The sequence below is a fragment of the Alligator mississippiensis genome, chromosome 7 (genome assembly GCF_030867095.1).
Source record: "Alligator mississippiensis isolate rAllMis1 chromosome 7, rAllMis1, whole genome shotgun sequence".
Classification (NCBI taxonomy): Eukaryota; Metazoa; Chordata; order Crocodylia; family Alligatoridae; genus Alligator; species Alligator mississippiensis.
This window is the reverse complement of record NC_081830.1, coordinates 39,110,023-39,170,970: the sequence shown is the minus strand read 5'-3', so window position 1 is coordinate 39,170,970 and position 60,948 is coordinate 39,110,023. Positions and strand designations below refer to the sequence as shown.

General features: G+C 45.1%; 3 protein-coding genes across 7 annotated transcripts in view; all 3 read right to left on the bottom strand.

Moving 5' to 3' along the window:
* Positions 1 to 799: 799 nt before the first annotated feature.
* On the bottom strand, positions 800 to 20,339 carry LOC102571631 (coagulation factor VII). Its single transcript, XM_059731856.1, has 8 exons — positions 20,261 to 20,339; positions 17,055 to 17,215; positions 15,201 to 15,225; positions 14,938 to 15,051; positions 13,408 to 13,542; positions 7,595 to 7,761; positions 3,955 to 4,072; positions 800 to 2,051 (listed from the first exon to the last, which is right to left on the bottom strand). Exons 1-8 carry the CDS (start codon positions 20,337 to 20,339, stop codon positions 1,489 to 1,491), a joined length of 1,362 nt encoding a protein of 453 aa, XP_059587839.1. The 3' UTR covers positions 800 to 1,488.
* Positions 20,340 to 28,949: 8,610 nt separating this feature from the next.
* LOC106737034 (vitamin K-dependent protein C) lies at positions 28,950 to 40,067 on the bottom strand. Its single transcript, XM_006261811.4, has 9 exons — positions 39,977 to 40,067; positions 39,500 to 39,586; positions 37,596 to 37,756; positions 36,756 to 36,780; positions 35,342 to 35,452; positions 34,100 to 34,240; positions 33,561 to 33,667; positions 32,491 to 32,608; positions 28,950 to 29,634 (listed from the first exon to the last, which is right to left on the bottom strand). Exons 2-9 carry the CDS (start codon positions 39,567 to 39,569, stop codon positions 29,066 to 29,068), a joined length of 1,302 nt encoding a protein of 433 aa, XP_006261873.1. The 5' UTR covers positions 39,570 to 39,586; positions 39,977 to 40,067; the 3' UTR covers positions 28,950 to 29,065.
* Positions 40,068 to 49,332: 9,265 nt separating this feature from the next.
* The window catches only part of DGKD (diacylglycerol kinase delta), an 81,567-nt gene continuing 69,951 nt past the window's right edge, over positions 49,333 to 60,948 (bottom strand). For 3 of the 5 annotated variants that reach the window (XM_014598979.3, XM_059730881.1, XM_014598983.3), the window contains 7 exons: positions 59,736 to 59,887; positions 58,303 to 58,414; positions 58,049 to 58,141; positions 57,506 to 57,625; positions 57,059 to 57,176; positions 55,016 to 55,146; positions 49,333 to 53,603 (listed from right to left, as the gene is read on the bottom strand). In XM_014598979.3, coding sequence (XP_014454465.2) covers positions 53,514 to 53,603; positions 55,016 to 55,146; positions 57,059 to 57,176; positions 57,506 to 57,625; positions 58,049 to 58,141; positions 58,303 to 58,414; positions 59,736 to 59,887 — 816 coding nt within the window. In that variant the 3' untranslated portion in view covers positions 49,333 to 53,513. Of the gene's footprint in view, positions 53,604 to 55,015; positions 55,147 to 57,058; positions 57,177 to 57,505; positions 57,626 to 58,048; positions 58,142 to 58,302; positions 58,415 to 59,735; positions 59,888 to 60,948 lie in introns of those variants that run through there. The other 2 variants (XM_019486105.2, XR_009463431.1) reach the window with 2 other exon arrangements.

The following is a 60,948-nucleotide window of genomic DNA, read 5'->3' as shown; positions in this document are numbered from 1 at the left end:
GATTTTCCTCAGATCATGGTGGAGGCACTAGTAGCAATGATAAACTGTTTTCTTGTAGCTCCTGGTGGTGTATTATGGTCCTTTTTCTTTTGTACAAAGAGCTCAAACTAAGTTAGTGAAGGCTGAATTAATTTATCTCTTTATTCTAAAAGTAAAGCAAAAAGGACTAAATCCTCTCTTACTTTATGTGCATATCAAATAGCATATCCCAGCCAGGGAACTGCAGCTTTTGGTTCATCACAAACTGATGTTTGTGTGGAGGCAGAAATCTGCACCTGCCTCAACGTGTTAAGTGAAGCTGCATTCTGTCCAGGCAGTCGTGCCACAAGTTAGGATTGCCCAAGTACATGCCTCAGCCTGGGCAAGTCCTGACATTTTACTTTCAGAAAAAACATGACTAGTGAGTGTTAGAAGCTGGAGGGAGGAGCCTTCCACCTTTTTACCCCATGCTTAGGGAGCAGATCTGGGTTCTAGGCTTCCGTTACCCAGAGAAGTTTCAAGCCTGCAGCAGGCCATTGGGTGCACATTGCCCAGGCTCTCTCTTGAATCTGACTCTGGTCAGCAGAGAGATGGGGATACTCTCTGGGTTTGTTCACTTCCTCCTCATTCCATGCTTGATGCTCACAATGGGATGGAGACTTTCTCAGTGCTGTTTATCCAGTGCATGTTAAAGGCAAGGTGGTGTGGATCAGTTTCAAGAGAGGGGTTATAAGTAGTCAGAAGACTTGGGTAGAAATGCTGGTTCAAGTCCCATTGGGTGAAGTAGGGCATAGAATGAAGGGTTCTGTAAAATGATACTGCAAACCCTTAGCTCCAAAGTCCCAGCTCTCAAATCCCTGCAGCTTCCCCTTGCCAAGTTACCTAATGCAGTTGTTCACAGTATAGGATTCTTAATAAATGCAGCAGTATTTTTTTATTACCAGATACAAGGAGCACAGAACAATGTTTAGATTCATATTTAATGACGTATAACTGTCAAAATAGGTAGTTTGGTAGCAAAACTGAACAGATACTGGTAGGGTACTAAATGTATTCAATGTAGCTCACTGTATATAAACACTGAGGTAACTAACAAAGATAATGCACTACTAGGAAGTGGTTTCTTGTTGATAAAACTAATGTATGCGTAGGACTGGTGAGTTGGTGTCCTAATGTTGTTTTAGATGATCAGTTCTTTTGTGATGTGCTTCGCATGTTAGAGGTATTCACCTTTAATCCTGGATTGCTTGTTATTGTACAGTGCTCAGTAATTGGTCAAGTCATTTAAAATGCATGAAGTGCTATTCAGAGGAGTCACCAGACATATATTTAATGGTTCTCCCACAGTGCACTGGTGTCAAATAAGTGCATTTTGTTAAACAACCATACAAAATTATGCACAAGTAAAGGCAGGACATTGACTGCTGCACTGGACTGAAAACGTTTCATAGTAGAAGATGCGTTCCTGCTATTATAAAGGGGAAGAAAAATATTGTCTTTACTGTGCATTTATCTACCTTCCTTATCTGATACGCTCTCAACAACATCTTTTATCCATTGAATGTAGTTTGATACCTGAGTATATACACCATATTTCCCTTCTTCAGCACAGCCTTCACCCAAGCTAACAACCCCTAAAAGGTACCAAACATCATGGTAAGATGCAGCAAAGGGGCCTCCGCTATCCCCCTTACAGGAATCCAAGGATTCCTCAGCATAGCCTGCACAGAACATGTTATCAGTAATGAGCTTCTCTGTTGATTGTTGACAAATGTCTGTGCTCACTGTAGGTAACCTAACTTTCATGAGAAATCGTGCGAGCGAACCTCTGTAATATGTGGAACCCCATCCGCTTACCATCCCTATATTTCCTTCTGCAGTCAGCAAGTTTCCTAGGTTTGGAATGGGAAGGCAAATAGGGAGCGCATACTTATTAAACTTAACGTCACTGCTCAAGTACAGCAAAGAAATGTCATTATTGTAGTTATCTGAATCATAATGTGGATGCATCCAACTCTGTTGCACTTGAATCTTTTGTTCTTCTAATTCTTGCTGGCGTTTGTCAAAATCTCCTGCAGTGAAGACAGGCAAAGATGTCTGAGAATTTTAAATAGTTTGTATAGGGTTTTCATTCAGGAAGCAGAGGATTCAAGCTTTAACCTCTCAAGGCAGTTTAAGTAATTGCCTGTGGGCACACCTACTCAAGACCCTAACTGTGCAGTAGCCTAATAATACAGCGCAGTAGCATGTCAACCCAAACTGTGCTGATACACTACTGTGCAGTAGTGTTACTAAAAAGGCACACGCTGATGCTACTGCACAGTAACTATGACATATTACTGACTGTAGACATGCCCTGTGAGCTTAAATATGGCAGTTAATCTAATTCACTAGTGTTTACTTAACTAAACACTACTACTCCCATGTAATGTGGCATATGACAAGATCTTTGCACAGGAAAGGATTGGGTTAAGTATGAGAGAGCCCATGGTCTTTCACGAGAGAATTTTACATATTGGTCAGGAACTGCTTATGAAAACCTCATGCAGCTTAATTTTGGGTTCAAACCAGGATGGAATTAGAACTAAAGTTCTGCTGCTTCTCAAAAAGATGGAATCTCATTTTCCACGAAGTCCACTTGCCTTTTAAAATTTTAGTTGAAGTCTTTTTTTCCCCCTAACCCCCACCCTGTAGCTGTAAATTAGATTAAAAGAGAGATTTTTATGGGCTGGACATCTCCAGTGCTACAGATGTTCAGTTATCCCATGTCCTAAAATTCTTTAAACGCGTTAATCCAAGAGGGGGACCCCCCCCCCCAAATGTATGTGTTGACTTGCTCTTTGGCTCTTCCATAGGGATACAGAGCACTTCTAGCTATGCTCATTTTCATGACCTGTAATACTACCATTAAGAAATTTTTCCTTGCAACATGCTATGAAAGAGGGAAGTACTATCCTCATATAGATGACAAACTGAGCCACAAAGCAGAGTGAATGAGTTGCTGGAGGTTGCCCAGGAGGGCATTGGCAAAGCTGGAAGTTGCATCCTGATTTTTCTGAGTCCCAATTGAGCGTCTGGTTACAAAATGTATTCTTCGCCTCCTCAGCCTCCCTATTAGCAGGAAGTCTAGAACCCTGCAACTATGGATGTAGACAGACATTCATTTATACCGGTGAAATGTTCACAGCAAGCCTGCAAAGTTCTTAGATTAGATGTGATATCTTTTATTAGACCAACTGAGTAATTTGAAAAAAGTTCTTGGCAAGCTTTAGGGCTTTTTTCCAACTACCCATTTGGTCTAATAAAAGGTATCACATCTACTCTAAGAGCCTTGCCTGCCTATGTCCTTAGACCAACATGGCTACAACCAAAAACCCAGCTACATCAAGCCTGTATACTCATCTCAATTACACTGGGATCAGGAATAGGCAAATATGCAGCTGTCCTAGGGTACTAGGACCAGAGATTGAGATTCAATAGAGAATGCCTAAGAACAGCCAAACTTGGGCTTCAGCTTGCATGTCAGTTGCAGTAACACTCTTTTTTAATATTGCCTTGCCTTTTCAGTGCTCTCTACAGAAACATGATCCAGAAATCTGATGATGGAAGTTGTTCATTTCCTGGTAGCAGGTTCCTCTACTTGTCACATCACAGGGTAAGTTTGTATAGCTGGGACTTGGAAGGAAAAAGTAAATCTTTCTGTTTATACATTGAGCAGTGTGAGACAAAAAAAATCGAGCCCATCCTGATGCCTTTTTAGACCCACTTTTCAGACTAGGGTCACACTTCATAATTTTCTCCAAGAAAGTGGAGATTTTTTGATTGAAAAATGAACAGGAATGTCCAACCTATCTCAAGAGTCTTTTACATCAGTTAATATTGCTAATACTCCACCCGTGCCAGGGGTTGGGTGGAATAAAACTATTGCCCATGTGATCTGCAGTGAAGTATTTGTAAATATAAGAACTTGCTCACCTATAGTAACGTGATGTGCTCTTCCAGTCTCAACACAGTGAGAGGCCGTGACCACCCAACGACTGCTGATTAAACTCCCACCACAGAAACCGTAGCCTTCACAATTTCGGATCAATACCTATGAAGAAAAAAAGAGAGGGTCCCAAGGTGGGTTCTGGAGAGAGAGGCCATAGACAGATGTGCTCTTTGAAGTGCTCAAGAGGTCATTTTTTACTTATTCCTGAAGTGTGAACCCTCCAGTTGATGGGTGGGTGAGGTGTGTGCTAGGAGACTGCTTGGTCCTCCAGCATCCCACGGTGCACTGCTGCTCACCCACCCTAGTCCCTGCTGAGAAGAGGGAGAGGAACAGGAAGGACAGCCAATGAGCTGTGCACTCAGCTGTCCTCAAAAACCTCTCATGGCAAACCGGAATTCCTGCTCCCCAGCCCCTTGGCTGGAAAGCACGACTGCTACAAACCTTCACAGCCGTTTTGAAGTGCTCCAAGCAGGATTTGGAGCACTTCAAGTATCTGTCCATCCTAGATGTACACTATGAAAGCAAAACCCCAAACAACATTACTTACCCTCAGGGTAACCAGTAAATAGTAAAAGTTTGTCTTTGAGGAGGGGGAGGGAGACATTTCCATGAGACTCCCTCCTTTTAAGCCTGGAAGTTCAGGTCTTAGGTACAGTACCTGGAACAGAGTGCTGTGTTTAATAAAGACTCTACACCACAGTCCCTTTTAAGTGAATGGGTGTAATATATTAGTCCTGGCACTTGCAAGATTTCCTTCCCCAAACAGCGGGAAAACAGACTTGATAGTCCTAGATTCAAAAATCAAAAGCCAAGAGTAAAAATATTTTATTTCTTAATTGTTTACATCTTGATGATGTTAAAAGACGCCTGAAAGGGTTTAAAAAAAACCAAACCAAGCAGGTTATGAAGCAGAATGAGATCATACTTTAAAGGCATATCTATGGAAGAGCAAAATGAAGGCACAATGGTATATAGTGTTTCATGACTCTTGAGGGGTGGATGCAAATGCATTTTTTTTATCCTGCATATGATTGTTTACACTGCCAGAGTTCAGGAGTATTGCCAGTTTCCACAAAAGCCAAATAGAGTTATATCAATGGAAAACCAGTGAGAGAGAATAATTTTTTTTCCTGTCCTGTTACATTTTTACATTTATAGTTTCATAGTTAAAATTTAAGAAAGTGGCAAAGGACAATGAAGGAAAGGATGCCATTAGTTTGGATTCTATATTGGTCTGTAAACAACTAGAGTGAAAATTATTCATAAAATGGATTAAAGAAGCAAATGCATAGTACAGTCAAGAAAGACTGCTATAACAATGGTGTTCAGTCAAAAGAAGAAAATAAATTGAATCCCAATATGTACAAATAGTCGCTCTCTTTTTAATGTTGTCCAATTCTTTTAGGTACCACTTATGAAGAAAAAAGAACAGTCTCTGGATTTCTTTCACTTGAACCGGCAAAATTTAGATGTATTTTTTCAACTGTCAGCAAACTGTTAGAACTTGAACCTGAATATTTTGGATTTGGGAATTTTCAAAGCTACCTTTTGTGAGTCAGATGGACTTAAAGGGCTTATCAAACTCCTGCTGAAATCAGGTTTCACTCCACTTAATGCAGCTTGGATCATACCCTTAAATGGATAGTAGAAGTGTGTAAGATTACTGGAACATGTAGCTAAAAACAGGTATTTCAACTGGAAAAAGTGGGTGAAGAGGTTCAGTTGGCAGTAGAGATTTAGGAGAGGAAATTGTAAATGAAAGTACTTATCCCCTATCTGTAGTGTGTCTTGAACAAAAGGATTGCTTTACTTACTCTTGCTCTGAAATTATAAAGGAGTCAGGAAGACCTTCAGAGTTCCAGATGGCATCATTGTCACTTTTCCTAAAGCATCTTAAATTATTAGAAGTAGTAAGTGTGGAAGAATGCCATCCCAGTCTCTGCAAGCAAACTTTTATTGGCCCAGGCTAGCCCAAAATGTGACATACTATTGTAGATCCTGTGAGATGTGCCAGTGATCAGACAAGAGTGGGGATAAAGGAAAAGCTCCCCTACAGCCCCTCCCTATCATCGGTCAAGCTTTCCAAAGTGTGGGAGTAGACATTATGGGCTCTCTGAGGCATAAGACTTATAGAGGGAAGAAATATATCCTGACCTGTATGGATTTTGTGAGACAGTACCCAGAGGCAGTTGCTTTGGCCTCCACAGAGGCACCCGTAGTCACGGATGCCCTGACAGATCTTCTTCCAGCTAGGGTTCCCCTCTGAGATCCTGACCGACAGGGATGGGAACGTCCTGGCTGACATGATGGCATGCCTGTGGGAGTGCTGTGGGGTTAAGCACCTCAAGACCACAGCCTATCACCCCCAGACAAATGGGCTGGTTGAAAAGGTTCAATGGCACCTCGAAGGGTATTCTGAAAGCCTATATGGACTCTAGCCCCAAAGACTGGGATGAGAAACTGCCACATCTGCTCTTTGCCTACTGAGAGAGATCTCAAGAGTCCACCAGGTTTTTGCCATTTGAGTGGATGTTCGGGAGGCAAGTCAGGGGTTCTCTCGATCTTGTGAGACAGGAGTGGGAAGGGAAAATCTCCTCCTCTAAAACATCAGTGGTAGAATATGTGCTAGGCTTCTGCCAGAAGCTAACCGATAAAAGGAAGCTGGCGTGAGACTCCATAGCCCAGGCCCAGAAGGAACAGAATGTCGCATGATACCAGAATGTCTGGTACGAAAGCTTGCATACTTTTGAACCAGGGAATAAGGTCATGGTTTTCCTACCACTAAGGACAGACAAGCTGCAATCTGCTTGGGAAGGTCTCCATATCATCCAGGAAAGGCTGGATGGTGTGACTTACATGGTGGCAATGAGCAGGTCAGGCAAAAGGTCTAGGGTAGTATGTGTAAACATGCTTAAACCCTACTTTGACAGAAGAGATGTTGCATTTTGGATTTCCTCAGTTGAGGAATCAACCAAGGACCCATAGGAGCCAGTCCTGTGTGCTGACTGGGATGGAGAGGCTGAAATAGAGAAGCTCCACCTGCTGGATTGTCTGCCCTTCCAGGATAAAGACAAGCTGTGTATGGCTCTCAAAGACTTTGAGATGGTGTTCTCGAACAAACCAGGTAAAACAGACCTGGTGGTACACACTGTAGACATGGGCAGCCATCTTCCTACCTGTTCAATGCCCTACCCAGTCAATGGGAAGGTGCTGCAAGAGATAAAGTGTGAGCTCGGTGATATGGTAGAGCTGGGGGTAATACAGCCTTTGACGATCCCCTGGGCCAGCCCTGTGGTATTCATCCAGAAGCGGGATGGGACAATCAGTTCTGTGTGGACTACAAGAAACTGAATGCTATTACCACCCCTGATGCTTACCCCATGCTCGGAATGGACTTTGCTTGATACTCTGGGCCGAGCCAAGTTCATTTCTACTCTTGATCTATCCAAGGGGTTCTGGCAGATGGCCCTGGACCCAGATGCTATAGCCAAGTCTGCTTTTACCACGCCTTTGGGACTGTTTGAGTTTACTGTTTTACCTTTTGGTATGTGCAATTCTCCCACTTTGTTTCAGAGACTGATTAATAACCTGCTACATGAATGTGAGCAGTTTGCAGTGGCCTACATCAACAACATCGCCATCTTCAGTCAAGACTTTGAATCGCACCTGATTCATCTCTCCACTGTTAGATAGGATCAAGCAGGCTGGACTTGCAATGAAATCGAAGTGCCAGTTGGCATTGCCTGAAGCGGTGTATTTAGGACACCATGTGGGAGGAGGCATGATCGCTTCTATGTGGAACAAGATTGAGGCCATTAGAGACTGGCTGCCCCCACAAACTAAGAAGCAGGTCAGAGCCTTCCTTGGTCTGGCTGGATACTACAGAAAGTTTGTCCCTGGATTTGGAGTGATGGCAGCTCCCCTGCATGAGCTGACAAAGAAAGGCAACCCTGAATTGGTGGTCTGGAAACAGGAGTGCCAAGAGGTATTTAACACGTTAAAAGCTGCCCTGATCAAACAGCCAATTCTGAAGGTACCAGACTATGATAAGCCCTTCTGCATACCCACAGATGCCTTGGACATGGGACTGGGAGCTGTACTCCTGCAAGAGCAAGAAGGAATATGACATCCCATGGCTTGCTTTAGCCAAAAGTTAATTCCCCAGGAGCAGAACATGGCATCTATTCAGAAAAAGTGTTTGGCAATCGTCTGTGCTCTGAACAAACTGAGACCCTCTCATGGGGACAGCAATTCATGGTCCTCTCAGACCATGCCCCACTTCAGTGGCTGCAAACAATGCAGAACACCAATGCCAAGCTTCAGTGATGGTCCTGGCAGCTTCAGGTGTTCAAACTTCACCATCGAACACATCAAGGGAAGCCAGAACATGGTAGTGGATTCTCTATCATGAAAAGACTCTGGGTAATGGGTCCATTGGTCTCAGCCTTGCCCCAGAATGCTTTGGTGTGGGGACACCCCAATGTGCCCTAATGTTCTAAGTGCATTGTTGTTATAGCCAGTCTTATATGTTGTGTGATTTCTGTTCTGGGTATGAGAGGTAACCCTTCTGGACAAAGCATACCCAGGCCCAAAGCTCTGGGAAGCGATGTGCCTGGGCTTTTAAAGTGGGGGGAGGGGTGTGGAAGAATGCCATTCCAGTCTCTTCTATTAGGTTTTTCCTTGTCATTGCTTTTTCACCTGTCTGTCAACCGGTTTTGCCTATGTGACCTGGGCCAGGTGAGAGAGGAGTGGACCTAGCTCTCTATTGTGTTAGCATTGACCTCATGGCATGGGGGCAAGGACTCAAGCGCCTGTCACTCGCAGGTGAGCAGTGATGTTTTTTAAATTGATTGGTTGGCACCCCACAACACCTGGCCATAATTAGGTCTCAGGGGTGATGTCAAAAGGCCTATATATACCTAAGACTGCCCAGGGGGAGGGAGAGCAGCCATGTTAGGGGTCACACAGCAACTGGAACATCAGCAGCACTCTCTCTCTCTCAATTCTGAAGTGAGTAAACTACTTGAAACTTATCTAGATGTATAGCTTACTGTAATGTAGAAATGTATCAACCAGCTACCACACTGACACTGTTTGCTCTAAGGTTATTCTGTGATACTTCCCCAGGCCTACCCTCTTTAACCAATGAAGCTCTCCACTATTACAAGCATGGTGAGCTTGCAGGGAGAGGGATCAGGGCATGCCTGTAAGGTCTCTAGGCTCAGATAACAAAGGGAGGCTACTTTCTGTGCTTCAGGCTAAAGCAGGAGTTTTCAACCTTATTGGGTCAGTGTACCCCACAGCAGCCGGTCAAGAAGGAAGGAGTCCCCGAGCCATCAATCGACAAGCAGGGGGAGGTCCACCAGCGGCCAATCAGCGAGTGTGCTGGCGGCAGCAGAAATGGTGGGCTAAAGGGAGCACCTCAAGTTCTTGCAGGGGGTCAAGCATCCTCAAGGTCTACAAGGCCTGTGTACCCCAGGGGGCACAGGGCCCAAATACAGAACAGCACCCCTGAGTGGTGGCAGCAGTACCCCAGGCTGGCGGGTGTGCTCCAGGAAGGGGGTCGGCCAGAGGTGAGGTGCCCCCAAGGAGACACTCGGAGCTTGGTAGGTGGTAAGGTGTAATGACATGGATGGCTCAGAGCTGGAGCACCCCTTACTGGCCTGCCACAGTAATCATAGAACTGAATGAGTAAAGTAAGAATTGTGAATTAATTAGCAGAATTCTACACTTATGTTCATTAAAAATATGAACAAAATTAACAAGGAATATGGGAGAAAGGAGGACATAAGAATGTTTTTCTCTTGGCTAAATGCCATTATACTATTTTAAAATAAGAATTTATAATAAAGAGAAGCAGTCTGATTGAACAGAATATTGGAGAAAGATTCAGTAATCTATAGGCAAGCCCTTCTGAACTCCATGAGAGAAGGTTTGTTTGGTTTTTTTTAACAATTATATCCCTTCAGTCAGAATGCCTGGAGCCAAAGTATGGCTTCTTACTAAGCAGATGATTGAGAAACTAAGATCTAAATAACAAATCATGAGAAGACCAAAGTGAAGGACATCCTGAACACTGAAGGAGCTTAAATGACTGGTTATATTATAAATAAGAGGAGATGTAAGTAGAGTCTGTTTAGGATACAACATAGACCAATGAATGAGGATGCTGTAGCATGGGCCACTAGAAAACAAACCTGTGCAGATAAATGGGAAATTTTTGCAGCACCTAATAAGTGCTCTTTGACCCAGAGGAGGAATATTTGGCAATACTTAGATAAAATCTTTTGCTTTTCCACAGTTAGAATGAGTGGTTTACTAAGAAGGAAATAATTGTGTCTGACCAACCTTGTCTCCTATGATCAAGTAACAAACTGCTTAGAGGTGGGGGACGCAGTTGATGTCATATACTTGGATTTTAAAAAGGCCTTTGATATGGTCTCCCATGATGCTTTTATAAAAAAAACAAAAACGGGGATTGTGGGCTGGCAGAGTCCACAACCTGGTCAGGTAGTTTGGAACTAGCTAAGGGGTCAAACCCAGAGAGTGTTAGTGGATGGATCTGTATCATCTTAGCAGGAGGTGGCCAGTGGTGTCCCACAGGGTTTGGTTCTTGGCCCTGTGATGTTCACCATCTTTATCAATGATGTAGATGAGGATGTGGAAAGCACGCTGGCCAAGTTTGTGGATGATACTAAGTTATGGGGAGAAGCGGTCATGCAGGCGGTCACACTGTCAAAGTTTGCTGATGACACTAAGATGTGGGGCGAGGTGGACACACTTGAAGGGAGAGAGAGGCTGCAACTAGATTTAGACAGACTACAAAAGTGGGCAGATGAGAATAGGATGGGGTTCAACGTAGACAAATGCAGGGTGCTGTACCTTGGGAGAAGGAATCCACAGCATACGTACAGGCTGGGGAGTCCCCTTCTTGAAAGCACAGAGGCGGAAAGGGATCTCGGAGTCATTATTGACTCCAAGATGAACATGAGCTGCCAATGCCAGACCGCAGCCAGCAAGGCCAGCCGTACCTTGTCATGCATCCAAAGGTGCATCTCAAGCCGGTCCAGAGAGGTGATCCTCCCCGTCTATGCGACTTTGGTCAGGCCGCAGTTGGAGTACTGCGTCCAGTACTAGGCGCTGCACTTCAAAAGGGATGTGGCCAGCCTGGAGAGGGTTCAGAGGAGGGCCACCCATTTGGTGAGAGGGCAGCAGGACAGGCTCTACGAGGAGAGACTGAAGGACCTGAACCTGTTCAGCCTCAGCAAGAGGAGGCTGAGGGGGGACCTGGTGGCTGCCTACAAGCTCATCAGGGGGACTCAGCAGTGAATAGGAAGAGCTCTTTTCTCCCCAGCACCACCTGGGGTGACGAGGAACAATGGTAATAAGCTGATGGAGAATAGGTTTAGGTTAGAGATCAGAAGGCAATATTTTACAGTTAGGGTGGCCAAAATCTGGAACCAGCTTCCCAGGGAAGTGGTCCTCGCCCCTACCTTGGGCAGATTCAAGAGGAGGTTGGATGATCACCTGTCTGAGGTCTTGTGAAGCCAGCATTCATTCCTGCCTGATCTGTTCAGGTCCCTCCTGACCCTAGCTACTATGAAACTATAGGGGATAGGATGTGGATCCAAGTGGGCGTGGACACCCTGGAAAGGTGGGCGAAAGGGACCTCAGGGTAATGGTTGATCACAGGATGAACATAAGCCTTCAGTGCAATGCTGTAGTCAATGGAGCAAATAGCATACGGGGATGTATTAGCCGAAGCATCACAAGCAGAGCTAAGGAAGTGATACTTCCTCTCTACTCAGCACTGGCTAGACCCCAGGTAGAGTACTGTGTCCAGTTCTGGGTGCTGCACTTCAAAAAAGATGTGGAGAATCTTGAAAGGGTCCAGAGAAGGGCCACAAGAATGATTAAGAGCCTGGAGGACAAACCTTATGAGGCAAGACTAAGGGATCTGGGACTATTCAGCCTGGGGAAGAGAAGACTGAGGGGGGACTTGGTGGCTGTCTATAAGTATGTAAGGGGTGAATATCAGGAGCTAGGAGAAAAACTGTTTGCTAGGGTGCTCCAGGGGAGGACAATAAGCAATGGCCATAAACTGTTAGAGGATGGTTTCAGGTTGGATGTAAGGAAGAATTTCTTTATGGTAAGGGTGACCAGAATCTGGAATAGACTTCCCAAGGAGGGAAGTCTTCAAGAGGAGACTGGACAGACACCCTGCTGGGATCATTTGATCTCAGCAGCATTCCTGCCCAGAGCAGAGGGGTTGGACTCAATGATCTTTGGGGGTCCCTTCCAGGCCTTAATTTCTATGTTTCTATCATTCTATGAAAATGTGGTATTTGGAGCCAAAGATACAAAAAAACAATTACCTGCCAGGGGCAGTGTCCACAATGACAGAGAGATCCTCCAGTTATTCTGTAATCATGGTGCTCTTCACTTTGGGGGAAGCTTGTCCAGCTGGGTTCATCTCCATCTGTATGGTTTTCCTCATCTCCAATCTGGCTGAGGCCTTCATGCAAAATCTGTTCCTCCTGCGTCTCATTCCAAAGAGCAGTGTCGTGCGGTCTCATTCCACATAGGAAAGGCCTCGACTGTCTGGTTCCAACTGGCTGCAATCTCTAGTGTCTCATTCTGCCTGGCAGTGCCATCCATTGTGGTGTTCCACCTGGCAACAGCCTCCACTGTCGTCTTCCACTCAGTGACACCCTGTAATGCTGTGTTCTGCCTAGGGGTGCTGTCCATTGTCTTGCTCCACATAGCAGGATCTTCCTCAAAAGTGCGTGTGGATTTTGTAACCAGCCCACAGGGAAACTGAGCTGAAAAATCAGAAACAAGCTTTGGGTTCCAGGTTCAATATTTAGTGTCAAGTTGTGGCCCCCACAGCTAATTTCTGCTTCTTTCTAAGCACTGAAATTGAAACATTACACATCCATTTATTTTTGCCATGAGCCACGTGCAAGTCAAAAAAGCACAGTGGGTATAGTATAACAATAGTTATACTAGTATCTCATAGTATAACAAGCACAATTGGTTCCTAGCCCTCCCTCCTGTGCCCATGATGCCAGTTCTTCCCACCCAGTTCTTTTTATCCATTCTACTGTAGGAAACTGCAGCTGGATGCCTTTCTAAGCTTTTTTTCTGCACACTGCGTCAGCAGCCTGTTGTATGTCCTACATGCCACAGTTTGGAGACATTTTTTCCATCCTGAGACAACAGTGGGAGGGTGTAGAATACTCATAGTAGAAAGAAACCAGCTTTTCTGGGTTGAAGATGTTTGTACTAATTTGAGAAACAATCTTCAGTTCTACATAAATGCATCTGGCTTTCCCCTTCAATGCAGTGGCATATGTGGCAGTCCAAAGGAATGCGTGCAACCCACAGAAGTGGGAAAGGAGAGTGTCAAGAAAGTAACCGGGTCCCACATTCATTACCTGATTGTAGGCATGTCTTTCTATCATCACCAAGCACGTAGCCCTCTGCACAGGAGCACACCACGTGAAGGGAGTGAGTGGTGTCTTGACAATACTGTGAACAGCCACCATTCTTATACCAACATTCAAACTTCTCTGCAACAGAAACATATGTGCTGGTTACTGATATTAAATGACCCAGTTGCACATTGCCTTCTCAGCAGCAGTGCTGCAATGAAGAAATTAAACCAGTGACAGAAGAAATGTTGCTATAAGAGCTGGAAACCTTTGAGGAGTGTCAGGCTAAATAATACACTGAGCTGGAGCTGAAGGCAGCCCAGCCACTGCTGCTGTTTTCCCTACCCCCAAATTGCTGTGATGTTCTAGCTTTGCAGGCTGAATTGAATCACTTGGTAGTTCAGATTCAGTCCACTGTCTGCAGGTTGCCAACCCCCTGCACTAGGGCAGCAAGTCTCAACCAGAGTACCAAGAGATCCTTTCAAAGATGCCATGGGTTGTCATGTGTTAGCACTGTTTGGTGTGGAAACGTGAATCACAAGATAAACCCAGAGATTTCAAATAGAAATCAGTAGCATTAAACATGTTCTGACCTCCTCTGATGTTTCTAAGTTCTTTGCTATGGAAACATTGCTCTATTATTTTTCTGTAGTTAAAAAAGGTGGGGGTGGGAATTAAAAGCTAGCGTTTTCCAAGGGGTGCCTTGAAGTTAAAAAGCTTGACACCCACTTCTCTAGCACTGGATCTAGTATTTGGGAAAATCTAAGAAAACTGTCTTCTGCAGCCAGTTAATTGTCTGGCCTTGTTGAACCCATATCCTCTTCTTGCTTTCTGTTATTATTTGGGCAACAGCAGCATGGACAGGCCACAGCCAAGATAGATGCTGGCTGCCACACACAGAATGAGACCGGCTCTGCCCAAAAATGCTTGTAAAATATGCAACAGTTCTTTGTTCCTCTCTGAGTGTCACGTCTTGTATTGTGACTGAAGTTGGAGCATTCACTCCTTGGGTTGAGGTCACCTCTTTATTCATTCTGTGTCTAACAAGTTGCACTGTAAGAAGAGTAGTCAATAAAAGTGTTTAAATGAACCTACATGGTTATAGACAAAAAAAATCACTTCAGATTTTTCCTATTCCCCACTACAATTTACTTGGTGCAGTGAAGTCCTGCTCTGTTTTCAGTTGTGGACTATAGAAGGTGTTTCAGAAGGGAAGGAATCACAATCCAGTTGTTCAGGTAACATCACTTCAGTTTCTCTGTGTTTCTATTTCAAACTGAACTTTGCCCAGTGTCTCTTATGCATAAAATTCATCTAACACAAATCTAATTTTATCTAAACTAATGCAGCCTTCTGACTACTGCCTATGCGACTGCGGTTTTAGTCAAGGCACCAGAGAAGCAGTGTATCAAACTGGAGTTAATACATATGCAACTCAGCCCTCTATAAAAGGTCCGCTCAGGGGTATGCCACTAAATTTCACAAAATCATTTCCTCAAGGGGAGTGTTTTGTTCATATATGTCCCCACTCACCTATTTTACACTGTTTCCCTCCAAACTGTGGGGGACAGATGCAGATATAATCATAGTGCTTCTGTTGACACATCCCACCATTCTTACAGGGATTCTCTTTGCACGGACTTAAATCTGTCCAAGATTTAAGAAAAGAGGCGAGTGCTATAGTTCCAGGAACTGAGAAAAGGCCTAGCATGAGAAAGAGGACGCTGATTGTTTATAGCCCTTCTGGCAACCAGCAGGAGCACAAGAAATAGGTCAATTATCTCCCTTTTTCCTACCTTTGTAATGGAACCAAAACTCCATCTACAAAATATAATCATAAGAGAGGAAAAATGTTAGTTAATCAGGGAGGTCCCTTTAGCTCCTGCCAATATCTTTTGGGAACTAATAATCTCTACAGCATTTTTTCCTCAACTGATCTGTGCTGGAGATATGAATAAGAGTGTAGGGCTAAATCCAGTAAAGGACTTAAGTGCCTGGAGCAGAATTTAGCCAGATGTGAGACACTTAATTCCAAAATTGCCTTTCAGACCCACTCCCCATCCCTACCCTTGAAGGCAGCTACAGTCACTAGTCAGAAGCCTGCCTTCCCTTTCCAACCGAGGGCCCTAACCACTTCCTCTGGGCAGAGTACCTCCAGTAAGTACCCAGTCAGAACAGAAAATGTAGGTTGGTGTTTCCTCAGAAAAAGAACCCAGATTTCCTACTAACCGAATTATCACTGGATTATTATATAAAAGGCAGGTGTGAAAACAACCACGGTCTGTGTCAGCAACCACACTTTAAAAGAAAATGGTGAACCCTGATCAATTCTTTGAAAGGGCATTCATATGAGAGGACTCTGAGCTCCTGATCCTGAGTGGCAAGTGACATCTGCCTGCAGGCTGAGTTAGGAACTTATGTCCCGAGACAGATGGCTTTTCAGCTACACTCCTGTGCTCAGCATGCTCTTAGACATTAGTCCTAGGATGCCCCCTGTTCAGACATGGCTATTTTGGGTTGCCATTCTGATGCCCCTAATTCCACATGCATTGTACAGAAATGATGTGTTGCAAAATCTAATTTGTAGGTGCCTAAAGACATCAAAAGGCTAGACACAAATTAGCTCCTTCAGTGCCTACACTTGGGCATTGCAAATATTAGGCTCCTTGCTCGAGGGCAATTCAGTATGACTAGTTTAGGCACTTAGGATTCCTGTACAGTCAATGGAGAGACATAGGATGTGCCTACATAGTTCACCCAGAGAATGGGAGCAGTAGGTGCCTCCAAGGGCAGTTCAGAAAGCCTAGAAGTGTGCAGGGATAGCCAATAAGAAGCACTGAGCATAGTAACGTGTCTGAACGGCTGCCTGTCAGGAGCTTAGGCTCCAAACTTATGCTGTCCATTAGGTATCTCTGTTCACTGTTGTGATTCACCAGAGTGAATCCTCTTTCTGAGGATCACTGCAGAACAGGTTAGATGAGGGCATTCTCCATCCTGTCTGTTGAAGCTGAATCACTGAGCAGCCAACAGTGTAAATGATACAGGATCAAAATATAGAAGTGCCAAATGAATTCAGGGGTTTATTGCGTGTTGTGGCTTCTGGTGGTGGCCTATATTAGATTGCTCTTTGGAACTTCCCCAGCTAAGATCTACCTACGTTCTATCTAGCTCCCTAAGAATTAATTTGAATATAGCCTTTTGCTATTTATTGGATCTAGCCTATAGCTCCTGGGGAAGTCGCTTTGCTTCTGCATGAAAATAAGAGTCTTTATTCCAAATTGGCATAATCCAAACAGATTAAAGACATGCAGAATATAGCATGTTTATATTGAAAGAGAATGAGTCACACAGCAAATTAATCAGGAATAGCTATTCCACTAAAAATATGCTACCATCCAGTACCTTAAGCCAGTTTACCCTCCTTCTGTAGACAAGACCATCATTTCTGTTTTGCTTGTTTTACCTCTATTTAAATATTTGGTATCTATTAAGAAATAAAAAGTGAAACCATAAAATATATCTACAACTAGCATTCTGGTAACTGGTTTGGTCTTGTATATCATGTCAATGGAACTCCTGGAGGAAAGCATTGCCTTGCATCACACCAACTGACTGGTTAAGACTACTTTTCCTGAACTGAAATTACTCACTGTTTTCTCCTGTGAATGGAAAATGTCCTTTGCCTCCTCAAATAAGCATGTTTCCTCTATGCATTCTCTCTCCAAATTCCCTGCCTGTATCTCCTCTAGGAAATGGTTAGAGCGTTTGTGGATCTTCAGCACCTGATGTGCTTCCGTTTTTGTCAAAAACACTATGTAAGAAAAATGTGGATCCCACCATTAATTAATGCTTTTGTAGGAACCCAAACCTTCATCTTCAGAGAAGCGTAGCTTATGCTTCAACTTGGCTAAATAAAACAATGGAGTGGGGAAACATTTTTAAAAACTAGAAGAAGAATTAAGGACAATGAAAGTTGGACACGCTGGTTCTGTGCAAGGGTTAAGAGGGTAAGGGCAGTGGGATTCAGACCATCTCAAAGCTCCCCATGACAGGTCAAGCTACTGGGAATGGTTCCTGTCAAACAGCAGGAACTGGCAGATGAGAAGGTGGGGACAGTCCCCCAGGGACATCCAGAACAGGTCAAGCTCCAGGGGAATGCCCCTCCTGTCCCTTGCACAGCTCTGGGCTGACCTGCATCTGTCCATGGGTTGGGTGCAGAGGCAGTGGCTCCTGTAGCTTGAACAATCTGGCCATTGCTCAAGCACCTGGAAGCAGGGGTCTTACAGGGCTCCCTGACAGCTTGCCACAGGGTGGGCCAACAGGGAGCTGGTGCTCTCCCTCTCCCTTGAGGGAATATCTTCAGAGACTCAGAAAGTTTCCTCCCACAAAAAACACTTGAATGGCTGTACAGTAGCTCTTTGTGCAAGGAGAAAGGTGTTTCTCCTGGCATAAATGTAACACTAGCTTCTAGCCACAGTTAACTGCCTCTCTGCTCATACAATGAGATCACTATCTTCACACCAAGTGAAGCCATCCCATTAAGAACAGTAGAGATTAATACACTGTAAATTACTTTTTAGACTCTTTGGTTATATATTTATGAGCATCTTGTGGGTCATAATCACCTTCCTGGTGAATGGTGACAATAGCCAAACAGGGGAGCAGTATTAAGGATTTTTTCTGCCATCTGTAATTAATCAATCCCAAGATTGCATTTAATGGATTCATTTCTGTATCTAGATCTGTCTAACCCAGTAAAGAAAATCATATTTTATCAAGGAAAATAAAGGGGAAGTAATTTTGTGGTAATTGAATAGCAATAGCCAAGATAGCTACTTCTTTCCTTAATAGCTCCTGGAACTGATCCTCAAGAACCACAGTTATTGTACTTTGCTTGCACAGCCATATAGGATCTATTAAAAAAAAAAGATTGTAGAGCAGCTCTGTTTAATAAAATATCAGGACTTAGCTCCTGGAGACTATTTATTGTTTATTAAAAGTGTAGCTGCTTCACACTTGCGTGTCTGGGAATGATTTGATGGACAAGAAAGGAGTCCTTCCCTAAATTTGCTGGATCTATTATGGTGCCCCTTAACTATGGAATCCCTATCTGAAACATAGAGGACTGTGGACTTGGGGAATATAGTTATTCATCACTATGATCTGAGAGAAAAGGAATATGAATACTTCTCCTGTTGCATTGTCAGAACTAAAAGACCATAAGATGTTACCATACAGTCCATTCTAAGACAGCATGAAGCTTTGTTCTGTCATGGGTGGTAAGAGAGAACCAGCCTTGCTCCAACTTAATGCCATTATGGCAGGGAGAAGGAGGGCTATTAATGCTCTCAGAGACTAAGGGACAGCTCCCAAGGGACTTCTGACCTTGAATGCCCAGGACACAAGTAGAACAAGGATAGAAACATATGGATAAGCACTGAAAGAAACAGAAACCTGGGGACAAATCCTGCCTGCAGATCTACACATGCTGCTTCTTCTATTTCAAATTGTTCTGATTATTAGAGGAAGCAATATCTGTAGGCCAGACACTAGATGGTCTTCAGAAGAGTATGTATGTCTGTTATATATAAGGCAGGGTAGAGATGCACCTTACAGGCTAACTGAATCAAAGATACATAAGCTTTCAGGAGGCAGAACTCACTTCACCAGAAGTTTATGCATCTCTGATTTAGTTAGTCTATAAGGTGCATCTCTACTCTGCCTTTGGCCTGACTTCAAAGTAACACAGCTACACTACCTCTAGTTGTTAAGTATGTTATAGGCACTTAAGGGCCAACTCCAAAACTCTGGGATCCAGCTGTAGCTTCATGAAAAGTGAAAGGGAACTCCTCTGTGACCAAGTCAGAAGGATCTGTCAAAGGCTTCTCTTAGCTGGCTGTCACTAGGCTAAATTTTCTAGCTCATTGCCTAAAATGTAAGCACTTAAGTATGCTTTTAAGTACTGAGATGTGCACTGCTCCTGCAACTGCATCTGGGTTGAACTCTGTGCTTTGTTCTCCTTACAGGATTGGGTCCTTTGTTGAGTGGCTAGGACACTGGACTGGCTTAAGACATCTAAATGCTGTCCCAGCTCTTCCCCTGACCTGCTGGGTGAGCTCTGTGTGTCACTTAATTTCTCTTACAGATCTACAAAATAGAAATAATAGACCTTCCTTGCTTTGAAATAACAGGGATTCAGCGATTCAGAGACTTTCTTCCATTCCTATATTCTTTTGTAAAACTCTTTGAGGTCTACATATGAAAAGCACTCTAGAGGAGTGAAGTAACAGTATTAAATTACCATTGGTTTCTAAAATAGGCATTTAGATGCATAACTTTTAAGTTTTGAGAGTATGGGTCTCCATGCATAATTCATTTGCTGTCTTAGTTTTAGTGCCGCAAGGAGCTTACTTTTCACCAGTAGCCCGGACATGCTTATCAGTATGTTTAATAAATATGAATGATTGATTGAGAGCAGGTTCAGGCTTGATATCAGAAGGCATTACTTTACAATTAGGGCTGCCAGGCTCTGGAATGGTTTCCCAAAGGAGGTGGTGCTCTCCCCTACCTTGGGGGTCTTCAAGAGGTGGTTGGATAGATATCTGGCTGGGGTATTATGATCTCAGCGCTCGTTCCTGCCCAAGGCAGGGGGTCGGACTTGATATCCGTTCAGATCCCTTCCTACTCTAGAAACTATGAAACTATTTTTCATGTTTCTCCTGTGCATTTCTCCTGTACATCTTAGCAAATTAACTTTCATGGCTCACTACTCAGAAAATATGGGCAGTTTCACTGTAGACATCAAAGTTCTCAGGAGAAGAAAGAGAAGCTAAAACACTGGTTTAGAAGGACCTACCTGAAAATGAAAGGGACCAGCTCTTGTAGATGGAGCACATGAGTAAGACAAAGGTCACAAGTGAGGAACTTTTAGCCATTGTAGAGGCTATTTAGAATCCTCTGCTTGATAGATAAACACCATCTGTAGAAAAAGAGAATAAGGAGAATAAAAGGGATGTACCTGAGCAAAAATGAAAAAAGGAAAAATTAGGTAGTGAAAGAGCAAGAAGTGAAAGCCAGGGGAAATAAGACAGAAGAGATAGAGCAAATAGGTTTTGTTAGTCTTATGGATTTGATTCCTCTTTTGTGGAATTAGTGATACGTATTTTATTAGTGATAAAATATTTATTAGTGACACAGGATGAAACACACACTGTAATAGGACTCCAGATGCTCAGCTCACAGAGCAGAGTGAGTTGACGGAGCACGGGAAAATAGCAGAGGATCCATAGGCCATGGAAGACCATGGAAAAACTGACTTGACATCACTGGGGATGGATCAGCCTCAAATTGAGCAAAAGCCAGCCAGTATCTTAGACACACTTGTCTAAATACTGTGGACTGCAGCTCAGCTCTGGGTGGCACACTGCAGGCAGCTGATCCTAATATTTTATGGCTGCTGTTGAGCTCAATGGGCTGGACAAGTAAGATCTAAGTATGCTGGAATTTTACATATCAAGCCCTCCACCAAACTACGCCTACAACACACCTGAGAAAGGCTTAACTTCCTCAGCCTGACAAAGGGTTTTTGAACCCGAAAGCTTGCTTAAATTTTTTTTTCCAACTATTTAAGTTGGTCTAATAAAAGATATCAGATTCACGCAAAGAACCTTGTCTGCCTTTGAGAAAGCTAGCATCATATGCTGATAACCTGGCCGGTCTTCCTTGGGCACCTGTGTCCCTTTCCAAAATATATTTAAGTCTAAAACGCATCACACAATTGTATTCACTTACCTTTTTTAGGGAAACAGAAGCAATATTTGGATGGACACCAAAGACAGACATGAGGGCCTATGGGTTGATCATTAACCAACTGCAAATATTGACAGAGGAGGCCCACCCACACACTGAAACCCATGGGACAGACACACAGGCAATAGAAAAAGAAATGTTATATCCCCTAACAAATCTGTCTTGGGGAAGGCTTTGTTTGTTGCATTTGCAAGACAGTTGCTGAGACTCTGTCTTTTGTCATCAGCTCAGTATCTCTTGGTTGGAATGACACCATCTATTCAAAGGCTGCTGAAATAGGCAACCAGCAGGTTTGTGTGTGGCCAGAGGGATTTGGATTAGACATTTCCTGGAACGTGAGTGTTGCCCAATGAATAGCCATAGCTATTCATTGATGCTCAGGACAGGGAGAACTTTGCCTTACTGGTCTTGCAGAGGGTATTATTAATAAACAAGGCAGATTGTTCTATTTCAATAGGTAGCAGCCTTAATACTTCCTGGTACAAAGGTTCCCGGTCCAATCCCTTACTGGAATGCTTCTCTACAAAGATACAATTCCTTCACGCGGTGCCTCTCCTCTCTCTCACTCGGCCTTACAGCTATCTCAAATAAAAAAAAAGGAGGCGAGTCTGAAAGTGTGTTTCAGTGGAGTCCAGATGATATCCAACACCACAAACTTATCCTTTTGACACTTTCCACTGCTTCCTCTTCATGGACCTGATTCAGCTAAATGGATTAAACATATGCTTAACTCTAAGCATGTGGTCAGGTTCATCAAATTCCGTAGGCCTACTGACATACTTAAACCTAAGCCTTAGTGTTCTGCTGGGTGGCCATTAGTATCTCAGTTGATTTTATTTCAAACCATTTCTTTATGCATCAAGACTAGTCTTTATAGAAGGCTTAAGTATCTAAGTAGAACCAGGGCTGGTCCAACCATTAGGTGAACTAGGTGGTCGCCTAGGGCGCCAAAATTTGGGGGGGGCACCAAAATTATATGTAGAACAAAATAACAGGAATATCATTTTATATAACAGCCCTGGCCGGCTATGGCTTCACCTTGGACTGGCCCTGCCCCCAGCTCTGCTAGTGCCTCTCACTCCCAACCTGCAGGCCCTGTCCACAGACCAGCGGTTCCCCTTACTCCTGCCCAATGCACCCACCCCATGAGACCAGAGCCGGGTCCAGTCCTGGGACTGCAGGGGCCGGTCTCTGGACTGCTCTCCCCACTGAGCTGTAAAAGTTCATTCTAGACTTCTTATTTTCCGCTATATTGGAAGTGGTTGGGGCACCAAGGTACACAGTTTGCCTAGGGTGCCACTTAACCGTAAGTCCACTTGAAGGGTTCTACTTAGGGCCGGTCCAAGGGCAAGTTTATTTTGACTGTAATTATGAAGTATGAAGCTTATTGACTATACACATGTATATAAAGCATTAGAAAGAGCCTCTATACTTGTTCAGGGGAATTAGCAAAAGTTCACTTTGCCTAATAATTGGGAGGTAAAGAAACACGTTTAATTCATCTTGACATTTCCTAAAAGCTATGATTTAAAACGCATCTGTTTTGGCACCAACAGCAAAACTCTGTTTAGGCTGGAACTGTGAAGGGGGTACAAGGGAGTTAGATGCTCATTTCAGTAGGAATTTATCTCCTGATCTCCTCATGGCCCAGCTGTATATACTATCAGCACATTCATCTGCCCTGTTCACTCAGATGGAGAAGGATTCTCTCTCTCTCTTGTCCTAAGGGTCCTGCCTAAACACCTCCCAAAAGTTAAGATAACTTTATTCTGGGTTGTTGTATACAGTCCATATACAGGAAACTTGTTTTTCATTTTATACTTGGGAATGCACATTTCTTTGGTCAGGGATTATCTTTTGCTACATATGGAGATATAGCACCTAGCACTGTGAGGCCCTGATTTACAACTGGTTCCTCTAGGCCAGGGGTAGGCAAAATTGCAGATCCAGCCAGCGGCCAGACTCCATTTCCCAGCAGCCCCTGCCAGTGACAGTGGGGGGGGGCAGGGTTTCCATGGAGACTGGCCCCAGCAGGGCATGCAGCTGGGTGGGGAGCTGCTCTGTGGCCAGGGCTGGGGTCTTGCAGTGGTGACAGCAGGATCTGGAGCTGGTCCAGAGCTGTGCTCCATTGCCTGCACACCTCTGCCTGGGGCATGCAGGCAGTGGATCGCAACTCTGCCCTTGCTCCAGACCACAGTGTCACAGCCGCAAGATCCCAGGCCCGGAACAGCTCCCTGCCCTGCCAGCACGGCTGAAGCCGGTCTCCATGGAAAATCTGGCCCTGAGGTGTCGCAGCACTGCCACTGCCAAGGTCTCCATGGAAACCAGCTACAGCAATGCAGGCAGGGGCTGCTGGGAAATGGAGTCGGCTGTGGGCCCAATCTGGCCTGTGGGCTGGACTTTGCAGGCCCCTGCTCTAGGTGCTACCACTATGAACAAACAGATGGAGACTAAGGTTGCGCAAAACGGCAGCGTCCCGTTTCGACCAGTGTTTCGACGGAATGGCGTTCCTGTTCGACTTTTGTTTCGAGTCGAAATGGCCGTGCCGTTCCGTTCCGCTCCGCCACAACATTTTGCTGTTTCAACCCTGTTTCAACATTTCACCCATAGGATATAATGGGCAGGGTCAAAACAGGCTATAACGTCGTCATTTCTGGTCAGATTTGGATGAAACTTGTAGGAACGGTAGCCCCTTCTGAGTGCATGAAGCATGCTATATTTCAAGAAGGTAGGTGCAGGGGGTTCAGAGAAACTGCACCCCCCAAAAAAATCTTGAGAGCAAAACTCATGTCATGTTTCAAAACTCAAGTTTTGCTTTCAAGATTTTGGGGTAGTTTCTCTGAACTCCCTACACCTATCTCCTTGAAACTTGGCAGCCTTTGTTGCCTCAGCAGGGGCTACCATCCCTGTAGTTTTGACCCCCACTGTGGCTTAACACATATGTGGAGATAGGAGATATCAAGGAGATAGGTGTAGGGGGTTCAGAGAAACTACCCCAAAATCTTGAAAGCAAAACTTGTATCACGTGTATGTGTTAAGCCACAGCAGAGTCAAAACTGCAGGCATACTAGCCCCTGCTGAGGCCACAAAGCTTGCCATGTTTCAAGGAGATAGGTGCAGGGGCTTGGGGGAAACTGCACCTCAAGCTGCAGACAAGCAAAACTCATGACATGGGTGACCCTGTGTGTGTTAAGGTGCAGTGGGGTGAAAGCTGCAGGGATGGTGGCCCCTGCTGTGGCCACGAAACTTGCCAGCTGTGGAGGAGATCGGTGCAGGGCTTCTGGGTTCTGGGGCCCTGCACCCGTAGCTGCTGACAGACACAACTCGTGTCATGGGTGCTTGTGCAACTGTGTTTGTCTTGGGGCAGAAAGTGGGGGAAAACCACTGCAGGCCTGGCTGCTAGACGCTGCTGAGGCCACAAAGCCTGCCAGCTGCCGAGGAGATCGGTGCAGGGGGGCTCTGGGGCCCTGCACCCCTAGCTGCTGACAGGCAAAACTCATGTATGGGTGCTTGTGCAACTGCTGCCTCTCATCAGGCAGCAGGACTGAAGATCCCCCATCACTTGTCAGCAAGACCTGGGGGTAATAATAGACCATAGTATGAACATGAGCCAGCAGTGCGATGCTGTAGCCAGCAGGGCCAACAATACTCTGGCATGCATCAATTGATGCATCTCCAGCAAAACCATTGCAAAGAAGTGATTCTCCTGCTCTACTCGGCTCTACTCAGCACTGGTGAGACCACAGCTGGAGTACTGCATCCAGTTCTGGGCTCCGCACCTTAACAAGGATGCGGTAAAGCTTGACAGAGTCCAGAGAAGGGCTAACCATATGATCAGAGACTTGCATGGCAAGCCATACAAGGAAAAGCTAAGAACTTGGGCCTCTTCAGCCTGAAAAAGAGAAGGCTGAGAGGGGACTTGGTAGCAGCTTACTGCTACATCAGAAGTGTACATTTAGGGCTTGGTCACAAAATCCTGGAAGATAGTTTCAGGCTCATTTCAGGCTCAACATTAGGAAAAATTACTTCACAACTAGGGTGTCCAGACTGTGACCATTACTCCTAGTTTTCCCCAAGGGTGCCCTAGTGAACAGTTGTTCACTGAGCCCTAGAAAGATTCATAGATGCTACGGTCGGAAGGGACCTCAATAGATCATCGAGTCCGACCCCCTGCATAGGCAGGAAAGTGCTGGGTTCAGATGACCCCAGCCAGATGCCTATCTAACCTCCTCTTGAAGACCCCAGGGTAGGGGAGAGCACCACCTCCCTTGGGAGCCCGTTCCAGACCTTGGCCACTCGAACTGTGAAGAAGTTCTTCCTAATGTCCAATCTAAATCTGCTCTCTGCTAGCTTGTGGCCATTATTTCTTGTAACCCCCGGGGGCGCCTTGGTGAGTAGAGCCTCACCAATTCCCTTCTGCGCCACCCTCCCTGCCATGATGAACTTATAGGCAGCCACAAGGTCACCTCTCAACCTTCTCTTGCGGAGGCTGAAGAGGTCCAGGTGCCCTAGTCTCTCCACATAGGGCATGGCCTGCAAGCCCTTAACCATACAAGTGGCCCTTCTCTGGACCCTCTCCAGGTTATCCACATCCCTCTTGAAGCATGACGCCCAAAATTGCACGCAGTATTCCAACTGCGGTCTGATCTGCGCCCGATAGAGGGACAGTATCACCTCCTTGGTTCTGTTTGTCATGCATCTGGTGATGCATGGTAAAGTGCAGTTAGCTTTTCTGATGACTTCGTCACACTGACGACTCCTGTTTATCTTGGAGCCCACTAGGACTCCAAGATCCCTTTCCGCTTCCATGCTACTGAGCAGGTCATTTCCTAGGCAGTAGGTATGCTGGACATTTTTCCTCCCTAGGTGCAGCACTTTGCACTTCTCCTTATTGAATTGCATTCTCTTGTTTTCTGTCCATTTGTCCAACCTGTCCAGGTCTGCCTGTAGTTGTTCCCTGCTCTCTGGTGTGTCCACTTCTCCCCACAGTTTTGTATCATCTGCAAACTTGGACAGAGTACACTTCACTCCCTCATCCAAGTCACTGATGAAGATGTTGAAGAATATCGGTCCAAGAACTGAGCCCTGCAGGACCCCACTGCCCACACCCTTCCAGGTCAATACCAACCCATCCACTACGACTCTCTGGGTGCGACCCTCTAACCAATTCGCCACCCACCGGACTGTGTAGTCATCCACGTCACAGCCTTTTAATTTGTTCACCAGTATGGGGTGGGATACCATATCGAAGGCCTTCCTGAAGTCTACGTAAATGATGTGTACCCCTACTCCTGCATCCAGGTGCTTTGTAACCTGGTCATAAAAAGAGATTAGATTAGTCAGGCATGATCTACCTGCTACAAACACATGCTGGTTTCCCCTCAGCATAATTTTTCCTGCTGGGCTTTCACATATATGAGCCTTAATAATCTTTTCAAAGACTTTGCCAAGGATGGAGGTGAGACTGACTGGCCTGTAGTTGCCTGGATCCTCCTTCCTCCCCTTCTTGAAAATGGGGACCACATTGGCCCTTTTCCAGTCCTCCAGGACCTGGCCCGTGCACCACGAGTGCTCAAAATATTCTTGCCAGTGGGTGTGCAATGACATCAGCCAGTGCCTTCAGCACCCTTGGATGGAGCTCATCCGGGCCTGCCGACTTAAACACATCCAGTCCTTCCAAGTGACTCTGCAGTATCTCAGGGTCAACACTTGGTAGTCTGGCACCCTGCTGTTGTCTATTGTCCCATTGTAAGACTTGTCTTGCCCCTCATTTAGGAACAGTGAAGCAAAGAACTCATTGAGGAGTTCAGCCTTGTCCCCCCTGTCTGTCACCAATTGCTTTTGCCCATTCAGTAGTGATCCTATACCGCCCTGGGCCTTCCTTTTACTCCCTATATATCTGAAAAACAATTTTTTGTTATCCTTAACTTGGGATGCCATCCTCAGCTCCATGGTAGCTTTGGCCTTTCTAACTGCCTCCCTACAACTGCGAGCTGAGGAGGTATACTCCTCTTCAGTAATTTCTCCCTGTTTCCACTGCTTATATGCCCCCCCTTTTTGCCCTTAGGCTGCTCTGGATTTCTTTGGTTAGCCAAGGAAGCCTCTTGGCCCCTTTCCCCCTGCATTGGGATCGTCTCCCTCTGTGCCCGAAGGACTGCTTCCTTAAGGCACAGCCACCCTTCCTGGGCTCCCATCTTGCCAAATCTCTTACTCTGCAGTGCGTCATTGACTAAATGCCTGAGCTCGCTGAAGTCAGCCTTCCTAAAGTCTAGCACTTTCACCCTACTAGTTACCTATGCCTTATGGTGAATTCTATTACTTGGTGATCACTGTCCCCCAGGTGACCACTGATCTGGAGGTCCCCTAACATGTCATCCCCCATTGCCAATACCAGATCCAGTAAGGCATTCCCCTAGTGGGACCGTGTACCTCCTGCGTCAGGTGGAGGTCCTGTACACAGGACAGGAACCTGCGTGAACGGTGGGACTTTGCTGTCTGCGTCTCCCAGCAGATGTCAGGGTAGTTAGGTCCCCCATGACTACCGCTTACCTAGTCTTTATGGTCTCCGAGAGCTGCCTCAGGACCCCCAAATCTAGTTCTTCCCCTTGGTGTGGGGGTCTGTAGCAGACCTCTACCACCAAATCCTTTTCCCCTTGACCTCCATGTAACCTAACCCACAATCCTTCTACTTTCTCCTCCTTCGATTCCATTTTGATAAGGGTTGATGTATAACACTCCTTGACAGAGCGCAACCCCTCCCCCTCTCCTCCCTACTCTATCCTTTTTCTGTACAGCTTATAGCCCTCACTGTGTACTGCCCAGTCGTGGGAAGAATCCCACCAGGTTTCTGTTAACCCCACTAAGTCATAAGTGTTAGGTCCAGGGCTTCTGGGTTCTGGGGCATACATCTCCTTGGCAGCTGGCAGGCTTCGTGGCCTCAGCAGGGGCTAGCAGGCCTGCAGCTGTCACCCTGCTGCACCTTAATGCGCACAGTGTCACCCATGTCGCAAGTTTTGCTTGTCCGCAGCTTGAGGTGCAGTTTCCCCCAAACCCCTGCGTGTCGGTATGAAGATCCATGTGTCGGTATGAGGGTTCTACCTATCTCCTTGAAACTTGGCAGGCTTTGTGACCTCCACAGGGGCTAGCAGTCCTGCAGTTTTGACCCTGCTGTGGCTTAACACATACATGTGACATGAGTTTTGCTTTCAAAATTTTGGGGTACAGTTTCTCTGAACTCCCTGCACCTATCTCCTTGAAACTTTACAGGCTTTGTAGCCTCAGCAGGGGCTAGCAGTTCTGCAGTTTTGACCCCACTGTGGCTTAACACATACACATGACACAAGTTTGGCTCTCAAAACTTTGGGGTGGTTTCTCCAAACCCCCTGCACCTATCTTCTTGAAAGTTGGCATGCTTCGTGCCCTCAGAAGGTGCTACCATTCCTGCAGGTTTTGTCCAAATCAGACCAGAAATGACAAAGTTATAGGCTGTTTCAACCTTCTCCATTATAGCCTATGGACGAAACGTCAAAACAGCATCCAAACGGCGAAATGTTTCGACTTGCCTCGTTTTGTTTCAAGGCTGTTTCAATCATATCTGTTCCATTTCAATTTTGCTGTTTTGACCTCGAAATGGGTCGAAACAGTGTCGAAACAAAACTGGTGGCTAAATTTTGCACAGCCCTAATGGAGACCACCACAAGATGGGAGAAAATGTCAAGGAAAACAATACACGTAACTGAAATATTCTTGCTTTATACATTATAGATGTAATTCCAGAAGACACAACAGTACATTGCTTTGTGTGCCGTCGCTGGCACTTGACCCACGCAGTCCAGATTCATCTTAATAAGAATCAGTTGTTAGATGTATTTTCTGATGCTTTCATTTGCCTTTGGATCCACTGAAGGTACTGGCTGACTTTGGTGTAGACTCCAAACTTCTCTGATTTCCCACAGCCTTCTCCCCAGCTCACCAGTCCCACTAGGAATGAGGTGTTCTTGAACGTTGTGATCATGGGACCTCCACTGTCCCCACCACAGGCATCCTGCTGGTCTCCAATGATCCCTGCACACAGCATGTTCTCTGAGATATCATGTCGCATAACTTGGACACACTCATTACGTGGAACCAAGGGGATTTCAATGTAATTGAGAACATTAGAAAAATTCATGGTCTTTTCAGTTTTGCTGCCCCAGCCAGTCACCACCATCTTCTTCCCACTTCTGGTCAGCTCCTGCTCTGCCAGTTCCTTCGTAGGAAGACAAATAGGTAGTGCGTTTTTGTTAAAGACCATGGGTTTAGCTAGGTGCAGCATGGCTATATCATTATCAGAGTCAGCCTTGGTATAGTTTTCATGTATCACTACCTTGTCAACCAAAATTATTTGCTCTGTTTCCTCATCCCTCAGACGGTGATATTTACCTGGAAGAGCAATGAGGAAAGAAATAAGTGAGACTTCCCCTGTCAAAAAAACTGAATAAAATGTCTCTCCCTGTCCTATTGCAAAATTCACTAGAACCAAGACTAAAATACATGGACATTTAGTGGCAGACTTCTAGGACTGTTCTATCCCAAGAGCTGGGATTCATACTGAAAGAAATCTTTGATCACATAAGACTTCAGAGCTATCACTATACTGCATATCAGACCACTTAGCGCTTCATGGACATAGGGATACAACAGTAAAAATAAAGAAATGCAGGGTCATAAAGGTAACAACAAGAAGTTTGCATCTGTTCAAAGGAAAAGGAGAAGGCTGAGCCACTAAGGGATTTGTAGACATACAGTAATAAACTAAAAAGTGGATCCTAACTCTTCTGAATGCGCTTGTTGTTGTCTCACATTTCTACACTATGATACCACAGATTTTTTTAGTGGCATAATTCATGCTGACATCTGTTGCACTTGATAAAAATACTTTCACCAAAAAAATCAACTGAATTTGAGCATGTATTCCCACCCAGATGTCACAACAGCTCTGTGTGAAGTTTGCTTATTTCATTTGAATGGAACAGAGATTATTATTTGGTAGTCCCAGAGTGAATTTGGTGCACATTTTCTGTGATTCATATAAATACAAAGCCACCAGTACTGGCTGTGGCTAGGTGCCACATTTGCCACTCCACAAAGATCTGCCAGTGGTTTCCCTCTGCAGCACCCCTGTTACAACTATGCCAAATTTCTCCTGAGTAGAGTCTTCCAAGTGTACCCAAGTGTGCAGTGATTTGAAAGCTGGATGCAAGCCCCAGTGACGGGTTATCCTCCATACTCTCAGCTCTTGTGATGTCTTCCAGATTTATGTTCAAATATCTAGAGATGCTTTGTAAGGATCAGCTCTTTATTAACAGAGTACTTATAGTGTTTCCTTCCACACCTCCTCCCCCTGCATCTGGTGCAGTAGAAGCAGAAAGGATTTGGTAGTAGAAAAAGATCCACGTGTCGGTATGAGGGTTCTACTATTTTACTGCACACACACACAGTATGGGCTCTCTTCAGAACATAGAAACTCATTCAGTTCTACACCCATGTGGATAATTGCTCAAATTAAGTCAAATGGCTTTACTTAGGTTAAAATGATTACCCATCTTTCTTTGCATACCATACACCATTTTCCCAAAAATTACCAATTGAAAATTGGGGTAGGTGTCTTAAACAGTATATTGATTTCCAAATAGTTTGGCTAAAAGGACCTTTTGCCATATTGATAGGTGATTTGACGTCATTACTTCATCTAGGCCTACCATACTTCCTGGTCACATACCCACAGTCAGTCTTGCAGCTCATGTGAACACTCAAGATCATGAATGGAACAAAGTGGTTTTATGTACTTTATAGCTTGTTATATTAAATTACTTATTGATTAATCTGTTCTTTTCCTTCATCCTGCCTTCCCAAAACAAGGTGGGTGTCTTATTCTGGGTCATGGGGTATACAAATAAATATGGTATTAAAAATAGTTTGTTTCATTCTGGACATAGCATTGAGTTGGCTATTTATAAAAGCAGGTTGAGGGAGACTGGGAACACTGCTGGTGGGGATTGTCAATGCCTCCCTTTAGGAGGAGAGGGTGCCAGACATTTTTAAGTCTGTGATTGTCTGGACCCTCCTCAAGAAACCATTGCTTGATGCTACCACCCCAGTCAGCGGTTGCCCTGTCTCCAATCTTCCCATTTTGTGGATGATCACTGAACGGGTAGCTGCCTGACTGCTCCAGGCACACCTGAATGAAGTCTGCCTTGACTGTATCATGGAGACTGTGCTCATGGCTTTGGTTTACAATCTTTGCCTGGAGAGTGACAGGGATTGTGCCCTGCTGCTGTTACTAGAACTTTCAGCAACCATTGATACAGTCAACCACAAAGTACTGATAGAGCCTACATGACCTGGTGGGTCTGTACAGGACTGCGCTCAACTGGTTCTGCTCTTTCCTAGCAGGGACATCTCAGAGGGTGGTAATGGGTGACAACTTGTCCCCTCAAAACCTTCCTGTTCCAATGTGTACATGAGGCCGCTGGGTGAGATTGTGCATATGTTTGGAGTGAGATGTCATTGATATGCTGATGACACCCAACTTCAGCTTGCTTATCTAACTACTGCAATGCACTCTCTGCCGGGCTGCCCTTGAAGACTGCTCAGAAGCTGCAACTGGTGCAGAATGGGGCAGCATGCCTTCTGGTGAAGGTGAGTCGCCAAGAGTACATAACCTCAGTGCTCCAGAGTCCTTACTGACTTCCAGTAGATTTCTGGGTGTAATTCAAGGTGCTGGTTTTGATCTTTGAGGCCCTACGTGGCCTGGCCCCTAATCCCTTTGGAACTGCCTTTTCCTAACGTCCCCTTGCAATCCCTAAGGTCAGCCAAGAACAACCTCCTACAAATACCATCAATGCATGAAGCCTGTTTTGACAAAAACATGTGGGACATCATTCTTGATAGCTGCCTCCCAGACTCCCTCCCCCTGAGGCCTGCTGGACCCTAAGCCTGCTGTCTTCTAGAAGTGAGGTAGGATCTCCTTGTCTGGGCAGGTGTTCAGCAGACAAGAATAAGCTGGTATAGTATTTAGCGGGGGTTTTCTATATCATTTACTTTATACACTATTAGCTTTTATAAGTTGCTGTTTCTCCTGATTTGTTTTGTTTTGCTGTGCTGTTGGCTTCTTTGTAAATTGTTTTGCTCTCTTCTTTAAGCTACCCTGAGCCTTTGCTGAGAAGGGAAACATATAAATTAAATAAATAGATAAAATAAGAGAGATCAGTACAGAAGTTAGTGTTTTTTTCATACCGAGTTTTACTTTGTACCTCCTGTCATCCTCAACACAATGTGCTGCTGTTAGGACCCAGGCTGTATGGATAAGGACTCCCCCGCACTTAAATTTCCCCCTGCCATCTGACAACATAACCTGAAACAAAGAAATGGAGAAGCAAGGTATCACAGGATTCAGCTCACAGGATGCAGTCGTTTCCATTCTCATGCAGCCGTCTATACTGGACCTTTGGGTACAAAACATAAGATAACAGCTGAGCTCCATATACAGTGGGAAAAAAGCACCCTAACAAAACACTTGGGGCCCTGATAGAATAATGTAGGTTTGAGCATTCTTTGTGAATTAGTTTTCAAGTCTATGATTTCTCATGAGTTGCAGCTGTCTACTGTTTGGAACGATTGTGGTCCATCTGAGCTTTGAAACTCTTAGCCCAAGTGAGAGAAGAATTATCCTGACATCCACCAAAAGTGTGAACTGAGCAGAAGGTCACATGAGCTCATTCTTATTTGGGGAAAGCCACCGTATGCTGCAAGAGTTGTATGAAAGGACCTCAATGTACAAGATGAATTCAGGACTTCAGTGCACCATGCTCTCCAGTCCTGCTCCTGTGCAGCCTGAATGTCCTCTATAAAGCTGTGATATGTTCTGTTACATTAATTCATGCTCTAGAACACCAACCTGTACCTGACAAAGCTTGTCTTATCTTTATAAAAGTACATCCTTATAAAAAAATTAACAAAAGGATTTCCTATAACTCTTACAGAGATAATACTACTGTAACCAGAATGTGCTGTAGAATGGAACATTACAGGCGAGACTGGCATTGTGCTCCATTCACTGGAAATGTTACCAAGGAAAACATGCAGCTTAGCAAACAGCAGTGAGGCTAACACAGTACAGTGAAGGTTGCATTAATTTTGGCTACCAAGCTTTTGGCTTTGGAAAGATACATTAAGGGAAAATCTCAGCTTGGTAGGGTGCAACCACTTTTAATCTAGGAGCCTTACTAGAGTATCTGGGCTTACAAAGCAGTACTAGGTATCTACAGACTGAACACTTAACCAGAAAAATATTCTTTATTCCTCACCTGCCAGGGGCTATCTCCTTTCCTTCCAATTTTCCCATTAATGAGTCGAATATGGATATCTTTTTTGGATTCCACATTTACTTTCACCTTTCCACAAGGGAACTCCACTACAAGAGACATAAAGGTGTTACTTGGCAAAGTCCAGACTGTTCAATCCTACCACGGTCAGCTTGTATTAAACAGGAAACTCCTGACCTCACCATCACCCAAAGCCTTGTCTCCCTATGTTACAAGCTGCTCTCAGGGGCTTCTCTGCATTCCCTAAGTGTTTCAATGTGGGAGTAATTCCCTGATCCTACTGAGGGATTTGGCTTCATGAAAAATTCCAAATAGAAATATGGGATGGATTTTTAATGCCAATAATGAGGGTAGTATGTCATGTAGAGTGGAAATGATGCATTTAAACATGGAATTGATGCATTTAAGCTCTTAGAAATAACATTGTAAATGTTTTTCCATGTAAAACTGTAAGCCCTTTTCTCTTGAAGAGCCCCATGTAAAATCTAAATTGTGGGTTTCCTCCCATCTCCTCATCTTACCATCAGGCAAACACCGAGAATAGTCCTCCATTAGCTTATATCCCAAAGCACAGCTGCAATAGCGGCGCTGGTTGCCAGGATCCTCCTTACAGTAATGATCACATCCTCCATTACAAATGGAGCAGTTGGTGTATAGAACCTCTGAGAGGAAAAGGAAAAAGAAAGAAGTGCAAAAGGTAAAAAAGCCAAAGGGTTTTGACATTTCTTTTCAAAACTGGACAAGTTGCATTGTAAAACAGAATTGCCTCATCTTGCATCAAGGAAACAGGAATCACTAATGCATTTAGGGTGCCAGCCTCTGGCTTTGGTGGAGATGGGGTGCTGGATTGAGAATGGGGTTTGATGCCAGATAGTGAGTGTTTGGGTAGAAGGCAGGGGTCAGCAACCCACGGCACATGTGCCAGAGCATGGCACATGAAGGCATTTTGCTTGGCATGTGTCCCTTGGGGGGTGGACAGCAAGGAAAGGGCCAGGGCTGCACTGCCACAACAAGGATTGGTCCCCGTGCAGCTCTCCCACTGCCTGCCCCAAGGTGCATGTGCATCTGCTGCCAGCAATGCGCTGTGCCAAGGTTTTGCAAACCTCAGTGCAGCTGCTTGTAGCCTCCCTGCCGCTTGCTGCAAGCAGCCTGGGCTCTGTGGCAGGCAGCAGGGCCTGCCCAGAGCCCAAGCCGGCTGTGGCAGGTGGCCAGGAGGCTGCAAGCAGCTGCACTGAGGTTTGCAGAGCCCCAGCTTGGGTTGTTGTTGGTGGTGCATCTACTGCACCTGGGGGCAGATGGTGGAGAAAGGGCTGGGGCTGTGCTGCCCGAACAAGGATTGGGCCTTTTGCATCTCCCCCAGCATTTGCCCCTGGCACACCAGCATCTTATAAGTTGAGGTTGGGGTGTTTTTGCCACTTCAGCCAAAAACATGGCCAGCCACAGTATCACAAACAGGAGCAGGGAGAGCGGAAAGGCCAGGGTGTAGTGAAACAGAAGGTACCAGGATGATATGGACTGAGGGAAGGGAAGTTCTTTTTTTTGTCATTGACTAAGTTTACTGCATCTCCTGGTCACTGATCAGCATTTCTCCAAGGAAGAAAAACCTGTATTTCAAACCCCCAACTTCTTGTTTGTTTTAACAGCTGTTGCAGATCTGATTTTACTGGGCAGAAAATGTTGCTCTCGCTATTTATGGAAGTACCTACCACTAAGAGTGATATTTTAACACAGATATTAGAACAATATTTTGTACACAGCATTACCATGCTGGCATAGAAGTCCCTCCCAGCCTCTGTTACAAATGCAGTTGAACCCTCCAATAGCATCCAGACAGGTTCCATTGTTGCAAGGTTGTTTTTCACACTGATCTCCATCTGAAACACACATAAGGGAAACCTAGACCAGTCTTACAGATACCTTGCATGTGGTCAGAGGTTTACATCGGGCCCCACCTACCCCATTGCCAACCATCCAACATCCACTTTAGAAGTGGTCACTGCAAGGTTGATATTTTAAGAGTGTTTGTATTGCCTGCTGTTTACAGATTTCCAGTGGTTCTGCAAGACACAAAGACAATGTTCTTGAAGACACAGGCGCAAGGATGGAAGGACCAGCATGGGGGATAATCAGGAAGAAGAGGAAGTTCTAGTACAATCATGGAAGTGTGATGCAATTAGGATAACTGAGACTTGGTTGGATAGTTCATGGGAGTGGAGTACTGCCATGGAGGAGTATCACTTGTTCAGGAAGGACAGGCGAGGGAAAAAAGTTAGTTGCTCTGTGTATAAAAGGGACAAACCTCTATCTTCTGAGGTGCAGTACAAGCAGGACACAGGCGTGCTGAAAGCCTCTGTGTCAGGGTAAGAGGGGAAAAGCAAGGGTGATGTCATGGTGGGTGTCTGCTGGAAACCACTAAACCAGGAAGAGGTGGAATGAGCTCTTTTCAGGCAGCTAATGGAAATATCCAAATTTATGGGAAAATCCAAATCCCAGGGCATGCAGGCACCAGATCACAGCTCTTCCCCAGCTATGGCCCCAGAGCACTTTTCCCTTCAGATGCATGCCCTGCTGGAGTGACACAGGCAGGGGCTGCTGGGAAATGGAGTCTGGCTGCTGGCTGGATCCACAATTTTGCCAATCTCTGGGTTAGACAAACACTTTTAGTTTAGACAGCAGTGATCCTGCCTTCATCAGAGGGTTGGACTAGATGACCTCTGAGGACTCTTCCAGCCCTACTTACTGTTCTAGGAGTCTATGAATACGTTGGATTCCCAGTTACACCTGCAGGGTGTGCAAGTAGTCTGGGGGCAGAAGAGGGAAAGGAAATGTGCGGGGTTTTTCAGGGGTTTCTTTGAGCTAGAGTGTGATGGTGAAGTATGTCCCTTGGTGTGCACCAGGGAGGATAGTAAGAGCCACTAGATTTAGGAATCAGTTTTTGCCCTATGATTTGTCTGTAGAATGATGATGTGACAATGGGCATATGGACATCTGAAATTGTCCATGAAGGCTCTGTGGTAGCTTAGGTACAGAATGTGACATGAGAACATAGTCTTTGCACACCCCATACAATTGGGAAGGAACAAAGTAGAGAGACTTTGGATTACAGTATTGTATGTGGTGGCAGGGAAGCAGAAGCCCCTACTGCCAATGGACTGAGAAAGAGTGCTCCTTACTTACCAATATATTTGGTCCAGAAACTTAGCTGTGGAGAAACAAAAAAAAAAAAATGCGGAGAAACATGGTTAAAGTAGGAAACAAACTGTTTCACATGAAAGCTCTTTAACTATATTGCTGCCTTGGGATAAGGGAGTTCCAGACTTGGGTTAACACTTGGTACTTTAGTTCTCCTGGACAGACTAATGGTAAGAATTAATTACTTCCAGCTCACCTGGTAAACCCAGTTCACTTCTTTTCTCTTGGCACTGCTGGCAGCAACCTCTCCAGCACACACACACTTAACAGGTTGAAGAGAGCTTGTCAGCAGTGGCACTTGTCCTAATATGTGCTTGATTCTAGTAGTTCAGGTATGGGGGGAGAGGATGCTGTTGGCCATGGGAGGCCCCATCTCTCTGAAATATGGGTCCACCTATACCCCTTATCTCACCTTAGAGGTAAAATGATAGTAACAATTTAAGTTGTTTGAGAGGGGGACAAGGTTTGTAGGGGAGGAAGAAAAGGCAGAATTTCTGGTGGGAAGCCAAGCAGGGGAAAGGGTGATCCATGATTTGGGCTGTGAGGGGAGAGGAGGAACAGCTTAGGACTGGTCAAAGGATTGCTGAGAGGCTGGGGGCAGACAAAGCATGAGTAAGGGGCAGATCTTTAGGTGGCATAAACTGAGGCAGTGCCACTGGTTTCAGTTGTGTGTTGCTGATCCACACAAGCTGGGGCTGGGCTCTACCTGTCAGGAGTGCTGCTCCTCTTCCTGGGAACGCGCTGCATGCTGTGGGCTTTAGTACATCTCAGTCAAAAATAAATGCTCTGATGGTTAATTCTCATGTTCACACGTATGGGACTTACTGTTGCTTCCCTGCTTTCAAATATCTCCATTGCTTCTTCCAGGTCACATGATTCTTCATTACATTCTCGCTCCAAAGAGCCTGCCTTGAGCTCCTCCAGAAAAGAGTTTTCTCGCTTCTGGATTTTCAGGACTTTGTTTGCATCTTCACGGCTGTAAAACACTTGAAGCAGATGCAGAGGGAGAGCAGAGAACCATAAAGGGGATGAGGAATGTTATTGAACCTGGGTTTCCAGCTACTTTCGGATACAGTCTCAAAGTTATCATCACTGGCTAGAGATATTTTCTGCCTGATTTTCAGAGGTGCAGAAGCAGAAAAGGAGGCACAAACTACCCCAGGCTGGCACATAAACTCCAGAAGAACACAATCAGTGAAGATGTGTGAGCACAGAGGCTCAGCACACTCCTGGCTCAGAGTGGAACAAGCAATGACTGAAAATCCTCAAGAGTGTGTTTAAGGCAAAGCAACTGCATTTTTGCTGGAAAACTGCATGGTTGCTTATGAAAGCACTGGGATCGTATGGTGTATGTACTAGGGCTGTGCAAAGGGTCCCTGATTCAATTCGGCCCAGTTCGGTGGCTGAATCTCCGAATCTGAATTGAATCAGAGGACCCTTTAATTTTCCAAATCACATCAGAACCCTCCAAATTGATTCGAAGAGATTCCAAAAGATTCGGCGATTTGGCCATAGACACAGCTTTAAATGTTTTTCCTACATACCTCGAGGTACCAGCATGGCTTGTGAACACTGCGATGCTGGGGCGCATGGAGCATCCCATAGAAGCGTGCTCGGCAGCAGACCCGGAAGTGGACCAGAAGCACTTCTGGCCCACTTCCGGCCCAGCACAGGAAATTAGGCATCCTGTTTTGGATGTAGTAGTTTTAACCTGTGGCAACGTAGAGTAACTCCTTGCCAAGGCATTCTGGAATTGTTCTATTCCAGGTGCCTAGAACTGGTGCATAAGGCCTGTGATAGAGGACACCTATTGGTGGCTGTTCAGTTTTTGGCTTTTTCCCACAGATGGTTCAGGTAGTTCACTCCTGCAAGAAGAGCTTGCAGTGTGTCAGGAAGGGCAGGATTTCATCTTCATATGGCATGCACCATGGCATATCCCCCAATTGACTCTGCATCTAGTGACTTGGAGCACATTTCAAGCACAGCTTCCTTGACTTGATTGTTGGCTTGCCTGCTACATTGCCCCCTCAATAGGTTATGAGATTAATACATTGCCGAGGTGGATCAAGCATCATCCATGAGGATGGATTAGGGGAAGCCTAATGCCCTCTCAGACAGTGAAGACCCATTGGTCAAAATGCATGTACTGTAAAGGCAGAAGGCATTGGCTCCGGTGGGAAAACAGGCTTAAAATAGAACATAAGTTGCTGTTTCTGTCTGAGTTAAGATTCACACATTAGACTTTATGCTAATCTTCTCTTGTTGCCTAACACGCTAATTAAAGGCTGGATTTGCAATAGGACTCTGGCTACAATCTAACAGGGTTTCTGACAAAAAGACATTATATTTCAGTGTATTGGGGCTTATTTATTGCAATGAAAGACACATGCAGTAGGAGCCTTGGGGGGGTCCTGCCAGTGAGCTGTGCTGGGAACGTTATTTGTACTGTTAGTCAAAGGCCTGGTCTGTTCCACTGTGGGTGTAGCATCACAAGCACAGGCAGCGGTAAGTGTGTTAGGGTGGATGGGGCTCAGTTTTAGCCACATCAGCTACTGGGCAGAATTAGGCATTGTGGTGGTACCAGTTCCATTAGCCTGTGTACAACAGGCCTGCCATCACTGATACCACAGGTGAAACTGCGCCAGTGACAGCATGGAATTGAGGGTTGCACGGGGGTTTGTTCCCAATGAGAGTCTGTAATGCAGAGAGAAGTTCCCATGGGAACTTACCTGAGGCCTCAAGTAGACAGAAAGAGCAGGCAACCAACAATGTCCAGGAAAAGGTCATGAATCTCCACATAGTGCAGGAGGTGACACCTGAGAGAGTAAACAGCATTAAAGAGTGCACCCGCTGGGCTGCAGCATGGCCCCAAGATAGAGAAATGTCCAGCTGGAGAGAAGATCAGTACGATCCTTCATGTATTGTCTACATGGCAGGTTCACATCTGAAATGCTGACTTGTCCCTGCCCCTAAGTGGATTCCAGATCGAAAGCTGTGGATCACTGAAGTCCATCCTAGCCATACGTTAGCTCCCTCTACACAGCGTCCCCCTCCTACTCCCCGCCACATTTCCTTTCTCTCTGAACCTTCTCCCTCCTGCCCTCTCCTCATCTCCTACCAAACAGCTTTGGCACAGTTCACATTAATTAAATAAAGCCTCACTTTTAAATACAGAAGGATACCATACTTCTGAAGCATACACTTACCCAGGATGAATCCCAGCTATCTAGTCTTCTGCCATGAGAGCTACTGCAGGCTGGTTAATCCATAACCTCAAATATTTACTCTGTGGAGCTAAACCAAGGGCCTTTGTTTCAGTCACTAAACAAACAGTGGCCAGGGGAAGCCCAACAACTGCTTGATTCAAGGAAAATGTTTAAAAGGGCCTACCTGAGAATTTGCCTCCTTCACATCTCAGTTTGGTTCCTCTTTTTTCCTCTGGTTGATTTATTTCATTTCAGGCTCCTGTTTCTAAATGCAGTGCCAGGAAACCTGTCAGAAGGATCTGCTGCCTTCCCCACACAGGGCTGGCTCCCACTACAGTTTTCTCCCCCCTCTATTGGAGGTAAATTGTTTAGTACGGTGGTTTCAACCTGCGGGGTGCAGACCCGACAGTCCACAGACAATATCTAAGGGGTCCGTGAAAGATGACTATGATCAATCAAAAGTATGTGAATATCCACACTTAGGCTAGGGACAGATATTACACATAGACAGATTTAAGTGATCAGAAACTGGCTTAAACCTGTAACAGAACAGAGGTTCCATGCACATAAACCAGTTTGAGAATGACTGAAACTGGTCTGAAATAAACCTGGTTGAATGTAGTATCAGACTTAACTGATTTGGCTCAAACTGGTTTATGCAATGTCTGTCCCAGACCCCTTCCTGGTTTAAATTTAATCAGACTCCCCCAGCATCCCAGCATGCTGTCTGAGCTGGGTGGGACTCTCTGCTCCACAGCAGGGCTGGCTCCTCCCCTCTGCTCCCTGGCTGCAGCTCCAGCAGTCTCTAAAGACATCTGCCTGGCTTCTGCTCCCCACTCCCCACTCTGTGCTAAGCAGGCATTCCCCCGTCCCTCACAGACATCTCTCAGCATTAGCTAGCAGACCACATGCTGGCTACCTCTGAATTGTGGCACACAGGACAAAGGCAGAATCAAGAGATATCTGGCAATGTCCCTCTGTTTTCTTAATGGGGTGATAAACACTGAGTTAGGGGTGATAAACATTCCTTGCTGGGCTGTTGCTGCAGGGGGAGGGGGGCACGGACCACTTCCTAATCAGAGTATCCTGCTGCGCCTGGCCATGCCCCCCTCAGCTCAGCACTGTGGAATGAAAGGAGGGCTGCTCTAGTGCCCCCTGGCTTCTAGCCTGAGCCACTGCAGGCATGTGCCTGCATTTCTGGGATGTCTGTTCAGATGAGGCTGAAGTTGGTTTGTTATTCCCAGTTCCTTATTCCCAGTTTCCGGTTCCTTTTTCAAAGCTAATCTATACCCAATAAAAGCTTGTTATTAATGAATTACACATCTTAAAGAAACAGAATTTCATTAGGTGTGCTTATTTACTAATTAATATGTAAAATAATATCCTGCATCAAGTACAGAGCCCTAAATGAAAATCACATTAGAATGGGATTATGGGGCAAAATATTTCTTGGGCCACCCCAAACTTCCTGTTGATGCTACTGGGAGACTGTCCCAAAGAACCCTGAGTGCAGTCCTGCCCAGCCCAAAGTGCAGTTTGGCCTTGTCAGGCTGCCAACTGAAAGCCCCCCCATGCCCACTGTACTAAGTATAATGGATCAAATAAGGAATTTGTTTTTTCGCTGGGATTATGGCTGGAACTCCTTCTTGGAACACCCTAGCACATGCCTCTGTACCACTGGGAGACTCTCCTCGACATCTCTGACCAGAGTCTTGCCCAGCCCAAAGCACAGTTTGGCTTTGGCAGGCTGTCAACTGACAGCCCCTCAGCCACTGTACTAAGTATATGGATCCAAATAAGGACCTGGCTTTTAGGCTGGGGTTACAGCAGGAAATCCTTCTTAGCTCACCCCACATCATGCCTCTGTGGCACTGGAGGACACTCTTAGAGAACTCTGACCAGAGTCTTGCCAGGCCCAAAGTGTGGTTTACTTGTGCCAGGCTACCAATTGACAGCAACCCATGCACACTGAACTAAGTATATGGGCCTGAATAAGGAACTGGGTTTTGGGCTGGGATTACAGCAGGAAATGATTTTTGGACCACCCCGTACCATGCCTCCGTGCCACAGGGTACTTGCCAAGACACCTCCGACCAGAGTCTTGTCCAGCCCAAAGTGTGGTTTGGCTTTGCTAGGCTGTCAACTGAGAGCCCCCTGCTCCTCCCCCTCAGCCTCTGTACAGTACTAAGTATATGGACCCGAATAAGAAACTGGCATTTGGGCGAGAATTATGGCTGGAAATCCTTCTTGGGTCACCCCACAACATAACTCTGTGCCGATGGGAGACTCTCTCAGACATCTCTGACCATTCTCTTTCCCAGCCCAAAGTGTGGTTTCTTCATGCCAGACTGCTAAGTCACAGCCCTCCATGTCCACTGTATTTTTGGTTGGGTTTACTACCTTCCATCTTTGAAATACACAAATGTGTGAAAACATTTTACAGTTGCTGCTACACTCTTAATGCAAGACCCTGCCTCACAGCACCAATTTAAGCAAGAATTATCAACAGGTACTTGGTAAATATTCCTTCCTTCTAAAGACATAGGTTCTTATACTAGAGACTAGTAGAACTGCTCAAATAGAGACGTCATAACGCATCACAGGTAAGTTTTGCATAAATTACTATTATCAAGTTTTCTAGCAAATAGAAAATACTTTACCTATTTTAACATTTCAGGATCAAAGGTAACAAGTGCAGTGGAAGACAGAAATTGAGTAAATGTCAGTTCATTAACAAAAAACCATGCATGTTACTCATAACACTTTCAGAGTAAGAATTGAAAAAATTGATCCTTCGCTCTTTCCACTAGTTATTTCTATATGTGACAGTAAGTAAACTGGTAGTGTAAGATTAAGTTGTAGCCATGATAACATTAAGTAAATAGAACTGAACCTATATGAATACCTATATATAAAATTACCAAACCATGAGTTCTCAAATGCCATTCGCTGGCTTTTCAGAGATGGTAGTATCCTGTTCCCTTGCCCCCAAAATTTCTTTCTTGTATCTTGTATTTATGTCTTCTGTGTTTAAGTAGATTGTATGTTGCTAGATGAAACATGTCACTAGTCCCAATTAATACAACAGAAAACATGAGACATGAAAATTTATCAATCAGAGTTTACTAAAACACTGGTTTTGTCATTGCAGGTATAAAGTAGTTGGTAATGGTACAATATTGGTGAGCATTTTGTATGTTTCTACAAACTTGGTGATACTGAGAACTGGTGTTACTATGATGGACTTTTAGAATTCAAAAGGTAGGATGTGAAGATACATCAGCAATGAAGAAGAGTTCTCCAAACCTCTTAGGAAGGAACGTGCACCAAGCCAGGTTGTTGCTGTATGGATGTGTTAGAAACTAGACATAAGGAAGGACATGTGTTAAACTAGACATAAGGAAGAACTTCTTTATGGTAAGGGTTTCCAGAATCTGGAATGGGCTCTCCTTCCCCTACCTTTAAGAGGATACTGGACGTACACATGGCTGGGGTCATCTGACCCCAGCACTTTTTCCTGCCCAGGGCAGGGGGTCAGACTCGATCTACTGAGGTCTCTTCCAACCCTGAAAATCTATGAAATCTATGAAACAATAAGAGCATCTGCAAGGATACAGATACACATGGATACTTAAATACATACCAATGCCACACTCTCAGGGAATTAAGAATGCTGTACTGGTGCTAATGCAAGTCAGGTTGGGTTCACCTACTACCATAACCTACGGTAGATGGTATTACCTGTGACTGTTAATGCTGAGTGCTGGGTGGTGGTTAAATAACCTGGCAATCTCTAGGTGCTAATGGCCTTGTGCAGAAGAGCATCTTAGATTCGGGTATTAGTCTTATCCCTGGTGGAGGAAATGCTGCCAAAATGTGGCACCAAAATCCACCCTGTGGTAGGGTAGACTGGGCTCTTTAACCCAGGTCAGGGTGGCCATTAGACCTGTGGAAAGCAGCTAGTATTTGCTTCAGATTCGGATTCAGCCAATTTGGGGACAGTGATTCAATTTGGTGATTTGAATCACTGTCCTGAATCGATTCGGTTGCTGTCAAATCTCCAAATCAGCCAGGCTCCATCCCCTGCCTGCTCTGCCAGCCAGGCAATGGCTGCCCCAGCTCCAGGCACTTGTTAAAAATAAGTCCTGACTCAGCAGATGCTGCCAGGTGCGGGGAGATCCTTGCTGCCCCCCCCACGGCCCCACGCTGCATGGGGGGCTCTGCCATGAGCCCCGTCTCCCCCCACTGTCTCAGTCCCCCCATGGCTGCTCTGCCCCTGCCACGGCTCTGGCCCTTTAAGAAAAAAACCCGCAAAACCCCCGACTCACGGTTCCTGCCAGTGGGGGGCGGTCCCTGCTGCCCCCCCACCATGTGGGGGTCTCTTCACAAGCCCCCCAAAGCCCCGAGGCCACTGCAGGAGCTGTGAGTCCTGGGGCTTTTCTTTTTTTTCGTTTTTTTTGAAGGGCCAGAGCTGGCCCGGGCAGGGCAGCCATGGGGGAGCGGGGGTCAGGGGACTTGTGGCAGAGCCCCCCACGCAGCTTGGGGCAGTGGGGGCCAGAAGGGACCTAAGTGAGTGGGGCCTTTTTTTAAAACGCCGGGAGCTGGGGTGGGTGGGGGCAACCATGGAGGGGCTGGGGGAGTGGGCGGGGGTCAGGGGGGCTGGCAGGGGTCCCCCCATGGTCCCCTCCCCTCTCCCCTGCCCCTAGTACTTACCAGCTTGAAGACGGCTACAGCTCCCTGCTGCAGCCACCGGGGACTACCTGAATCATCAAAGCTCTCCAAATCTTTTCCAAATCTTTTGGAAAAAAAAAATAAGTCACCCCCCCCATCAAATCTTCTATTAATACAAGATTTCAGCTGAAATGGGCCTCCACTAAGTACAGTGGATTTCATATACCCTTAACTGTCCCATTCTCAGCCAGGCCACACATACATAGTTGGCCTGGTTACCAACAGGAAGTGCTCCATATTACTATGTAGGACACCTACATTTGTTTGGATTCTTTCTCGTCTTTCTTTCTGATTTCTTTTGGTCAGACAGATGATGACAAAAAGTTGTCCTCAGGAGGATAGGGAGCAGGTAAATGGGAATAAATAGGAAGATCCTTGAAAGACTGATAGGAAAGGAACCACAGCAGAATGATTCATAGGGTATGGCAAAATAGACATCATGGAGAAATGCACTTAGAGCAAAATCAGTCCTGGACCTGAAGATCTCTCAGCTCAAAACCCTCCTTATAAAACTTAGCTGCTAAGAAAAGGATGGGCTTGTGCCCTTTGGTACATTTGCAGGATGTATAAAAAAACCCCCAAAGGTTTATTTCAATTGCTTTTTTGCTTTGTTTGGCACTGAGAACAAAGCTCATCTATGCTGGTTTACTGGAGGAATCCTAGAAGTTCAAAATGTGGATTGAGAGGTCTTTCAGCTCTGACTGAAGGAATCTTAGACAAAGGACATCCTGTCTTTGGAGTTTCTCAAGTACTTGAATAAAACTATGATATTTGTTTTTCAAGTCTGAAATCCCTTCACCTCTCAGACAGGTGCTTAGCTGAGTTAGTCTCAAGTAGGTAGAAGGTAGAGCAGGATGACATCTTAGACTGGGAGAGGCAATCAGCCGTATTAGTCTGAAATCAGTATAGCTGCTGGCATCTGAAGTCAGAGTAGATATGCACCTTTCTAGACTAAGATATGCAGAACACATCAGCTTTTGTGAACTCAAGCTCCCTTCTTCAGATGCTGTGAAAGGACAGCAGAAAGTAGAGTATAAGGAGACAAAACTCAGAATACAAAAGAAAAAGGAGGGCAGAGAAAGAGGGGAGGGCAGCACTGCTAGGGGGGAAAAACAAACTAGCAGTAAACTAAAGGCTTACCATCTTTATTCCTATGGGTTTACTATTCCTTTGTTTTTCTCTCCTAGCACTGCCCTCTACCCCCTGCCCTCCCATCTCTTGTATTCTGATTTCTGTCTCCTTATACTCTGCTTTCTTCACTTCCTTTCACAATATCTGATGATGTGAACTTGGGTTCAACAAAGTTGTGATTTCTCTATCTTAGTCAGTCTGTAAAGGTGCATACTACCCTGCCTTCTGACTTCAGACTGGGTCAGAGAAGCAAGAGCATCCAATCTACTTAATCAGATTCTCTGAAAGGACTGGCAGAAATAAAGGGGTTTATATAGAAGGAAAGGGATGGAGGAGGGGACAGTGCAGAGAGGTAAAGAGTAAGTTAATTGGATGGTCTGAAAGATGCAGTTAACACCCTGAGGGAAAGTGGAGTTAACAGCTGGTCCAACAAAATTTTGGAATGTAAATTTGTGGAACAAGAAATCATCCAGACTGGACTGGGTTAACCATTGTCTCTACAAGGACCGTGGGTTCCTATCCCATTATCTGGACCAGCTGTAAATCCATCATCCCTCAAGGTGCTACCCACCTTGTTCGTCTCAACTGATCCAGTCAATTCTCTTTACCTCTCTTAGTAGCATCTCCTTCCCTTATTCGTTTCCCTTCTATATAACACTTTTTTGCCAGTCCTTTCATAGCATTTGTTGCTGCCTATGAAAGCTCATGCCTCTCTACCTTTCTGACAGTCAGTCTCTAAGGTGCCACCCTGCCTTCTACCTTCACAAGTTCTACTCGATCTTGGCTTAGTGATGTATCAATTCTAGTCACCCAGGGTTTCTTTTAGGTGAGACAGCATTCTGGCAGCACTTTCCATCAGTATCTTAAAAGGATTTTAAAGAGATAGCACCATCCCTGTTCTACGGATGGGGACAGGGAGGTACTGAGGTAGCAAGACTCGCGTGTATTCACACGGCAGGCCAGAGGCAGTGAGGGCTAGAAGCCAGGTCTCCTGAGGCCAGTCCAGTTCTGCCTCCAATAGCTCAGTCACCCCATGAACAAGATATGATTCTACAAGATATGCCACCTTTGGCAGGTTCTTTACTTACGATAGAGCAAAAGGCACAGAACGCTTCTCCCTAGGCAGGCCTGTACAGCTCATACAGAAGCACAGCAGGACCCTGTAAGCCCTGTAAGTAGGACTCTGAAGAATGCCCTTGACAAAAAGTAGTTCAGCATTCTGCTCTTTATATAGCGAAGAAAAGAGCTTAGGTCAAATTTGTCCTTCCACTCCAGTTAACACTGAGAGTCTATGCAGAGAGCAAGCTGGTCACAGGACCACCCCATCCTATCCTTTCAGGTACTGATATTTGTTCTTCAAAGCACCTACCCAATGTGGTAAGTGCATTAACGTTAGGGGTACACAAAATAGCATATAGTATGCAAGCACTTACCTGCCTACTCTAAACCAACTCCTCCTCTTACAAAGAAGGTCTGCCATTGAATTGATCTATTTTCTGCATTAGTCTCCCACAACAAACCATCACTACCTGCTCCAGGAAAAGCCTGTGCAGAATCTCCTGCAAAGGTCCAGCAAGATCCAATCATGAGGATCTTGCTGGGTCTTTCATCTGTTTGCTCCTTGTTGACACAGTAATTTTTATTACTTTACAGAACTGTCTCGGAGGGTTGTAAAATGCTTCAAGATCCTAAGCTGGAAGCTGCTAAAGAAATGCAGTGTATTATTCCAGCTGTGAAAAAGGGATGATGCCAACTCACTAACATCAGCACCACTTCCCACTGCAGGCACTCTGGCATGAAGTTTCCACGCAAGACATAGCTGTGGTTATGCATCCAACTGTGAGACAGCCCACAGCGGATGCCTGCTAGACAGGAGGGCAGTGTACTGGTTGGTAGCATGGAAGAAGCCACAACAGAGATTACCAGTCATTTCTGGTGCTACTGATTGACACAAAGGACAACTGGGGCAGGATGTTACCTCTAGGTGTCCCCCTTTACCCTCCGTCTCTCCCCATCTTTTGCACAAAGCAAGAGAAAAGCCTTGGGGGACAGGGAAGGAAACACAGTAGAGACTTAGTGACAACACAGAGTAACAGAAATCCCACCGCTACTTCTGTATATTTAGCGTCTTCCCTGGCCCACTAGATCAGCCTCAACCACAATGCAGCCAGTTGGGAAGAACTTGCCCCACTGCATCCAATGCGACAGAATGTGGCTCAGATCTGGATGCTGCTGACTTCTGCAATCCAAAACAGGAAAAACCAAACAAAATACAACTGTACTGTTACGGGTTAACTCCTCTCTTCTGCTCTTGGTGGCGTTCCATATGGCCTTCTTTCAACCATTTTTTTCCATATCATAATTTACTAGTGTTCCAACCCCACAGCTGGTAGGAGTCAGTGGTGTACATTTATATTACATTCTTAGTTTTCTTTCTTGTAAATAAGTTCTTGGAATTACCACCTTAATGTAGTGTTTTAGCAGTGCCAGCTGGCAGAGAGGCTACCCTATTCCTGGGATTTCCTTTGTGCCCAACACCTTAAAACATTCCTTCTTTCCAACAGAGCAGCTCTAGAAAGCGGTCAGTCTAACTACTGCAAAGTGTTTACTTCACCCAAACATCATAATTCATTTGAATGAATCCTATTTGGAAACTGTTACTGGAGCACTGGAAGAACTGGGTCCTAAGACTGGAAGTAATTTGTTACAAGATTCTTACTGAAATCTTACAAGTACACATTGACCTGGCTCTATTTATACAGATGGAAGTAGAGTTCATTTGGAATTTGGCTTACAGCCTTCTCTTGCAACCCCCTAACCTTCCGGGTCTGAAGCTTAGAGATTTATCTTTTACTTCAGCTGATTTCCAGATTTCCTGAAAAGTTATTGCAAATAACATTTCCCTAATTTTTAGTCTATAAATTGTACCTGTAAACACTTACCTTCTAGGCACCTGTGAGATGAGGCTGGAAATGAAAGAGAGGAATCTAGCTCAGAATTTAAAAGTCTGATGTAAAAGGGAATAGCTTCTTATATCCTGACAACAATCTAGAATGGCGCAGGAACTTCTTGGCCATTTAAAAAACAAAAATAAAAACAGCTGACCTGTAAAGGGAAAGCTACATCAAAGGGATTCCTATCAAATCCCCAATCCTAGCAATGAGCTGACAGCCACTGAATCCATGTACAAGCATTTCATTTTCTTTCTATTGCATATTTATAGATTTATAGACACTTGTTCAAAAATTCAAAATATATAATGTTTTCTCTTCCACCCTAGATAATTAGAGCAAGAAGATTTTATCGTGTTAATCTACACAAATCATGGCTAGAATCTCTTTGTTTCTTGAGTAAATCCCCTTTTTACAGGAGCAGCTTTGAAGATTTTGAACTTTTTATTCTGCTCAGGATAAAGTTATCCTCTCCCAGCACAGCCTCTGAGTTCCCATTTCCCAAGGAGCTGGCACTGTAGCCCTCTCAAGTGATGAAAACAGTAACTAGCGGAATTCTTTACTGGAAGATCAGAAACACGTTTACTTTATATACAAGAAAAAAAACTATTTACAACAATCAACAGCAAACTATGTACATAAACTACAAGACAATTCCAAGATAATCACTGTATAAATTAACATAATAAATAGGAGGGAATCAGGTCCCATTCTTAAGGCACAAAACCTTTTTCCCAAGACTGTACAGGGATTCAGATGCTTCCCCATGCTTCTAACAGGATCACAGGAATGGTGGGACACCCCTGAGGAATGATAGTGGGTGGGCAACGAGACAGACATCCAATCACTGCAGACAGTGGTACACAAACAAAGTTTTCATCCTCTCCTTTTTGTTACAGTACACACATTTCTTTTAGATTCAAAATGTCCTGTGTAAACAGTCTGTCACTTTATCACACAGATCGTGTATGCTGCATTAAATAATACTAAAACAGAGGAAGCTTACACGAGAAGTCCGACATTAAGCACTTTCCAAGAGACACTGGGATAAAGGGCCTCTGTGCAATCTGAGGTTCCTGGATGCAGAAGCTCCTCACTAGAGATGCAACCTCTCTAGTGCAGCGTATATCCAGTCAAGTCTTCGTGGTCTGACATGGTGAAAAGCTCCAGTAGAACCAAACAAGAAACAATTCCCCTATGCTGTGAGCAGCCGGCATACACCTGTTGAAAGTGTGCAAGGAACTCCTGATCAGAACAGGTCAAAGCATGCTACAGACAAATGCCCTCTTCTTACAGGAGGTCCAAACAGGGACATTCCCACTCAGCTAATTTTAATGGCCAAATTCTGTCCCAAACTAGTGCAGGCAACTCCACTGGACTGAAAAAGACTATGGGCTGACAGGTGTAGATTTCCAGTGCACTGCTTGGGCAATGAATCCTGCTATAGCTAACAGAAATTGTGTGCCTAGTTCCTACAGTATGATACTGCCCCTTCCTTCAAAATCAATGTCAGGGAGTACAGCGATGTTGAGGCAGAAGATGACCTGAAGCCTAAACACAACTCATATTTCTTTACAATTAGAATGCACATACAAGCTGTGTAAAGTGCCAACTTCTCCCAAGTGGCCATTTTGCTTGATATAGTAGAAGAGCCTCTGCTTTGGCAAAGCAGCAGTGGTATACTGTCAGCCTGTTTTGGTTTTTTTCCTGAGTTTCTCTCTTATGGAAAAACTGAGATGCCAAAGAGACAATTCTGAACCTCAGTATTACTATTTCTCAGGGACATCTTTTCTTGATTAACACCAGTGCTCCCATTTTACCTCTGGGCATTATTCCCAATGGCACAGTGGTACACAGAGGTAACCTTCCCTTCAAAACATAAATACACACACACACCATGATGCATGTCCAAAGGCACACAGATTGAATAAGACCACATTCTCTAACTCTTAAAGAAGGTTGACCTTCCTTCAATCAGGGATAGAGCATGATACTGTCGATGAATATGTTGATGAAACACACACAAAAATGGATCAGGATTCAACAAAGGGGAAAATAATAAACGTGCACACTTTAACCCTTGATGACATGAAAATTTCTCAATGCAAAACTCACTACTCAGAGCAGATGTACTGATATACTTCAGCCCTTCTGCAATATGGTGCAGTTCTACAGAACATGCTTAAATATGGGGTGAGCTCTTTGGATCTCACCATCAATCACAGTGGGAAGGATACAGACGGGCTGTTCCTATAGAGGGAAGAATATAATTGGCCCAGAACTCAATAAAGCAAGCTGGGTAAATACACATGATGCCTCTTTCTTGGAGAACACATGGCAAGAACCACGGTTCCTTCATCTTATCCACCAGTCGGTGGAACAAAAGATAAGCCCCTTCTTGCAGTATCTTTCTCCAGGGTAATCACATGGTACTTCTATTTCCTGAGGTACTCTCCCAGCCCTACATACATGCATATGCTGTTCTATACAAAGGGGCTAACAGGGAAAGGGAAGTGACTGTCACTTAATTATCACGAGCAAAAATGCAAAAGTTCAGGAATATTCTTGCAATGCCCAATGGTTCTGCTTAACAGTGGGATTTCCTCATGTTCATACAGATTTAACATCTTGACAAGCAAATCATAGCAATTGGGAAAAACTTTGGGGGGAAGTATTGTATGTACAATTCTGTATCATCCAATACATATGGCATCAAATTCCACATGTGAGCTTTATACTGAACAGGTGAAAAACACTGTGGAAATGGAGACTAATGAACAGCAATTGGAGCAAAGCTAACATATTCCTGTCTGCTCCCTCCCCACAAGGTCTACACTAGTTTTGGTTTCAGAATTAAGCAAGTGTAGCCCTCCAACAACTTTACATGAGTAAACTATGGAGGACCAGAGAAATCCTTAGCATGATCCTCTTGAGTTCAACAGAGTTGGCACTAGGGACAAAACTGGCCTATAACCTCCCAGGGTACAAAACTCATTACATAAAACATCCTAACTAACTCTGCGGGTTCAGTTGATGCACAGAGCTAAGGTTATCTTAATAAAGAAAAAGAAACTCAGGAAATCAGATCATACTGCATATAGTATTATTCTGCTGCTGACAGCCATGGTCAGGCAAATGCCACTCCGTAAAAAAAACTAAAGATTACATGCGTACAAAAGGTAGAACATAACTAAGATTCCTTCCCATCTTGGCAGTGCTACATGGCCTCCAGTGCCTTCCCCAGGGAGACTTGTGGCAACTCAATGAAGCACATGGGTCTCTGGGCTTTGCCAATCACACAACAGGGGTCAGCCAATGAAACAAGAATGTGAAAGCAGCCTAGGCTCTCTGATTCAGAAGTGCTGGCTTTCCCATTTTGCACAGCTGGTGACACCAGGGGCTATTCACCAAACACACACTTTTCAACATGTTCACCAGCCTTGTACCAAACAATCAATACTTCTGTGTGACCTTTAATGTTTCATGATACATGGACTCTCACTAGCAGGTACAGTCCCAAGAAGCATGCATGATGTTCCTTTGAAATCTACTGGTAAGAGAAAGAAGCAGCTTGGGAGAAGAGGGAAAGACCTAGAAAAATGGGTAAAAACTGAAGAGGTGCAAGTTTTAAGGAGAACTTTTTGTTCCTCTGAGACAGGAAAGTTTTCTGCCCAAGTATAGGAATAAAATCACTTGCTTGGGGCCATGGAAATGGCACTAAACGGAAATGAAAGCATTTCTAAGTGGGTCTAAATCAGTGCCTGACAGGCTGCATCCCTAAGAAAACGGGGAAAAGCTATGTTGGATTTGACTAATTTATACTTTCTGACTGGCCCAAGTTCTTGGCTGTGTTCCTCTCCTGCCCTGAGAATTTCCTTTCCCCCAGTCTCCTACCAGTGAATTCAGAATCAGAGTCAATTTGCCTGTCATACATTTGCTCCAGCCTCAGGGGATAAGACATGAGTCAGATGATGTCCTCTGGCTGGCTGGAACTCCCACAAAGTTGCCAGCTGTGGCTGGGAATATTGGAGCTGTATCACTGTTGCTGGCTGACAGAGAATGGACAGTCTCAGGCCAAGGGAAAGACTGCAGGCTGGTGCAAAAGACTGTTGTAACCATATGTGCTGCTGACTGGAAGGCATAAGTGCAAGAGAGAATCACTTGCTATATAATAGCGACTTGCACTGGTTTTGAGCTTTTGTTGCAAGTTACATGCAACTGAAGGGCTGTCCTACAAGAGAAAAAAAAGTTCTGTCCCATATGTGTGATGTATAATACAGCTGTGACATACAGCCCAATGGGAAAGTCTTGAATCTGAAAAGGCTACTAGACACTCCTGGACTAAGACTGGCCAGTACATCTTCTTCCCTGAATAATTCCAATATGATGAAATTCTACATTAAAGGTAGCTGTGTTGTTATTGTCAGGAGACCTGTGTTGTTCTTGGAACCAAGACTTTCCATGTCTGAGAGCACGATGATTTTGTCCAACCAGCAGGTGAATTATATCCAGGAAACTCCACACTTCTAAACACAAAAGGTGCCTCTTGACTGGACACAGCTGTACCCACATGAAAAAAGGTAGCACCATGATTGGTCAATATGAACTCTGAACAGCTACAGCTTGGCTGATCTGCTGAGATAGTTTTGAGCACATTTGCTCTGTGAGGTGAGTGCTGTGTAGACGTTAGGGGGAATGGTAGACACAGGCTGCAAAAACAGAGGCTAAACCTCGCTGGCAGGAGTATTCCGGCTCAGCTCCTTGATCCCGTGTAATATCCTCTTCATGTGACCCACCTTGGTCACTCCCAGGTCCTGGAAAAGAAGAGAAATTCACTTTAAATAAAAGGAAAAAACTGAGCCAACCAGGTACAACCTAATCAACTAAATAGAAAATAAACAGAAAGAAGAGATATGGGAAGATTATGAGCCTCACAGATCCATCTAAAACTTCAAAGCATGCAACAAACATCTATCAGAGCACAATGAAGTAAAAGCAACAGTAATAGAGCAGGCATAAAACTGCCACTGCCGACGCTGGCCACTCTCCATGTGGCCAACTGTGAATACAAACTATGGACTCAAAGCAAGACACTAGATAGAACTGTACAGATCATAGGGAATGAGGACAACAGCCAAGCACAAAACACATGGGTAAAGACCACGATCTGTTGCAGATCACACTGAACTGTCATCTGACCACCAGGGTACTAGGTATGACTGCACACTCAACTGCAATTAGCCAGACTTGTGGTATACTTTGCAAAAAGGGAAGGGGTGGAGACTATGTCATAATCCTTTCATTCCCCATTGTTAAAAATGGGAAAGTCTAGATAGCTATGACTGCAACTGGTGCGGGTGTTGGACTGGGCTACAAGATGGGTGTCAAACCTGTCTGGCACTGCGGGCCACATGAGGGTCATTAGGCCAGATTAGGACCATGCACCAGACCCAGTGTGCAGGACTGGCCTGGTGAGGCGCTGCATGTACCACCTCCGCTCCAGGGCAGCATAAAAGGATCCCAGCACCAGACTGGCTTTGTGTGCTGGCTCTGGGGCCAGTCTAAATCAGGCCCTAGGCCATCTGTGCATGCCAGAGCTAGTATGCGAGGACACTCCAGCAAGGTGTTGCATGCAGTGCACACCCCATGCTGGCCCCCTAGGCCTGGGGGGGGGGGGGGGAGTGGGGCCAGCATGTACTGCACAAGGTCAACAGGGCTGGACTGACTGTGCCACAGCACGTAGCACAGGGGGTCAGGATGGGGCATGCACTGCCTGTGGCTTCCTACTGGGCCAGCTTTGTCCTGGCTGTGTCACGGCATAATCTGGACCAGCCCCAGACCCAGGACTCAGGGCAGTATGGCCCACACACCTGATGGGCTCCACATGCCACATATGGCATGAGGGGTCAGTCTGTGACTGACAGCCTGGATCAGAGGGCTGCATGGGTCAGATCATGGGGTTCCATGTATGTCTGACTCCCCTGGGCTACAACATAAGGGAACAGAAAGGAGCTGGATGGCTGGCCTACAACCCTGTGGTTGCCCTCCCATGATGCTACTACTCTACAAAATAAAGTATTAATCAGGTGACCTGAGAAGGAAAGAGAATAAAACAAGGTCATGATGAACCCGTTGCTCCAGCCAAAGCCATATGGAGTGGACCATATATTGGCTATTTCCAAGCACATGCAGCTGGCTATTTCTGAGGAGCCGATCATGAAAGTACCTTGAGGTCCCTCCGTTCGAGATGCAGGAGCTCAGAGCCCCGGACGTCATGTCGGATGAAGATATCCTTATACTCACAAAGACTGAGATGCTCAAGCCAGGCCGCAACCTCCTCTGTTCCCCAGAGGTGAACTGTCAGAGACGGAAAAGCAGGAGTGCATTGAGTACCCAGAATCCCAAAGGAGAGAGAAAAGTGCAAAAGAAGAGAACACCAAGAGTACTCTTCACCAACAGGAAACCCAAGGGAAAGGGCAAACAGTATCACAACCCCAGATGAAGGGAGAAAGAGGATGACAACAGGATTTACAATTTCAAACAAGGAAAGGAAGACAGATTAAAGTCAGTTATTCTCTTAAGCAGAGGCTAAATCAGTGGTTCTCAACCTTTTTAGACTTGAGGCACCTGTAGATAGACTAAAGGCACCCCTCAGAAAATGCTGGTTCTTAGTTTTCACTTGTTTTTTGACTATAGAAAAATAATAGGGCAGTTTCTTCCATTGCAAAAACTCAAAAAGACCTCAGCAGGTCAGAATATTTTTAACACTATAGATTCCTATTTGAAATCTCTGGGTTTATTGTGTGAACCATGTTTGCACACACAACAGTGCTAAGAGAGGTGTGGCACTCTTCAAAGGATCTCAAGGCACCACAGGGTGCTACAGCATCCTAGCTGAGAACCACCAGGCCAGAGGCAATAAATCATGAGAGTCTGTTTACACTCATGTCCAGCCACTGCCTTGGAGGAACTGGATGTGCCATTGGAAGTTTGCTATTACTTCTACCAGGAAAGTATTAGTCATGTTACAAAACAAGAAAGACTGTGAAATACACACTAGAGATTCTAGCCCAGAGGAGCTTTTAATTGCTATCTTGCAGTAACTGTGTACTGGCACTTACACTGAGTATTCAGTGGGAACATTTACACACAATGCTATGGCGACGTAGCATCCACAGGCAAAAACCGTGATACCACCGCTACATCCCTGTAGCAATGCACTTGCTCATTATAGTGTGTTGCTATGGCAATGTAGTAGCTAAAAATAACTGTGCTGCTGGCACAGCACAGTACAGGTTGTTACTGCACCATCATTTAGTACTTCCAAAAGGAAGTACTAAATGTTGGCACAGTAACAACAGCATCTTAGGGGTATGTGTAGATGTGACCAGTAAAGCCTCCTTCTCTGATGCCTGAGGGAGGGAGGAAAAAAAGGCTGCCAATGAACCCAAAATGACCTCCAGCTTCTTGAGTAGCCTCTAAATAAGAAAAAAACGAAGTCCCCAGAGTTTCAGAGAAATGAGAGAAGACACCACTGCATCAGGGAGGAGAAAGCAATAGTAGCTAGAATTCCATGGGAGAGGACAATGCCCATGATCCCACAGAACAAGTAGTACTCCCAAATCATAGAGGCAGAAAGTTTTCATAGGTAGAAAATTAACCAAAAAATCAATTAACAGAATTGGAGAGAAAGTGTCCTAATATCACTTCCAATTTGTTGATTTCATGGGCCAGTTTTTATTTACTGGCCAATAGGATTAGAGCTCAGGGTGCACCAATGTTGATGCAGGATCCCTAGCCAATTAGACATGACATTTGATTAAAGCCTGAGGGCAAATCAACAAGAAAAAGCATCATTAACCACATCAGGGAGCATAAGCAGTGGGAGGTTTGGAGTTATGCAGACTTGGGCTCCACAGTCCTTTTGATTTTTGCAAGCCTTAGACCCCAAGTCCACTTCCCTTGCCCTCCTGAGAGTATCCCAGAAAATGTCCAAGTCTCTGTAGACCTCTTCAGAGCGTGCCTCCAGTTTCTGTTTGGGAATATCTGCTCAGTGCAGTTATGGTTGAGAGAGAGAACATAGCAAATACACTACAATGCCATGTGAAAAAGAAAGACTCCAGACAGACTGTGTAACGTGTGAGTGAAGGTCCATGGAAAGGAAGAATGGAGGAGGGAGAGGAGAAAAGGAACCATAGACACACAGAGGAGGGTCAGGGAGTTTGAACAAACAGGTGCAGCAGGGAATGAATGCATAGATGGGCGATACCTGGCAGTCCCATACTACTACGAGTCTCTTTATTCTTGTTGTTTTTCTCCTTTTTAAATTTGGTCACCAGTCGAAATTTGCCACTGCGACTGCGCTTAGAATAATCCAGCATCTGGTTCTGCAGAAACACACAGGGAAATTGTATCAGGAATGAAAGTAAGTGTTAAATGCACACAAAGTAACTGAGCATGGCAAGTAGCATCTAGCATAGTCCATAAACCTTGTAGAGAGGAGATTCAGTCTGTTCCAGATGGGGAGGGACAAAAGGGAAGGTTAGTCTCATTGAGATCCTGGTCAGAAATGACCTAAAATAACTCTGCAGCCTGAGTTTCTTTCTCACACCTATGACTTCCCCACAGGGAGCCATTCATGCAAGATGAAAAGGGCCAATCAGCAAAAAGGAAAGCAGCCAAGGAAACAGCTGTGCTCCTGTCTAGGGGATATTACCTCTTCATAGCTGGGCTCTATGAGCTGCCATAGCCAAGGGATATCCACTAGCTTCCTCAGTTGAAGATCCATGTCTGTCAGTGCTGCTAGGAGCTGTTCCTTCTGGGGGGGGTCCAACTGCTGCACCAGAAACAGAAACAAAGGCAAACAGTTAAAATCCACAAAGTGAAATGCAGACTGTCCTCCCTTTCACAAGCTTTCCTCACAAGGTAACACCTAGTTTATGATAAACCTCCCATTTCTAAGAGGAGCTACGTATCCAAACATCCCCTTCTATGTAAGAACAGATTATGGAATTTCACCACCCCTCCAGCTAACTAGCTTGACTGTGTGCTATAAATGTATTGCTACTATAAGACAGAAAATGGACTTCTTGATTTGTTTACAGTTGTCTTAAATTCCACTGGTAAAAGTTTGCACTGATTTGTAATAAAGCCAAAGTAATTCAGGGGTTGGCAAGACACTGCATGTCCTAGCCCCAGTAAAAGAACCAACAGAACAAGGGATACTCTGTGTCCCTCACTCCTATTTATCCCTTCTTACCAGTGCCATTTTGCCAGCAAGCAGCAGATCTGTCTCATTATGCAGGGCCTTAACGTTATTCACCATCTCTACCACAAGGCTGCAGTTCAGACCCTGTGGAGACAGGACATTTGCATGGAAGGTCAGGCAAACCTAGAAGTCAAACACTCAGAAGGAAAGTCTGAGAAAAACACATACAAATCACTCGGTTACTCAAACCAGAACAAGAGCAACAGAAACTGGCAAAGTGCAAGTCGCTGAGTGAGTACAGGTACCTCTGTTGATTTGGATTTGGCGTACACTTTGTCCATAGATTTGGAGCTGGCGTTGACTGCATGAGCAAGTTCCTGTTCCATGTCTTGATAGGACTGTGCTATTTCTCGAATACTAGAGAAAGAGACAGGGATATTGTCAGCTGATTCTCAAGGATAAAGAGAGAGCTTTTCTGTTGAGCTATTTTATTCAATACACTTTTGGGGATGAGACTGTGGAAGTACCATAGTAAGGCTTCTCTGGATATAGGTATATCTTTAGCAGAGCAGGAGAATTCAGTGCTTGTGGTCTGACTTGGGGAGGGCAAGCAAAGGCAGTTACTCCTCACATTATCCAATTCAAGCTAGAGCACTCCTGAGATGACTACACCACAGGCAAGGAATTACAGCAGACTGCAATACATGATGGTCTACAGCTGCGATGGCCAACCTGTAGCATGCATGCCACAAGTGGTATGGGCAGCTTGTGTGTATGGTACACACCAGAGCAGTAAGGGAACAAGCAGCACAGTGGCAGATAAGGCAGGAAGCAGAGGGCAGGAAGCAAGCAGAAAGCAGAGCAGCAGATTGCACAGGGGAAGGGGATTGGAGAGGCATTTGGAGAGAGTGAAGGGCTAATTTGGGGCAAGTCTGCCAAATAGGTTAGCCTCCACTGGACTACAGGTATTGTTTGAAAGAAAGTGCTCATTTACAGGTGACTGCATACAAAAACAGGAGTCATGTGCGTTCTCTGTGCATGTAGTGTGGGCCAGAGTTTAAAATATAGCTCTAATAGCGTTGATAAGACTACAAATAGAACTGCAATTTTAGTGGCAGCTATGCACAGTTCAGGATACATTTCTGATATGTCTGCATGTTTGTTTTTATTGCAAATAACAGGGAGCATGCTGCCTGAGAAAAGGGTGGAATGTTGCCCTTGTGTGCCAGTACATAAATCCTCTTCAGAAATTTCTGCTGTAGCCCTGGGAATAGGTACCCAGTATATCTTCTTGATTCCCAGAGGAGCAGCTGTTTCATTTCAGATGGTCCTTGGCAACATTTAGGGCTATGTCTGATGAACACAGGTCTCTATTTTCATTATCATCTCAGGCCTGTTGTAAGCAGGCATTCCTCCCAGTGAAGGAAGCTGTGCTTGCTTACACCAGGCTCAATTTTGCTCCAGTGACTCAAGAAACTTCACTTTGTGGATTTAAACACTGGTACAGCAAGGAAACTGCACAATAAGAGGATGCAAAGCCATACCCTATTCCAAGCCTGCTGCCTTTGAGACAGAGATGAGCACTACAGATAGTGTGACTATAAAGGCAGCTCCATAAGAAATGAAATTTCATTAACACTCAAGCTAGGAGAGCGGTAGTGGTCTCCCCAACTGACAAGAGAGATCAAGAAGCCAAAGGAGGACTGCAAACCCACAGGAGAGAAAAGATTAGTCCCACCTGTGAATCAGAGCTCCTGCTGCTTGGCCAAACTGGTTGATCTGGGTGGATTCTTCTTCTGACATGATCTCTGGATGCAAGGTGAAGGAGGTGGGCCGGGACAACTCACATTTCTGTTTGTCCTCCCAAGATTTCAGTGTGTTCTCAAATGCCTACAGATATAGTAAGCAAATTTGAAGATACCTCATAAATCTCCCCAAACCTTCTCTGCATACCCCATAAGTAGCCCTGTAGGAGCTATATGCACCACTATTACAAGCAGGGCTAGTGGCACCATCTCTTAAGGCTCCACAAAACTGTCCATTGTAAGACCAGCTGTTCAACTGCTTGCAACTTCGCCAGACTTCAACCCTTTGGGCTATTTTCCTTGCCAGGTGCTTGTCTCAAGCTTCTGTTTTGCTTTGTTTTTAAAAGTCTCACAGTTTGGGCCAGCACTTCCAAGGCTGGTCATGTTAAAAATTTTGCAACCTTTTCTTTCAAAACCTGTAGCTCCCTTGTGCTTTGAAGCAGCGACTTGAAATGCAGCAATGGAAAAATTGGCTACTTGTTTCAAGGATGTGCCTTGTTCTGTCCCTGGCAAAATCCAGACAACTCTGGCCAAGTTATTAAGCCTTTGGGAGGCAGGGAAGCTGCAGTTTGCAGCAAGCTCAGTCAGACATCTTAGAGTTTGCCAGGTCAAAGCCTTGAAAGTCCCACCTTGTCTAACCATGTTTCAGCTTGGACTGGCACCTGACATTGGGACTGAGATCATACCTCTCCTGTATTCTCAGTGATGCCCTCTGCTGGCACCCTGGCAGTATGGAGGAAATAATATGGTGCAAATGCAAAGGGGCCCAAAGTAGGGTACAGTGGGAAACAGACTGGGTCACAGAGTTTGAGGTCCAGGAATAGAGAGAGACTGGAAGCTAGCAGAGGTGGGAGAGAGGGCAAGAATACTGCCACCTAATCAGAAACTGGGACTGACTTGTCAAACAGAGCAGGAACTAGGAAGGGAAAAAAGGAGAGGTGGGACTGAGAGCCAGGGGAAGATAAGGAAGAGTGAGGTCAACCGAGGAGCTGCAAGGCAGAATTAAAACACCTGGGTAGGACGCTGAGACTGAAGGAGGCCAGGATGGATACTGAGAGCCACTGATCATGTGGAACAAGGGCAGGAGGGACAACTGGAAACCAGGAGGGAAGGAAAGATTGGATGTGAACCAAGGAACAGGAGGAG

Excerpts from the sequence above, each read along its gene's own strand:
- LOC102571631 (XM_059731856.1), bottom strand. The coding sequence starts at position 20,339 with ATGGCTAAAAGTTCCTCACTTGTGACCTTTGTCTTACTCATGTGCTCC. Across the intron at positions 15,226-17,054 it reads TCCATTCACAGGAGAAAACA|ATGGAGTTTTGGTTCCATTA; the intron begins GTGAGTAATTTC and ends TATATTTTGTAG. Across the intron at positions 15,052-15,200 it reads GTTTTGGTTCCATTACAAAG|ATTTAAGTCCGTGCAAAGAG; the intron begins GTAGGAAAAAGG and ends AATCTTGGACAG.
- LOC106737034 (XM_006261811.4), bottom strand. The coding sequence starts at position 39,569 with ATGTGGAGATTCATGACCTTTTCCTGGACATTGTTGGTTGCCTGCTCT. Across the intron at positions 37,757-39,499 it reads CTGTCTACTTGAGGCCTCAG|TGTTTTACAGCCGTGAAGAT; the intron begins GTAAGTTCCCAT and ends ATCTGCTTCAAG. Across the intron at positions 33,668-34,099 it reads TTCTCGGTGTTTGCCTGATG|TGGAGTTCCCTTGTGGAAAG; the intron begins GTAAGATGAGGA and ends TGTCTCTTGTAG.